This window comes from Heterodontus francisci, chromosome 36 (assembly GCF_036365525.1).
Source record: "Heterodontus francisci isolate sHetFra1 chromosome 36, sHetFra1.hap1, whole genome shotgun sequence".
NCBI lineage: Eukaryota > Metazoa > Chordata > Chondrichthyes > Heterodontiformes > Heterodontidae > Heterodontus > Heterodontus francisci.
Genome location: NC_090406.1, coordinates 32,150,933 through 32,211,880, shown reverse-complemented (window position 1 = coordinate 32,211,880; position 60,948 = coordinate 32,150,933). Strand labels below are relative to the sequence as shown.

The window sequence follows — 60,948 nt, the reverse complement described above, 5'->3', positions numbered from 1 at the left end:
TCAGAGGGTTAGATAGGGTGGATAGTGAGAGTCTTTTTCCTCGGATGGTGATGGCAAACACGAGGGGACATAGCTTTAAGTTGAGGGGTGATAGATATAGGACAGATGTCAGAGGTAGTTTCTTTACTCAGAGAGTAGTAGGGGCGTGGAACGCCCTGCCTGCAACAGTAGTAGACTCGCCAACTTTAAGGGCATTTAAGTGGTCATTGGATAGACATATGGATGCAAATGGAATAGTGTAGGTCAGATGGTTTCACAGGTCGGCGCAACATCGAGGGCCGAAGGGCCTGTACTGCGCTGTAATGTTCTAATTCTAATTCTAATTCATTCATGTGGGCATCGCTGGCTCGGCCAGCATTTATTGCCCATCCATAATTGTCCTTGAGAAGGTGGTGGTGAGCTGCCTTCTTGAAACGCTGCAGTCCTTGGGGTGTAGATACACCAACAGTGTGTTAGGAAGGGAGTTCCAGGATTTGGATTGAGCAACAGTGAAGGAACGACGATATAGTTCCAAGTCAGGATAGTGTGTGGCTTGGAGGGGAACTTGCAGGGGGTGGTGTTCCCATGCATCTGCTGCCCTTGTCCTTCTGGGTGACAGAGGGCACAGGTTTGGAAGGTGCTGTCAAAGGAGCCTTGGTGAGTTGTTGCAGTGTATCTTGTATGTAGTACACACTGCTGCCACTGTGTGGAGGAAATGAATGTTGAAGGTGGTGTATGGGTACCAATCAAGCGGGATGCTTTGTCCTGAATGGTGTTGAGTTTCTTGAGTATTGTTGGAGCTGCACCCATCCAGGCAAGTGGAAAGTATTGCATCACACTCCTGACTTGTGCCTTGTAGATGATGGACAGGCATTGGGGAGACAGGAAGTGAGTTACTCACCGCAGAATTCCCAGCCTCTGACGTGCTCTTGTAGCCACAGCATTTATGTGGCTGATCCAGTTCAGTTTCTGGTCAATGGTGTACCCCCGGGATGTTGATAGTGGGGGATTCAGCGATGGTAATGCCATTGAACATCAAGGGAGATGGTTAGTTTCTCGTTTGTTTGAGAAGCAGCAGGAGACACTAAGAGCCGAAACAAATATCAGTGGGCTGTTCAACTACAAGGGACATCAGGCATACACCCAATCCTGCACTTAATGGATATCCATATACGTGTGCAATTTACAGCTGGGGTCATTGGATAACAGTCAAGAGCAGCATCTTTACCTGATGTTCTTTTTTCCTTCAGAGACCAGGGGCCCTAAGGCCAACTGTAGCATTCCCATGATAAACCTGACTGAAAGCATCTAATTCATCAAAGTCTAGGGATTAATAAGAGAGTGTTCCTGGATTTTATGGCTCAGTTATACATGGTGTGGGACATTTATTCCCTAAGCCATCAGGGCTGCCAAGCTGCGAGGGTCTATACAATAAAGTGCTCTCCAATACCCATCAACAGTATGAATGATAATTAAGATCATTTAATGTGTAAAAAGGCTGATGTTGCTAGCATTCCAGGTTGTCTAGGAACTCACCAAACTAAAGTGTGAAGGACTCAGTTAATGGGTGCCTGGTGGAATTCTAACGGATATAACGCCTCCCTGTCATACTCTCCTGAATCAATTCAAATATTTTCAATATTTAAGAAATAAATTCCAAAATGTACAATTTTATGTTCCAGATGAAACAAAATGCATCTCTGTGTTGCCAGCAGCATTTCCACTGTTTGTGTTCCCAACTCTCTGTTTGAAGATGAATGGGAATGCCTTCTTGAATGATTTTCTGAAGTTGTCTCCCATGAATGCATACACTATAGGATTGATGGAGGAATTTGTGTAGGACATGCAATGAGCCCAGATCTTGACTTTGTATGTGTAGTAATTCCTGTTAAAGTGTGGAAGGAAGGACTGGAAAAGGATGTATAATTGGATGGGACCCCAGCAGAGGGCAAAGAGAAGGACCATAACTGCTAACATCCTGGAAATCTTTGTGCGCATGGCCTCTGACCTTTCAGCAAGAAGTTGCACCTGCAAAATACAGTTGAAGTTTGTGTTAAGAACATGAAAACATATGAAAGCATGGAATGAGAAAAGGCTATTCAATCCATCAAGCCTATTGTTTCACAGACTCTGTACAACCTACCCTATCATGGATTGTACCCCAGTACTTAATTTCTGATGGGAAGTTCTGTATAAATATTCTCTCATCTCTCAAAGGCAATCCCACCAAATCCCAGAATGTTAATGTATTCTTACATGTTCCCCTGGCCTGCTACCTGCCAGAGAACATTCGCTTTACTCCACAGCAGAGAAACCAGTTGGATGAATTTTCAACTTTACCACCTGGGCATAACAACAACAACAGCTTATATGTATATAACACCATTAATGTAGTGCTTCACAGGAAAATCTGACACTAAGCCACATAAGGGGATATTAGGGCAGATGGCCAAAAACTCAGTCAAAGAAGTTGGTTTTAAGGAGTGTCTTAAAGGTGGAAAGAAATGCGGAAAGATTTAAGGAGGCAATTCCAGAGGTTAGGACCTTAGCAGCTGAAGGTATGTCTGCCATTGGTACAATTAAAATAGGGCTGCTCATGAGGCTGGAATTGGAGGACCACAGATATCTTGGAAGGTTGTAGGGCTGGGGGAGATTACAAAGATAGGGAGGGGTGAGGTCATGGGGAGATCTGAAAACAAGGATGAGAATTTTAAGATTGAGGAGTTGCTTAACCAGGAGCCAATTTAGGTCAGCAAGCACAGGGGAGATGGGTGAATGGGACTTGGTGCGAGTTAGGACAGAGCAGCAGAGTTTGGATGACTTCAAGTTCACAGAGAGGAGAAGTATTGGGTAACCAGAGCACAGAAAGAACTGTAGGGTGGGAAGATTCATACACCTGTCACAGAGTCTGTCCAATAAAGTGTTAACTTGTTTTGCCAATGATTTTTTTTAAAGTTTTGGAAGCAACCAATTTCATCCTTAGTCAAAATTGTCCCTTTGAGAACTTCAATGCCAGCTCTGCAGCAAAAGTGGAACTATAACAAGATGACAATATTTCTGGTTTAATTTTAGAATAGGACAGGACTCAAGGATCTTTAGCCTAGATGTTCTGATAGATATATTCAATCACTGGTATTAACCATTTATTTTAACTATTTAATGTAAGTGTTAAAATAATTGGGATTGGAAAGTCTAGGCGATTGTGTCAATTCTGTAACTGAACTAAAATAATATTCATAAGTATGAATTTACAGAAAATAATTTCAGTGAATATTACATGAAAAAAACAAACTACTTTTGTTGACTTCTCCCTCTGTGCTCCATCCCAACACCGTGTTGAACGCTTTCTAATTCCCTCTCTTTCTCCCTGATTCCCTTCTATCCCTCTGATTCATTTGTTTTTCACACAGGAAAATGACAAGCCATCACTTGATGTCAAAATTAAGGCCAGGAATCATCTATATGCTGCCTCACACACATTTAACTAATGTTTTATTTCTTTGTGGTGTGATGCATTGGCATATTGATTCACTTGATCACTTCAGAAGTTATTTGTAAGTGAATATTTAATCAAAAAATGAATCTTATCTCAACTAGTAGATTTCCTATGGTGCTATTTATAAGCAATTTGGAGTACAGAGGGAGGGTTTCCTTTAAATTAATACAGTACACACAAATAAAATCTACCTGGTAGTTATTGTCAATGGGTTCCACAGCTGGTCGACCCATCTGATGCAGCATGGCAGTGTAAGACACACAGATCGTGACCAATGGCAGAAGATAGACAGCTAAGAAGTTGTGTAGAATGAAGGCCTTCTCATGGGAAGCAGAAGGAAAAGATTCACTGCAATAGACCTGGGGCCCAAACCAGTATCCGTTTTGAATCTTCTGATACATAGCCACCGGAATGGACACAATAAAAGAGCCTGCAATAGATTACAAGAGGCAACCATTTCATAGAAAAATATACTTTATACCTCATTTATAATAGTTATTTTTACCATTTCACGATGTGAATCAATTATTAATTTAAGCATATGGAATGGTAATATAAGTCAATAGAATCAATGGAACAGCAGCTTAGATTTATATAAGCCAATCAATGACATAAAGGGATATGGGGATAGTGTGGGAAAAGGGCATTGAAGTGGATGATCAGCCATGATCGTATTGAATGGTGGAGCAGGCTTGATGGATTGAATGGCCTACTCCTGCTCCTATGTTCCCTTGTTCCTGAGCAACTTTCAGAAAAAAGAATATCCCAACATGTTTCACATGGCAAAAAGAAAAGTGAATTCCAAGCCACAGAAGGAAAGATTACAAAAGGTTGAACAAAAGCCTATTCACAAAGGTAAGCTTTATGGAGTCACTTAAAGGAGAGAGTTGGAGAGATGGATGGATTTAGAGAGGGAAATCCAGAATGTAAGGCTTAGGCAGCTGATGGCACAGCCACCTATGATGGGGCCAGACTAATATAACCAAAACATAATCTTATTTTGCAATTTAATTACACATTTTATCCAGACTGATCTATGTCTAGAAGGCTAACGCTGAGCGATATGGTTGTCAGGAGTGAGTAGCAAGTTGTATTAAGTTGTATTAAGTTGTTTGACTTGGGAAAAAAGATTGTTTTATCATCCATGTTTATAGTGGTTGCAAAAAAATTAAGTTACATTTTAACTGTTAAGTTAGTGGATTTAAAATGATGGAATGGTGGGTACCCTTCCTTGAAGTACATGAGTGAACCAATTGTTACAGTTGTCAGTGGGTATTCTTTCCTATAAAGCGAATATTTCACAATATATGAGGACTGAAACAACATCCTCTGAAAAAAACTAACCAAATATTCCCATTAATAAAGTGCCCTTTAAGCATTTTAGTCCTTGGCTTTTTCACTTACCAATCCATATTCCAAGACTTACGGCCATAGCCACCCGGGGTGTTCTCTGCCTCAGGGATCTGAGCGGATATACTGTCACATACCACCTGTCCACGCTCATTGCTGTCAGTGTAACGCATGTTGCCTGAACTGATACCTGCAGTAACACAGAGTGCACTTTTGAAAAATAAAGCAGACAGAAAACATCTTAACCAATGGGACTGCGATGTGAATCATGCAATGCTGAGTGAATAAAGGCGGTGAGTGAATGATGCTAAACAAACTTGAGATCACAAGTTAATCATTTATCCAAGCCTATAACCCAGTATTGCATCCAGAATTTACCAGCAATCTTCCAGTAATATGATTATTTATGTGTGCCATGGCAGTGAACTCTGGTAGGTTACTCAAACATGGTGGGCATCATAAAAAAGCCTAACCCTATCCTCATCCATCACCCACTTTCTAGCAGGGAGTCACAGGTCAATGATCAGAAGCAGGAACCTTAGTTGATTTTTCCCTCCCTAACCTAGAGACATTCAGGAAAATTGTAGCTGCCACATTACCATTAGCCAAGATCAGCAAAGCAGGCACACATCAAAGTTCACACCTAGAACATTCCTTCTCCATACACTTCAGCTGCTCACTGATTCAATGGGGAAACTATTGAGTAAAGCCTGGCATAAAATTAAAACCCGACCCGGGCCCAACCCAACAACAGCCAACCCGAACCCGGCCTGGACTCAAGTCCTTTAATTTTTTTTAAATGCCCAAGCTGACTCGAAAATAACAAACATATTATTGAAACAGAAAAAAATCATAGATTAAAACGTAAACTGTACGAAACAAAACAGTACAGTCCACCCTGACCCAACCCAAGCACGAATGCTGGACGTAGAATACAGACCTGACCCAACCTGAATCCGACACATGTAGTCCGGTTTGGTGGGGTTCGGGTCGGGTAGGCAGACTTTACTACTGAGAACTATTTGCATTGTTTGGCCTCTAGCGGATGCTGTTCTCTAGATAAGCTATAGGGGATGCTATTGCAATGTGCATAAGTCTCCTTCCTTCCACTACCCAGCTGAGGTTTGAAATTGGGGGAGAGGTGTCACAACCTACCGATTTGCGAACTACTGTTCTCTGGGCTTGATTATAGCCCCACAGAGGCTGGAGTAACTGATAAAAGAAGTGCCACAAGATCTTTTGGTGCATAAATAAGCTATAAGAATGGATGTCAAATAGAAGAAACTTAGATTTAATTGTCAGCAGAGACATGGAGCTACGAGCTAAGTTTGAATCTGAGTTCCTCAATCCACTGGGGTGGACAGATGTACGCATTGTATACCAATAAGTACATTTTTTTCCTCTTTGACAGTAAAGTGAATGTGCAAGTACGGCGTTAATTTTGCAGAATTTTCTTTCTCTGTTATCTCTTCATCCAGTAGAACTGTGAAGAGACCTAGAGGTGGATTTTATGTAGCTGGCAGAGGTCCAGACGCTGGACCCAAAAGGCAAGGGAAAACCCGCCTAGGCCCTTTGGAGGAACCATGGAGCCTGGACTGAAGGTAAGTGCGGGTGGGCTTGCCAGGACCTTCGGAAGAAGGGTCACTGACCCGAAACGTTAACTCTGCTTCTCTTTCCACAGATGCTGCCAGACCTGCTGAGTGATTCCAGCATTTCTTGTTTTTATTTCAGATTTCCAGCATCCGCAGTATTTTGCTTTTATTACAGAGATTTGAAGACCTAGTTAATGATCATATTCCTACTTTTAGGGATTATGTTTCATCATTAGTAGATGATCCCAAGGATATCATAACATCAATTGAAGATTAATCTAGTTGCCTAGATTACTGACTTTCTCTTTAGGTCTGTTGGCTAAATTTCAGATACCATTACATTGTTAGCAGATACTCCAGCCAAAAATATGCTTTATTCCTAAAATTTGTAAAAGTACGTTACAGTACAGTTTAAATTTGACATTCATTCAAATCAGTTTCTGTCAATACAGATATGTCTCACTACACTTGCCATTACAGGCCATACTTACATTGTACATTTATATTTCATGTCAAATATTCTCTGGTGCAAACAGCCTCAGGGGAACTATACAAAGTTACAAGTTTTTTTTCCAAAAATATACTTTACTCATAAAGTTTGCAACAAAAATACATTACAAAACAATTCAAATTGGATATTTCAGAAAGTGCAATAAAGATCTGTTTATTTCGATACAGAGCATGAGGTGCCTCACTACTGTTGCCATTCCATTTTATACACAATGTACATTTGTGTTATGTACTGAAAACATTCTTTGGTGCGTACAGCCCGAGAGTTTTACACTGTTTCCAGCCCCTCGGTTCACTAAGGCGGGAGGACCTTACACAGTGGCCTTTCGCCATTGAGCCTTTGTGGCGGCTGCCCCAAGCTTTAATGCATCCCTCATCACATAGTCCTGCATCTTGGAATGTGGCAGTCTGCAACACTCGGTCATGAACAACTCTTTTCACTGGAAGACCAGCAACTCTTGCCCTTCCATTTTATATGCTTTCCCCCCAAAAAATATACTTTATTCATAAAAATCTCTAAAAAAAATTACAAAACAGTTGCAATTTGACATTCCAGAAAATGCAAAATAAATCAGTTTCTTTGAGAAAGAATGTGGGTTTCCTCACAACCCTTGCCGTTCCATTTTACATGCCATGTACATTTGCATTACACAGCAAAACCATATTTTGGTGCATACAGCCCAAGGGTTTTACACAGGTTCCAGCTCCTCGGTTCACTATGACGAGAGGACCTTACACAGTGGTCTTTCCCCACTGAGCCTTTGTGGCAGCTGCCCCAAGCTTTAGTATGTCCCTCAGCACGTAGTCCTGGACCTTGGAATGTGCCAGTCTGCAAAACTTGGTCGTGGACAACTCTTTGCACTGGAAGATCAGCAAGTTTCGGGCAGACCAAAGAGCATCATTCACCGAGTTGATGGTCCTCCAGCAGCAGTTGATGTTTATCTTGGTGTGCGTCCCTGGGAAAAGCCCGTAGAGCACAGAGTCCTGTGTTACAGAGCTGCTCAGGATGAACCTCGACAAAAACCACTGCATCTCTTTCCACACTTGCTTTGCAAAGGCACATTCCAGAAGGAGGTGGACGACAGTCTCTTCCCCACGACAGCCACCTCGAGGGCAGCGTGCGGAGGTGCTGAGTTTCCAGGCATGGAGGAAGTATCTGATGGGGAGGGCCCTTCCCACCACCAGCCAAGCTACATCTTGGTACTTGTTTGAAAGTTCTGGTGATGAGGCATTCTGCCAAATGACTTTGGCAGTCTACTCGAGCAACCATCCGACAGGATCCGCCATCTCCTTTTCCCACAGGGCCTTGAGGATATTCCATGCAGACCACTGCCTGATGGATTTGTTGTCAAAGCTGTTTTTCTGCACAAACGTTTCCACGACAGATGGGTGGTATGGTACAGTCCAACTGGATGGAGCGTTCCACTGCAATGTGGCCAGACCCATCCTTCGCAACACCAAGGACAGATAGAACCTCAGCGAGTAGTGACACTTGGTGACATTTTCAATCTCCAGATAAAGCAGATGATGGCTCGGGTGTCCCCCACGGGACAGGAGTGGGGTATGGGCTAGACTTGCGCTACGTACAGTAACAATGTGAGTGCCTCACACCTGATGACCAGGTTCTTACCCACAATAGAGAGAGAACACTGCTCCCATATACTCAGTTTATAGTTTACCAAGGCTACACGCTCCTTCCAGTTTTTGGCGCACACCCTGGCCCCTCTGAACCATATCCCCAGCACCTTCAGGTAGTCTGACCTGACGGTAAAGGGAACAAAGGATTGGTTGGGCCCAGTTCCTAAAGACCATGGCCTCACTCTTGCTGTGGTTAACTTTGGCTCCCGAGGCCAGTTCGAACTGGTCGCAGATGCTCATCAGTCTTCGAACGGACAGCGGATCCGAGCAGAAGACAGCGACGTCGTCCATTACAGGGAGGCTTTGACCTGAGTGCCTCTGCTGCCTGGCATTGTCACCCCTCTTATGCCCGCATCCTTCCTAATGGCCTCAGCAAAAGGTTCGATGCAGCAAACAAACAAGACAGGGGCGAGAGGACAGCCCTGTCTGACTCCAGTAATAAAAACAAGAAATGCTGGAAATACTCAGCAGGTCTGGCAGCATCTGTGGAGAGAGAAACAGAGTTAACGTTTCAGGTCAGTGACCCTTCATCAAAACATCTGTCTGACTCCAGATTGGATCGGAGACGTTCTGATTCCCACCCATTGATTGAGACTGCGTTACTGATGTTTGTATAGAGCAGTTTGATCCAATTGCGGATTCCCTTCCCAAACCCCATTTTGGAGAGCTCGTCCATCGTGTATATGTGTGATATCCTGTCAAAAGCCTTCTCCTGGGCCAAGCTGATGAGGCAGGTGTCCACCCTCCTGTCCTGTACATTGGCGATCGTATCCCTGAGTAGCGCGAGACTATCAGAGATCTTCCTGCCAGGTACAGTACAGGTCTGGTCAGGGTGAATCACCAACTCCAGAGCAGACTTGACCCGACTGACGAATACATTGGACAGAATCTTGTTGTCAACATTAAGCAGTGAGATGGGCCGTCAATTTCTGATTTCCGCCCTCTCCCCCTTCCGCTTGTAGATGAGGGTGATGTTGCCTTTCCTCATGGATTCTGAAATGCTGCCGGCCAGAAACATACTCTCGTACACTTCCAGCAAGTCTGGGCCGATCCAGTCCCACAGAGCCAAATACAACTCAACTGGTAAGCCGTCGCTTCCGGGAGTTTTACTCGTCTTGAAGGACCTGACGCCGTTTGTCAGCTCATCCAGAGTTAGCGGTTTGTCCAGTCTCTCCCACATGCTGTCATCTAAAACCTCTATGATAGATGACAGGAAGGACTGGGAGGCTGTGCTGTCCGTGGGCTTTACGTTGTACAGCCCAGCATAAAAGGATTTGCTGATCCTTAGTATGTCGGACTGCGAAAACATTACCGAGCCATCCTCTTCCTTCAGGCTGCTGACCACAGAGCTCTGTGTGTGTACCTTTTGGAAGAAGAAACACAAGCACATCTCATACTGCTCAATGGAGCGGAGGACCAGAAAATGATCTTGGAAGCCTCCGTGGCAAAAAGAACGAAGCCTGCTGGCTCTTCACCTCTTGAGATCCTCCTTGACCTTGATCCCCATCGACTGCAGCCGGAGCAGATCTTGCATTCTTTTCTGGAGTCAGGAGTCAGTTTAAACTAGTCTTGCGGGGGGTGGGACCCAAAGTAGTAGTCTCTCCGATGAGATAGTTAAGGCAAATGTAGAGGTTAAAGCAAGCAAGTCCAGTAGGCAGGCCGGGCAGGGGCAGGACAGGGAGCGTGGAAGGTCTGGTAGGCTAAACTGCATTTACTTTAATGCAAGAAGCCTTACAGGTAAGGCAGATGAACTCAGAGCATGGATCGGTACATGGGATTGTTATATTATAGCCATTACAGAAACGTGGTTGAGGGATGGGCAGGACTGGCAGCTCAATGTTCCGGGGTACCGATGCTTCCGGCGTGACAAAGGTGGAGGTAAGAGAGGAGGGGGAGTTGCACTATTGATTAGGGAGGACATCACAGCAGTACTTAGAGAGGATATCCTGGGGGGAACGTCCAGTGAGGCCATATGGGTAGAGCATAGAAATAAGAAAGGGGTGATCACTTTGATGGGATTATACTATAGGCCCCCCAATAGTCAAAGGGAATTGGAGGAGCATATATGTAAGGAAATCACAGATACGTGCAGGAATTATAGGGTTGTAATAGTAGGTGATTTTAACTTCCCTAATATTGCCTTAGTGCTAAGGGATCAGATGGGGAAGAATTTGTTAAGTGTGTCCAGGATAATTTTCTGAAGCTGTATGTGGATGGCCCTACTAGAGAAGGGGCTACACTCGACCTCCTCTTGGTAAATGAGACTGGGCAGGTGGTTGATGTGTCAGTGGGGGAGCACTTTGGGACCAGTGACCATAACTCTATTAGTTTCAAAAGAGTTATGGAAAAGGATAGGACTGGTCCTCAGGTTGAAGTCCTAAATTGGGGGAAGGCTAATTTCGATGGCATCAGACAGGAACTTTCAAAAGTTGAATGGGAGAGGCTGTTTACAGGTAAAGAGACGTCTGGCAAGTGGGAGGCTTTTAAAAGTGAGATAGGAAGAGTTCAGGGCTGGCATGTTCCTATTAGCCCTCCTTGCACATATCTCATGGTGCCTTTCCTGTGGTTCCTGGGGTCCTTCATGACGTATTGTCTGGTCACCAGCTTCCTCCGCATCTTCATCATCTGAGGATGCATCATGCTGCACAATATCCTCATTGTTCAATTGTTCTTCCCTCTGTGGCGCCAGGTTATGTAGTGCGCAGCAGACCACCATGATATGCGAGACCCTTGCAGGGACATACTGAAGGGTGCCACTGGATCAATCTAGGCACCAGAATTGCATCTTTACTTTACCAATGGCCCGCTCGAGGGACGCTCAGGTTGCCCCATGGCTTGCACTGAACCTCTCCTCTGCATCTGTTCTTGAGATGCTCACAGGAAGAAGTTGCCATCTCTTTCGTGGGTAGGTGTCTGCCAAAATCCATCCTTGAAAGTGCATGATGGGGGTGAAAAGCCTGGGCACCAGGAACTTCCTTAGTATGCAGGTATCATGGCTGCTTCCTGGAAATCATGCACACACCTGCAGGATCTGTTTGCAATGGTCGCAGACCAGCTGTACATTGAGTGAGTGTTGATGAAGTCTTGATGGCCACATCTGTGCAGTTGATGTAACTCTGCACCTGGGGAAATCCAGTGATGACCCCAAACCCAATGGCTCTCTCAGCCTGACTGTCTGGATTGGTGCAAAAATGGATATATTGGCTGGCCTTCTTAAACAGGGCATCAGTCACCACCTTGATGCACCGATGCGCAACAGACTGGGAGATCCCACAGATGTCTCCAATATGTCCTGGAATGAACCAGAGGCATAGAAGTTTAACGCCACTACTTTCAGTGCCTCTGGTATGGGGTGGCCATCACCAGCATTGGGGCTCAGCTCGTCCGCCATCATGACACACAGATTTGTGACGGCCTCCCTGGAGAGGTGTAATCTTCGACACTGCCACTTGAACATGTGAAGGTTGCTCATCCTCTGATGGTAGAACCTCCGGGCAGGGTACCATCTTCTGGATGCAGGAGGCTGCTCGAGGTCCCCTCTACACCCTTCTCCTTCCTCGCCACCCAAAGTTGCTGTTGTTCTGCTGCCCGAGACTGCAGCTGTCTCCCCTTCTGCTCCTTCTCACCAGAGATTCCGCCTCCTGAATGCACGATGCCCATGGCAACTGGGCACTCAATTGACAGGTGCTATTATCCAGGCACCTCCTTTGCCCACCCCACACCACTCCTTCTTCTTCCCTGTTTGAAACACTGAAGTGCCAATTCCCAGATGGCACTCTGCCAGTTCCCACCCGCTGTTCTGGCACCTCAGACCCCACTCCCGGCATCCGATCCCCGCGCTGCTCTACCTTTCCTTCCAAGGCATGCTGACTCACTCGATGGGCGCTGAGTGAAGCCAGCCCTTACCTCCCACCTTCATGGCGGGGCTCTGACAGACAGTGAGCCCCGTGCACTTTCAGCAAAATGTGTTGAGCTTCTCGAATGTTGTTGAAGCTGCACTCATCCAGGCAAGTGGACAGTATTCCATCACACACCTGGCTTGTGCCTTGCAGATGATGCTGGACCAAACCATTAGTGTCCTCAAGCAAGGCTTCCACTGCCTGGATGGCTCTGCATGAGTTCTGCAGTACTCAGCTGATGGTTATCAAAATTTGTGATCGTGTGCTGCATGATGTGCACTCTGAGCGTTATGAGGGAACAGCTTTTGCCATCAGCTATCAGGCAAGAAGCTGAGGAACAGAAGAACAAGAAAGAGGAGGGGGAGGAGAAAGAGGAAGTGGAGGAGCAGGAAGTGCAACAGTAAGTGGAGAAAAAGGAAGAGGAGAGAGACTACAATGTAGACAGCCCATTTCTCCCCAGGCTGTACGTGATAACATAACTGATGAGTGATATCAGTAACCTTACCCACACCTCCCCATTCACCAATAGTCCAACTGCCCTTACCTTTCCTCTGTCACTGACTTTCTGACAAAAGTGAAAACCACCTGAAAATGCACATTCCAATCCAATTTATAAATTCAACCATGACATAATGCACACAATAATAAACAATCATCTTTTTGCATTCCCTAGTGCCCATCCTCCATATGCCTTTGCCTCTCCTAGTGTCCCTACCTACAAGGTGCTTTGCCAGTGGTTGCAGCATGATGGTGGTGGAAGGCTGATGATTGCAATTGGAGAGACTGCAGATGGCCCGATGGGGAACCTCAAAGCAGCTCTGAGTCTAGAAGGCCTGGCTTCAGACTACACCTTTTCGACTTGGATTGCAGCAGTCTGGGCTGACTGACAGATAGACAACAGCAAGGGCACTGGCACAGTGGCAGGGGTGGGAGCATGAATGCTGTCATCCTGATAGAGGAAAGCAGGTTCATGTTCCAGAGAACCACTGATACTTTCCCAGGGTGCCGTCTCAGCAATCGTACTGATCTGTTAGCGAACAGATTGTTGGACTGCTGTGATATCCTGGAAGCCCCTTTGAACTGTGCACTGAGGGTGTACGCATACCAGATGGACTGCAGCAGTTCAAGAAGGCAGCTCACCACCACCTTCTCAAGGGCAATTTGGGGTGGGCAATAAATGCTGCCCGAGCCAGCAATGCCCACATCCCATGAATGATATAAAAAAAAACTGGAACTTTCCCAGTCAGTGGAAGAAGACAGTGAAGAGGAAGAGACATTGTCACTCAATCTTACAGTCACCAGCTCAGCTACTGACACTGCACATATTTTAGAGGCTAGAGTAGAGGAGGGATCTGCATATGGTGAGACACTGGGCACAAGTGCATAGGAGATAGGGTGAGGAGAAAGGATAGCACAGGTGCCAGCTCACCAGAGAGTGAGGTTGCACATGAATTCTGTTGCAGAGGTCTCAGTTGAGGACTATGATAGACCAGGCTGCAGAAGAAGGATGCTGTCTATACATAGATGAATGCTTGGTGTACTAGAAACCCTGTGCTCAATTTCAAGGAGCATGAAGGAGTCCACCACCAACTTGGCAAGGGCTTTGCACAGACCTTGGAACTCACCCTTTCCAACATGGAATGGGTGGTCACCTCCATCATCACACCTGTCAAACCCACCAGGATGCAGTGTCTTACATACGTTAAAGGCATTTATTTACAGAGATACACATTACAAGTGTGCACCTCCTAATCCAATAATCACAGCTTCAGTCTGTTCTGATTTATAGAGGCACGTGAATCCCCAGTTAATGCCCACCACCTACATACAATTAAATACAATGAATATAGAACTAACAACAGCTTCCACTGTGCATTAACTGCTACTAAGTTCTGAGTGTTATTGTGGAAGCTCAGACTGCTGCGATTATGACTCTGGATACTGCCACTCTTTTTTTATTCTTTCGAGAGATGTGGGCATCGTTGGCAAGGCCAGCATTTATTGCCCATCTTTAATTGCCCTTGAGAAGGTGGTGGTGAGCTGCCTTCTTGAACCGCTGCAGTCCATGGGAGGTAGGTACACCCACAGTGCTGTTAGGAAGGGAGTTCCAGGATTTTGACCCAGCAATCATGAAGGAACAGCGATATAGTTCCAAGTCAGAATGGCGTGTGACTTGAAGGGGAACTTGCAGGTGGTGGTGTTCCCATGCATTTGCTGTCCTTGTCCTTCTAGTTGGTAGAGGTCGTAGGTTTGGAAGGTGCTGTCCAAGGAGCCTTGGTGCATTGCTGCAGTGCATCGTGTAGATGGTACACACTGCTGCCACCGTGCATCGGTGGTGGAGGGAGTGAATGTTTGTTGATGGGGTGCCAGTCAATGGGCTGCTTTGTCCTGCATGGTGTCGAGCTTCTTGAGTGTTTTTGGAGTTGCACCCATTGAGGCAAGTGGAGAGTATTCCATCACACTCCTGACTTGTGCTTGTAGATGGTGAGGAGTCAAGAGGTGAGTTACTCGCCGCGGGATTCCTAGCCTCTGACCTGCTCTTGTAGCCACAGTATTTATATGGCTACTTCAGTTTAGTTTCTGGTCAATGGTAATCCCTAGGATGTTGATAGTGGGGGATTCAGCAATGGTAATGCCATTGAATGTCAAGGGGAGATGGTTAGATTCTCTCTTGTTGGAGATGGTGATTGCCTGGCACTTGTGTGGCGCAAATGTTACTTGCCACTTATCGGCCCAAGGCTGGACATTGTCCAGGTCTTGTTGCATTTCTACACAGACTGCTTCAGTATCTGAGGAATCGCGAATGGTGCTGAACATCAGCCAACATTCCACTTCTGACCTAATGATTGAAGGAAGGTCATTGATGAAGCAGCTGAAGATAGTTGGGCCTAGGACACTACCCTGAGGAATTCCTGCAGTGATATCCTGGAGCTCAGATGATTGACCTCCAACAACCACAACCATCTTCCTTTGCGCTAGGTATGACTCCAACCAGCGGAGAGTTTTCCCATGATTCTCATTGACAGTTTTGCTAGGGCTTCTTGATACCGTACTCGGTCAAATGCTGTCTTGATGTCAAGGGCAGTCACTCCCACCTCACCTCTTGAGTTCAGCTCTTTTGTCCATGTTTGAACCAAGACTGTAATGAGGTCAGGACCTGAGTGGCCCTGGCGGAACCAAACTGAGCATCACTGAGCAGGTTATTGCTAAGCAAGTGCTGATTGATGGCACTGTTGATGACACCTTCCATCACTTCCCTGATGATTGAGAGTAGACTGATGGGGCGGTAATTGGCCGGGTTGGATTTGTCCTGCTTTTTGTGCACAGGACATACCGGGGCAATTTTCCATATTGCAGGGTAGATGCCAGTGTTGTAGCTGTACTGGAAGAGCTTGGCTAGGGGCGCGACAAGTTCTGGAGCACAGGTCTTCAGTACTATTGCCAGAATATTGTCAGGGCCCATAGCCTTTGCAGTATCCAGTGCCTTCAGTCATTTCTTGATATCACACGGAGTGAATCAAATTGGCTGATGTCTGGCATCTATGATGCTGGGCACTTCAGGAGGAGGTCGATGGATCATCAACTCGGTACTTCTGGCTGAAGATTGTTGCAAATACTTCAGCCTTATCTTTCGCACTGATATGCTGGGCTCCCCCATCATTGAGGATGGGGATATTTGTGGAACCACCTCCTCTGGTTAGTTGTTTATTTGTCCACCACCATTCATGGCTGGATGTGGCAGGACTGCAGAGCTTAGATCTGATCCATTGGTTGTGGGATAGCTTATCTCTGTCTATCGCATGCTGCTTACGCAGTTTGGCACGCAAGTAGTCCTGTGTTGTAGCTTCACCAGGTTGACACCTCAATTTGAGGCATGCCTGGTGCTACTCCTGGCGTGGCCTCCTGCACTCTTCATTGAACCAGGTTTGGTCGCCTGGCTTGATGATAATGGTAGAGTGGGGGATGTGCTGAGCCACGAGGTTACAGATTGTGGTCGAGTACAATTCTGCTGCTGCCCCATAGATGCCCAGTTTTGCATTGCTAGATCTGTTCGAAATCTATCCCATTTAGCACGGTGTTAGTGCCACACAACACGATGGAGGGTATGCTCAATGTGAAGGTGGGACCTCGTCTCGACAAGGACTGTCCGGTGGTCACTCCTACCAATACTGTCATAGACAGATTGCAACTGCGGCAGGTAGATTGGTGAGCACGAGGTCAAGTATGTTTTTCCCTCACCACCTGCCGCATACCCAGGCTAGCAGCTATATCCTTTAGGACTCGGCCAGAAGTGGTGCTACCGAGCCACAGTGAAGTCCCCCACCCAGAGTACATTCTGCACCCTTGCCACTCTCAGTGCTTCCTCCAAGTGGTGTTCAACATGGAGGAGATCATCAGCTGAGGGAGGGCGGTAGGTGGTAATCAGCAGGAGGTTTCCTTGCCCATGTTTGACCTGATGCCATGAGACTTCATGCAGTCCATGTCGATGTTGAGGACTCCCAGGGCAACTCCCTCCGACTGTATACCACTGTGCCACCACCTCTGGTTGGTCTGTCCTGCCAGTCAGGCTGTTGCTTGACTAGTCTGTGGGACAGCACTCCCAACTTTGGCACAAGCCCCAGATGTTAGTAAGGGGGACTTTGCAGGGTCGACAGGGCTGAGTTGGGTTTGCCATTGTCGTTTCCAGTGCCTAGGTCGATGCTGGATGGTCCATCCGGTTTCATTCTTTTTTAAATTAACTTTGTAGTGGTTATATACAACTGAGTGGCTTGCTGGGCCATTTCAGAGAGCATGTAAGAGTCAACCTCATTGCTGTGGGTCTGGAGTCACAGGTAGGCCAGACCAGGTAAGGAAATTAGTGAACCAGATGTGTTTTTACAACAATCGACAATGGTTTCATGGCCATCTGTAGACTTGCTTTTAATTCCAGATTTTTATTAATTAAATTCAAATTCCACCTTCTGCTGTGGTGGGATTTGAACCCATGTCCCCAGAGCACTACCTTGAGCTTCTGGGTTACTAATCCAGTGACAATACCACTACACCACCACCTCCCCGTTCTTGGGTAACTGGGGGAAAAAAGGGACAAGAGGGAGAGAAGAGAAAGTAAGAAATGTATGCTTACACCACCTGCAGCTTCCAAATCAGAAGAGCTTGAGGAATGAGGCAGGAGTAAATTAAAAGGAGAATTAGTTATGCAAATACCCCAGCAGGTGTGGTCTCAGTGATGTCCCTTTCCATGATGGCCAGGACTATCTCCTCTATGGGGCTTAAAACATAATTATCCTTGTCTAATTCTTTACTGCTACCTTCTCCTGCAAGAAAGAAGGCAATGGATCAGTGAGTGTCCTTCAATATGTTTGGATGATGTAGATGTCATGGTTGAATAGCTGCCAGAATTTATGAGCTGTAGGTTGTGAGTGCAAGGCTTGCAACAGTGCTAAATGTGTGAGGCTGAGGTAAAGTATATTGTTAAGACCCAGGCAGGAGGAGTGCACTATCGTTCTCTAGTTCCACTTCTCCACAGGTCACAACCTATATTTAAATATTTACCCAGTTACCGATACAGCCAATCATATATTCTTTTTTATTTCAGAATAAGCTACACCACCCAGGTTTCTTTAATATACAACAACATTATCAGTTTATTATAAAATGAGACTTATCCTATAAAGATACAATGTATTAACACACAGATTGAAATATGTATGTAAATATATACATTCCCTTCTAGACCCAACACACACACACACACACTGGTTAAAGGAGAATAAAAGAAGTTTTCTCTGCAGAGATTCACTTTACGAAAAGACAAAAAAAAAACTTTGGCCAAACACTTGTTAATTGATGAAGGAAAAAGAGAAGATACGGAAGGATATCAGTTGTCCCTTTGATCTGGCATCCGGGGACATGAAGATGGGTTACTGGGATCTTTTCAGAAGCAGTTCATTCTGGAGGTGTCGAGAGTTAGTCTGGTAGGCTTTCCAGGAGAAATGAAGCATCAGGGGTTTCAGTTGTCATACTGGAAATACAAGATTTCTCAAACAAGAGGAAAGAGGTAAGCTGGGTGCTTCTCTCTTGGCAGGCTGACCTCCAACTGTCTTCAAAACAGTCCACACCCCAACTGAACCAAAACAATATCCCAAAAGCGAAACCAACTCTTGACCATCATAAATCATGACGTCACTTCTCTGTAAACAACTCTCCTGAGTCATCAAGGTTTCTGTTGTTTATTTAGTTTAAGGCATGTGACATCCAGTAAAGGTTTGTTTTCAAACAAAATCTCAAGTGTCTTCCCAGTGATGCTTGTAAAAAAAAACACACATCCATGGAATCTTTTCAGTTTTCCATCTGAACCAATGTCCATAATCTTTACCACAAGTTCTCAAAATATTTTAAAGAATGGAGCACCTTCATAACAATATGAATTGTAGGGTTGTGTACTAACTGATAGAGATTGTTAGTAGCTGGGCAATGCAAGTCTGGTGAATTAAGCATGAGATGAGTCTAGTGACGCAATCGGTAGAATATGACATTGGAAGATGAGTCACTCACCTCGACAACTCAAGTGATATCGTTAAACTCCTGCGCGCCATCCATGTAGTTGGAGCAACACTCCTGGCACTGATCTCTGCCACTTTTCTTCCCACTGCCTTCTGAGAATCTGTCTGGAGATCCTCCTGCCCTCCATGGATACAGGACATTTTTCCTTCTTTCCACCTCTTCTATCAAGACCGCCAGTGTAGTGTTTGATAACCTTGGTGCATGCTGACTCACATGTTCAACCATTCCTCAAAGTATCATAGAACAGATTCAGTTTTCAAATGACTCCCACCACTTCTTATAGCCACAATGCACCTCCCCTGTAAGAGGTGCAAGCTGCCTTTAAGTGGCACTAACTACTCCTGATATCAGGCCTCCTGCTGATGTGTTAAGCCAATGACCTGGGTGGGTAGCACTGACTGTGCACAGCACTTATGTAAACCAGCAGGCAGCACAAATTTACCGTGCTGCCTGCAACGCAATGAATGGGTGCAGGTCAATTCCCCAGCCCGATTCCCACGTCCATTTTCAGGGATTAGCCAACTTAAAATCATAGAAATTTACAACACAGAAAGAGGCCATTCAACCCATTGTGTCCATACTGGCCAACAAGTTGCTATCCAGCCTACTCCCACTTTCCAGTTCTTGGTCAGTAGCTTTGTAGGTTACGACACCTGAAGTCCATATCCAAGTACTTTTTAAATGTTGAGGGGTTCTGCCACTACCACCCTTTCAGGCAGTAAGGTCCAGATCCCCACCACCCTCTGGGTTCATAGAATTCCAAAGACAATTGATATGTGACATAACAGCAAAGAAGGTGAGTGGTTGGTGAACATTTTCTCTTTATCTCTTATCTATGCGAGTGAATTTTAGTTGGTGTTAGTATAACATTAATTGAAATAATAAGAATAAGAATCTTCTGAAACTCAGGAAAGTTATTAGTAAGGTTTTATTGGTAGTAGTAAGGTTTACTAGCAGTAGTAAAGCTTATTATTAGTAATGGGATTTATTAATTATAAGTTAACAAAGAAAAATAAATTAATCAACAATAATGAAGATGGCAGGGCAGACGATGTGTTGCGGTTGCAGAATGTGGGAGCTCCTGGACACCAGCGTGATCTAGAGAAAATGTAAATGTCAGCGGCTTGAGGAACTTCGGCTCAGAGTCATTGAGCTGGAGGCTGAGCTGCAGATACTGCGATATATCAGGGAAGGCGAAAGTTACCTGGACACTTTGTTCCAGGAGGCGGTCACAACCGTTAGGTTAGGCAGAACTGAGTTGGTCAATGGTCAGGCACAGGAGGGTGTGACTGCGAGTCAGGTAGGTATGGGGAATTAGCATGAAGTAATGGAGGAGCCTCAGCCCCTGATGTTGTCCAACAGATACAAGGTGCTTGCTACCTGTGTGAATGAGGAGAAGGACTGCAAGGTGAATAAGCGGACTGACCATGGCACCATGGTGAAGGAAGACATTCAAGTGGGGGGAGCCAAGAGGACTGTGGTAGTAATAGGGGACAATATAGTCAGGGGGATAGATACTGCTTCCATGATCGGGAGCTCCAATGGTTGTGTTGCCTGCCCGGTGCCAGGGTCAAGGACATCTCATGGCTGGAGAGGAACTTGGAATGGGAGGGGGAGGATCCAGTTGTGTCCATGTGGGAACCAATGACATAGGTAGAACCAGGAATGACATTCTGCTAAGAGAATGTGAGGAGTTAGGTCCCAAATTGAAACACAGAACATCAAAAGTAATCATCTCTGAATTGTTACCTGAGCCATGTGCCAATTTGCATAGGGTCAAACAGATTAGAGAATTAAATCCGTGGCTCAAAACGTAGTGTGGGAAGAAGGGATTTCGATTCATGGGGCATGGGCATCAGTACTCAGGGAAGAGTGAGCTGTTCTGTTGGGATGGGCTCACTTAAACCAGCTGGGACAAGTGTCCTGGCCAATCGCATAAGTAGGGTTGTGGACAGGGCTTTAAACTAACAGTGGGGGGGGGGAAGATTCAGGTGAAGGGAAAGTTCGAAATTGAAAGATAAAGGTTGAGTCATCGGTACAGTTAGCGTTGTAGGTAAAACCAAGCAGAATGGGACAGGAAGGGACAGAGAGTTTAACAAAAATTGTACATCAACAAATCGGGTCATTGCAGGGAATAGAAGTCAAAAAATGAAATTAAAGGTTCTTTATCTGAATGCATGAAGAATCTACAATAAGATAGATGAACAAGTGGCACAAACAGAGGTAAATGATTTAGATCAAATCGCCATTACAGAGACATAGTTACGTGATCAAGGTTGGGAAAAAAATATTCCAGGGTGCACAATATTTTGGAAAGACAGACACAATAGCAAAGGAAGAGGGGGAGCCCTCATAGTAAAGAATGACATAAGGACATTAGTAAGAAAGGAAAACAAGAAATGCTGGAATCACTCAGCAGGTCTGGCAGCATCTGTGGAAAGAGAAGCAGAGTTAACGTTTCGGGTCAGTGACCCTTCTTCGGAACTTTAGTAAGAAAGGATCTGGCCTCAGAAGATCATGAAGTAGAATCAGTATGGATGGAAATTAGGAATAGCAAGAATCAGAAAACACTGGTGGGAGTAGTTTATAGACTCCCTAACAGTAGTTATACCATTGTACAGATCATTAAACAAGAAGTTCTTGGAGCTTGTAACAAAGGAAATGTAAGAACTGTGGGGGGCTTTAATTTTCATATAGACTGGGACAATAAAATTGGCAAGAGTGTTCTAGATGAGTTTGTAGAACGTTTTAGGGACAGTTTCTTGGAGCAATACATTATGGAACCGAGTAGGCATAAAGCTATCTTAGATCTAGTATTGTGTAATGAAGCAGGGTTAATTAGTAATGTCATAGTAAAATATCCACTGGGAAATAGTGATCATAATACCATTGATTTCCATGTTATGTTTGAAAGTGACATGCTCCAACCACAAACAAGAATCTTAAACAAAGCCAATTACATAAGAATAAGTGGAGAACTGACTAAGGTTAATTGGGTAAATAGACTAAAAGGCATGGCAGTAAATGACCGTGGGAAACACTTAATGAAACAATTCAAAATGTTCAACAAAAATACATTCCATTGAAAAACAAAAACTCAGCGAGAAAGACCCATCCATACTTCACTTAGGAAGTTAAGGATAGTATTAGATTAAAAAGAATAGGCTTACAATGTTGCAAAAAACAGTAGCAAGTCTGAGGATTGGGAGTGTCTTAGAAAACAGCAAAGAGCCACCAAAAAGTTGATAAAAAGGGAAAAAAACAGATTGAGAGTGAACTCGCCAGAAATATAAAAACAGATTATAAGCTTTTTTAAGTATATAGAAAGGAAAAGAGTAACTAAAGTAAACATCAGTCCCTTCAAAGCAGAGACAGGAGAAATTATCATGAGGAAAGAGGAAATGACAGAGGCATTGAAGAAATATTTTGTGTCTGTTTTCACCGTAGAAGACATAAGTTTCATACCAGAAATAGAAATTAACCTAGAGGCTAAAAAGAATGGGAAATTAAGTAAATTCATATCAGCAGAGAAAAAGTATTGGATAAACTTAAGGAACTAAAATCTGACAAATCTCTAGGACCTGATAGCCTACACCCTAGGGTTCTAAAAGTGATAACTGCAGAGACAGCTATGATTTTCCAAAACTCCTTAGATTTGGGAACAATCCCATCAGATCGGAAGTTGGCAAGTGTTACACTGCTTTTCAAGAAATGAGGGTGAACTACACGCCAGTTAGTTAAATATCAGTCATTGGGAAAATGCTGGAATCTATTATTAAGGAAGTCTTAACAATGCATTTAAAAAAGCATCGTATGATTAGAACAAGTCAACATGGTTTTACTAAAGGGAAATCCTGTTTGACAATTTTTTTTAAAAGAGTTTTTTGAGGATGTAACTAGTAGGGTAGATAAAGGGGAACCAGTAGATGTAGTATACCTGGATTTCCAAAAGCCATTCAATAAGGTGGCACACTAAAGGTTAATAGGCAAGATAAGGACTCATGGAGTTGGGGGTAACATATTAGCATGGATAGAGGATTGGTTAACGGACAGGAAGCAAAGAATGGGCATAAATGGGGCATTTTCAAGTTGGCAGGCAGTGAATAGTGGAGTGCCACAGGGTTCAGTGCTGGGACCTCAGCTATTTACAATCTATATCAATGACTTAGATGAATGGACAGAGTGTTATGTATCTGAGTTTGCTGATGATACAAAGGTAGGTGGAAAGTTAAGCTGTGGGGAGGACACAGAGAGGCTGCAAAGAGATCTGGACAGGTTAAGTGAGTGGGCAACAAGATGGAAGATGGAGTATAATGTAGGGAAGTGTGAAGTTATTCATTTTGGTTGTAAAAATATAAAAGCAGAATATTTTTGAAAAGATGTGAAACTTCTAAGTGTTGCTGTTCAGAGACTTAGGTGTGCTCGTACAAGGAATACAAAAAGTTAGCATGCAGGCACAGCAAGCAATTAGGAAGGCAAATGGCATGTTGGCCTTTATTGCAAGGGGATTGGAGTACAGGAATAAAGAAGTCTTGCTACAACTGTACAGGGTTTTGGTGAGACTACACCTGGAGTACTGTGTGCAGTTTTAGTCTCCACATTTAAGAAAGGATATACATGCATTGGAGGTGGTACAGCGAAGATTCACTAAATTAGTCCCTGAGATGAGGGAGTTGTCCTATGATGAGTAAAGTGAGACTATATTCTCTGAAGTTTAGAAGAATGCGAGGTAATCTCATTGAAACATACAAGATTCTGAAGGGGATGGATAGGGTAGACTCCAAGGTTCCTCTTTTCCTTTTCACCTCCCAGTATCCTATCATTTATTGTGTATTCCATAGACTTGTTAGCCTTCCCCAAATACATTATACCTCACACTTCTCCAGACTGAACACCATTTGCCACTGTTCCGCGCACCTGACTAGTCCATTGAGATCTTCCTGCAGTCTACAGCTTTCTTCTTCATATCAACCACATGGCCAATTTTTGGATTGTCTGCACACTTCTTAATTGTACCCCCTACATTCAAGTCCAAATCATTGATACATACCACAAAAAGCAAGAGACCTGGTACTGAGCCATGTGGAACCCACTGGAAACAGCAAAACACCAATTGACCATAACCCTTTGCTTCCTGCTTCTAAATCAAGTTTGGATCTAACTTGCCACTTTGCCTTAGATCCCATGTGCTTTTACTTTTGTGACCAGTCTGCCATGCGGAACCTTATCAAATTCTGAGGGAGAAATTTCTGTCATTGCTGCTGTGATGGAAATATTTTCAGTAAAAGTGATTAGTTTTAATGAACACATGTCAGGTTGACATGTTGACTTGAGTCTGTCTTACATCCCTTTAGATTTATGTTGGGTGCTCAGATAGCCCTAAGAGATCACAGCCCAGTTGCAAAAACTTATTATAGCTTTCCTATGCACTCACTATTTAACCTAGCATTTAGAATGCAATCCAGAGTTGTCCAGTATGTTTGCCACATGAGAATTGGGAATCCAGATGTGGCTAATGGCATTTTTTATTAGTAAATATATTATGAGTAATAGACACCATCACTGTTAGCTCAGAGGCCAGGCACAAAACTAGCTGAAGAGCTGCAGTATGCATACATGTAAAATAACTTAATGGCATTTCTCAGTTTAAAAACTGGAATTCCGGGAGTTTAAATCAGAATTTAATTCTATCAAATAGATTGAATAGAAAATTGCCTTAAAAACTCACATTGCAACATTTCTGTGGTTATATTTGTTACTTTCAAAGTGACACCTCTGAATAAGACTGTGAACACTAAAGGATTAAAATTGTCTTTTCGTAGAGCAGTGAGTCAGAGGTCCTTGATGTGAAAATAAAAACTCTTTCAGACTGATGCTTGACATAAATCTTTAAGGTTGTAGAAGAACCACTTAGGAATAGACTTGTCTAAACAGTGTCTGCACTGTTTTACCGTTGCAATAGAACACAAATGTTTTATCTATAGCATTAAGATAGCTTGCCGAAACACATTAACCACAATGCAGGAAGACAAAATAGATAAAATTATATACTGTAGCAACCTAAATGTTAAAATTCCTTTGTCTTTATGGTTTTCTATATATATGTAGAGAGAGAGAGAGATAAGAAGAATTTCTTTATGATTGATTGACAGGAGATAGAATCATAATTTCACATCTTTTTATTACTAAGTCCTTTACTCTTTTGTCAGGCTGTTTAACCAAGCTGTATGGCAGGATATTTATTAATTATCCCATTACTGACTAACTCATATTAAACAAATTAGCTACTGCACTCAGTAAGTACTTAGGTTACAAAAGGCACAAAAGGAAAATTAGCCAATTATACTGTCACAATTTAGTGTGCAGATTTTGTACTGTGCAAATTGTGTGGGATCTACCACTATTCAGAAAGCTGCTGAAGGTACAAAATTAATACTGTTAATCCAAAGACAGACTAGCAGTGATGGATAAATCACTGTTCCTGCATCACACACATACAAACATACACACAAACAAAGCTTGGTTATAATGTTCATGATCAGTTCATTGGCTTTAAAACATATTTTCAGCAGTTCTGAATAAGCATGATATTTAAAATGCCTACGTAATTATCTGTTATGACTCATCTATCCCCTCATACATCTCCATTCACTAGTAATGGGTGCAGAGAAAGACAAGAATAGATCATACATCACATCAAGCAGCTCAAAGAAAAACTAAAATTGATTCTGTGTGACTGATGTAATATATTTTTGCAAAATTTTACTTGGAAGATTTTACAGTCAGCTACTCCTTATCAGAACTAGAGTCTGGCCACATTGGGAAAAATCTGCTAGTAAACACATTCTTTTTGACATTACTGGGCTTACTGAATTCAGGAATTCTGCAGGAGGAGTTAGTAATACTATTTTTGTGATAGTTGTTATTTTTGTAACAAACAAGCTCACATACAGGTTGGGATTTCAGTTCCGGGGTTGGGACCCCAACATCGCATTCAACTCAGGGTCCTGATCCCGCATCGCTTTGGCAATGCACACGCGTTGCTATTTTAGTTGAAAAGCAACTTAATTGGCCAAGGGTCACGTTCTCTGTCCAATTTTCAGCAATGAGTGCAGGAAGGAGGCAGGACACAAGAAGCTGCAAGCCCGATTTAAAGGGTGAGCGGCAGTCATTGCTGGCTGCTGTTCACCTCAATAATGGAAGGAGGAGCTGAGCAAAGGGCAGTGGGTTTTTTATATTCTTTCATGGGATGTGGGTGTCACTGGCAACGCCAGCATTTGTTGCCTATCCCTAATTGCCCTCGACAACTGAGTGGCTTGTTAGGCCATTTCAGAGGGCAGTTCAGTGTCATCCACATTGCTGTGGGTCTGGAATCACATGGAGGCCAGACCAGGTAAGGATGGCAGATTTCCTTCCCTAAAAGGACACTAGTGAACCAGATGGGGTTTTACAACAATCAATGATCATTTCATGGCACCATTACTGAAACTGGCTTTGAATTCCAGATTTTTAAAATTAATTAATTGAATTTAAATTCCACCAGCTGCCGTGGTGTGATTTGAACCTCTGTTCCCATGGCATTAGCCTGGGCCACTGGATTACTAGTCCAGTGACACTACCACTACACCACCGTCTCTCCTGTAGGGAGGGCTCCATTGCCAGGACAGCAACCCATCCCCCCTCCCTCACCTCCGCCGTCCCTTTTTTTCTGACGTTTCACTTGAGGGTGTGACATCACGGAGACATATCCTTTTCCTTGCCAGCACCATGAGAAAGCCGGCAAGGCAGACCAAAGTTCTCCTTCAGCCTTCTCTTCCCCCTCATCTTCCTCCTCCTCTGAGGAGCTGTGCCGTTCCAGTGCTTCTCCCTCCTCATGGTCCACATATCTCGGGAGGGCCATGTTATGGCGAGCGCAGCAGACCACCATGATGCGCAAGACCCTTGAAGGAATGTACTGGAGGGCACCACCTGACTAGTCAAGACACCTGAACCTCATCTTCAGAAGGCTGATGGCCTGCTCAATGATAACCCTTGTGCTCAGTCGGTATAGGTTGTAGTGTCTCAGCCTCTGTGACAGGGTTATGTGCCCGAGTCATCAGCCATCTCTTCAAGAGATAAGCCTTATCAGCTAACAGCCATCCACAGATTTCCGATGCCTCTATGAACAGCTGCGGCACATGTGATTGCCAGAGAAGGAAGGCATCATGGCAGTTTCCAGATAGCGTGCACACACCTGCATAAAACTCCTGTTCTGTTTGCATACTAGCTGAGAGTTTAGGGAATGGAATTCCTTCCTGTTGAGGAATCTCTGTGGCTGGTTAGTCGGTGCTCTGAAGGCCACATGGGTACAATCGATGATCCTCAACACCTGAGGGGATCCAGCGAAGGAGGCAAATCCCACTGGCCTTTGAGCTTGTGTGCCGCTATCCACCTTTAATTTAATGTAATCCCCCGCCTCTCGAACAAAGCATCCGTTACCTCCATGATGCAATGATGTGCTGCTGCCTGCGAGATTCCACCAATGTCTTCTGCTGCTCTTGGAAGGAACCAATTGCAGAAAAGTGCAAGGCCCACTGAGGCTTTTACAGCCAAGGGAAGACCATGGCAACAGTTCCTCTGAACTCTTGAATGACTCTTAACGAGGGCAGACGTGTCAGCAAACATCCGCCTGGACGTTGCACCCCTCTGCGACACTGCCACTCTGACATGTCTAGGTAGCTTCTCCTTTGGAAGTCGACCCTATGCTGAGGGTATTGCCTTCATTGCCTTCCTGCCCCTGCCCCTCATTCCTCACTCCCACACCCCTGTTGTTCAGGGGTCTGCCTCTGCTCCTGCCGATGCTTCCACTCATCGCTAGTCGATTCAATTTCAATAGCTTAATCCCATTTTCTCATGTCCTTCCTTCCTTTCAGTTGGAATATGGAGTCTTTCTGAACCCTCACCCTCTGCACCTGTGAGGCCCATATGCAGAAGGATCCATCCACCTCCCAAAGCCACCCCCCCAAAATGCCCTTGTCAAGACAATCCTCCTGATGCTATACCACTGGTTGCCAGTGAATGAGGGCCTTTTCTGAGCCTTCTCTCTTCAATGGTGCCTCTTGCTGCTGTCCCACTGTTCTGACTTGCTGCCCGCTGTGTCACCACCTCCTCCTCCTCCCTGTTGTGGTTGAGACCCAACTTGGATTCCATGCCTTATAAAGAAAATTCCAAACTGGCATTTAACGAGCTGACCAGCTTGTTAGAGCCTCAGCTGGCCATTTATCCATTTCAGGTGGGTTGCCTCTTCCCGTTCTCCTCGGAACTTTTAAGCCTCGAGTGTGTCAGTATCGCATCAGGAAACTTGCATGCTGACCTGAGGGGCAGGTTTAAGTGACCTTCAGCCTCCATTCCTGCCCTCATATTTAAATCAAAAGCCTGCCCACAGCATCCAATCAGAAAGGGATCACAAGATAGCTTTAAATGAAAAAGCCCTTCAACCCATTTTGATCTCTTTCCAGAATACCAACACTACCCTCTCTTCATTGAAACATTCTGCTGTTTCTTGCAACAGCTTGAACTAATACTGTGCCTTTAATGTAGTAAAACATGCCCAGGCACTTCATAGGAATGTTATAAAAAATTTGACACCAAGCCACATAAGGAGGTATTAGGATAGGTGATCAAATCCTTGGGCAAACGGATAGGTTTGAGGAGGAGAGAGAAGTAAACAGATAGAGAGGTTTAGGGAGGGATTAAGCAAGGAGGGAGAGCGTAGGTCCTAGACAGCTGGAGACACGGCAACCAGTAGTGGGGCAAAGGAAAGCAGGGATGTACAAAAGGCCAGAATTGGAGGATTGCAGCTTTCACAACAACAACATATATTTATATCTTGCCTTTAATGTAATAAAACATCCCAAGGTGCTTTACAGGAGCATTATGAAACAAAATATGGCACTGAGCCACAAAAGGAGATTTTAGGTCAGATGGCCAAAATCTTGGTCAAAGTGGTAGGTCTTAAGCAGTGTCCTAAACAAGGAAAGCAAAGTGGAGAGGCAGAGAGGTTTAGGGAAGGTATTCCAGAGCTTGGGGCCTAGGCAACTGAAGGTGTGGCCACCAATGTGGAGCAATTAATAATATGAATGCACAAGAGGCCAGAATTAGAGGAGTACAGATATCTTGGAGGGCTGTGGGACTGGAGGAGATTACAGAGATAGGGAGGGGCGAGGCCACAGAGGGATTTGAAAACAAGGATCAGAATTTTAAAATCAAGATGTTGTTTGACTGGGCAATGTAGGTCAGCGAGCACAGGGGTGATAGGGGAACGGGACTTGGTGTGATTTAAGACACGGGTAGCAGAGTCTTGGATCACCTCAAGTTTATAGAGAGTAGAATGTGGGACATCAGCCAGGAGTGCACTGGACATGATACAGAACCAGTTTATACCCCTAAGGGGCAAGAGCTTCACTTGCTAAAACAAAAGAGCCATGGATGACAAAAAAGTTAGAGACAGCATAAAACCCAAAAGTAAAAGCACAAGAAAATGCAAAAAAATTGCACAAATCCTGATGACTGGGAGAAATACAAAGAACAACAAAAAGTGGCAAAACAGTAAGCTACAAAAGGAAATATTAAAAGAAACTTGCAATAAATATAAAAATCAACTCAAAGAATTTTTACCATTATATTAGGAAAAAGAGGCTAGTCTGGAGCAATGTTTGCCCCTTAAACTGGCAACTGTAAATGAAAATAAGGAAAAGTCAAACAATTACTTTGAATAATTACTTTGTGTCAGTATTTACAGTCGAGGATTTGGTCAGCATGCTAAACATCCCAAGGAAACTAATATTGAATCAGGGAAGTCGGCTCACCAAAATTAACGTAAGCAAAATAACAGTAATGAAGAAAATAACAGCACTAAAGAGTGACACATCCCCAGGACCAAATGCTTTCCATCCAAGGGTTTTAAAGGAAGTAGGTGAGAACATTGCAGATATCCTGAGAACGATCTTCAGAGTTCTCTCAATTCAGGAATGGTTCCTATAGATTAGAAAATTGCACACGTCACTTTGTTATTTAAGAAACGGGAGAGAATAGTTACAAAGTTAGCCTAAAGTTCTGATGAAAGGTCACAGACCTGAAATGTTAACTCTGTTTCTCTCTCCACAGGTGCTGCCAGACCTGCTGAGTATTTCCAGCACTTTCTATTTTTATTAGCCTAACATCTGTTGTGGGAAATGACTTGACACTATAACTAAAGATAGAGTGAGCGAACACCTTGGATATTTTCAGAGAGAGCCAGCATGAATCTGTAAAGTGTAGGTCATGCCCGTCAAACCTGATTGAATGTTTGAAGAAGTGACAAAAGTAGTGGACAGGGGAATGTCTCTGGATGTTATTTGTATGAACTTCCAGAAGGCATTTGATAAAATCCCTCATAAAATACCGTACCTAAAGTTGAAGTTCATGGAATTGAAGACATATTATTAACCTGGTTAGAAATTGGCTGTGGTAAGAAATAGCGAGTAGGGATAATAGAGATCTGTGTTGTGGCCTCAACTAATGACTTAGATAATGCGATAGTCACTGATGACACAAAGATAGGCAGGATTGTAAGCAGTGTAATGGAAGCATAAAATTGCAAAGGAATATTAATAGATTAAGTGAATGGGCAAAAATGTGGCAAATGGATTTCAGTATAGACAAGTGTGAGATCATCCACTTTGTACTTAAAAAGGATAGATATAGAGTACTTACTAAATGGTGAAAAGCTGGAAACAGTGGTGGTCCAAAGAGACGTAGGGACCAGGTACTTGGTTATTAAAAAATTATGGACAGATACATAAAATAATCAAAAGGGCTAATGAAATGCTGGTCTTTATATATAGAATCCTGGAATACAAGGGGGTAGAGGTTATGCTACAGCTTTATAAAGCCCAAGTTAGAGCACACCTGGGGCTGAATCTTATGTTGCCATCGCCGTAATCGGCAGCGGCCGTAAAAAGTGGCGGCGCGCATGCATGAGCTTTACTCCGCGGAGCCGCTGCGATATTGAACACGGCAGCTCATTTACATGGCTGGAGTGGACCGCCACCATCACCCCCCCGATGACATGGAGGGGGCAGGAATCCCATCCCTGCAACAGCGTCAGGCGCCACCGCACAGGCGGCGACGCCATTTTTAAAGAGTTTCCAGCCCTCCACTACAATTTAAATTTTTTAAAGAAAAGGAGTTTGAAAAAACAAACAGTTATCCCGACCCCCTCCCACCACCCTCACCAATGGCCATCAGATTCATTACTTGAGCTCTCCTCGCCCAAAAAACTTTACTTGTGCTCCCGACCTTCCCCCCCCCCCACTGCAAAGTTCAAAAACTTTAACCTTTACCCCTTCCCACCATCCCCTAGACCAATCCAATATGCTTAACCATGCTCGCCCCGCCCCCCACACAGAAATACTTACCTGTTCTGCCTCCCCACCAGTGTCCCGTATCAGATTTCCGAACAGAGATTCGAAGGCGCGGGAGTGCCGGCCACCAGCACGAGTATTGCACCGGGACCAGTGGTGGGAGCGGGTAAGTAATTATATTTAAATTTTAAATTTTGATCCCGCCGCCGAGCAGCAGGGAGGCTACCACAAGGCCTCGCTGCTGCCGGCAATATGGAGCCAAACCTTCCTGGCATCAAGTCCTGTGGCGGGCCTCTCACAGAAGCATTTTCCGCTCCCCTCCCCCCCCAGCCACGACCCACCCGATGTCGGGGGGTCTGTAAAATTCGCCCCCTGTGGTATGTGTTCAGTTCTGGGCATTACGGAAGGATATATTGGCCTTGTAGAGACTGCAGCGTAAATTTTCCAAAATGATACCTGGACTCCAAGGGTTAAATTACAAGGACAGATTACATAAACTAGGGTTCTATTCTCTGGAATTTAGAAGGCTAAGGAGTGATTTGATTGAAGTTTTCAAGATGTTAATGGGAGCTGATTAGGTAGATAGAGAGAAATTATTTCTCTGGCTGGTGAATCTAGGACCGGGGGACATAGCCTTAAAATTAGAGCCAGGCCTTTCAGGAGTGAAGTTAGGAAACACTTCTACACGCAAGTGGCATTAGAGATGTGGAACTCTTTTTTGGAAATGGAAGTTGGTGCTAGGTTAATTTTTAATTTTAAATCTGAGATTCATAGAGATTTGTTAACCAAAGGTATTAAGGGACATGGGGGCAAATGCGGGCATATGGAGTTAGGCCACAGGTCAACCATGATTGCTTTGAATAGCGAAACAGGGCTCAGAGGACTAAATGGTCTTCTCCTGTTCCTATGTTGCTATATACAGTGTGTGCAGTAACAGAGCATGTTATAACAGAAAAGTTGTGACGGGAAGGATGCATGTGCTGTATAACTGAAAATCAGTATCTTGGTAGATGATGAATAATCCCAGCTAAAAAAAGGACCATATGGAAGGGAACATGATCTTGGAAGCTGTGGGACTGACAGATTTTTATGACTTCTGTGCCCAGCCTGATTATGACAACTGGCTCACCCTGTAGAGGAGTTGTCTGAGCTTCAAGGGCTGGAATGCCAGGGCCTGGAGAATGCAAATGGCCCATAATTTGTCCGCCCCTGCCTTAGAGCAACTCAGTGGGATGGAGCATTATTTGGAGATGTTAAAAACCTATAATATATTTGATCTTTTCAAAAAAAGCCATTTATAAGGTTTAAAAGCTTATTTATGAGGCTGAATTCTATGTAAAACTATAATTAGGCTTTTATCCTAAGAATGCAATGAAGAAGTAGCAATGGGATATGCATCAAAGAAAATGTTTTAAACTACATATCTTTAAAACAACAGAAAAAGCTTCAGGATATTAAGAAAAGGTTTGTGATTTTAAATAAATTATTGAAATTTTAAAAATACATTTTAAGCAGGATTGAGTCCTTATCAAACATTTGGGGTGATTTTTCACTTTTAATACCAGTGAAAATTAGGCGGTGGATAATTGGCCGCCCATTTTACACCCTGCCTGGTTATTGTTTCCACTGAAGTAATTGGAACTGAAGAAGAGATGGTATGTAAGACAGTCCATTCAGCATAGCGAATACATCATCAAATGTGGCTCAGTGGTAGTACTCTTCCCTCTAAGCTAGGCGATTATGGATTCAAGTCCCACTCCAGAGACTTGAGCACAAAATCTAGGCTGATATGCCTGTGCTGTACTAAGGGAGTGCTGCAGTGCCATAATTTGGCTGAAATGATAAACTGAAGCCACATCTTCCCTCCCAGGTGGACAAAAAAATCTCATGATACTATTCAAAGAACAGCAGGAGTGTTCTCCCTGGTGTCCTGGACAATATTTATCCCATAGCCAACATCACTAAAAGACAGACTATCTGATCATTATCACATTGCTGTTTGTGGGACCTTACTGTTTGCAAATTGGCTGTCATGTTTCCTACATATAACAGTAACTGTACTTCAAAAGTACTTGGCTATTAAGCACTTTGGGACGTCCTGAGGTTGTCAAAGTTTTTCTTTCTTTTTTTTCCAAAAATGTATCCCTAAATCTATTGATAAACAGCACAATGTGTGGTACCATAATTTGGATGCAGATGCATCAGGTGACAATTTCCCAACTTAAGTCACGTGATCAGAGGGAAGGCACTTTTTAGAGGGTGGGAAAATAATCAGTTATACCTCTCTCACACATCTCCTACCATAAACTGGTAACAGGGCAGCATTGCCAGAAGCATAGCAACAAAGGCAGTGGGCCATATTTTGAAAGCTCGCCACCGAAATAGGCGGGGGACAAAAACGTGGCAGCCCGCACACATGGGGTGTACACTGCGGAGCCGCCGTGATTCCAAATGCGGCGGCTCATTATCATGGCCGGGGCAGCTGCCCCACCATCCCCATCGATGACGTGGAGGGGGCAGGCAAGCCGTCCCTGGCAACAGCACCTGCCGCCAATGCGCAGACACAATTTTTAAAGGGATAACAGCCCTAAATGACCATTTAAATTTTTAAAGTGACAGTCATTTTACAGTAATACAAATGAAGAAAAAAATCTTTCCATGCCCTCTTCCACCCCCTTGCTACCTACTATGGCATTACACATCATTCCGGCCCTTTCCCCACCCTAGAATACCTACTGTGAATATATGACCTTCCCCGCCCCCCCCAAAGTTCAGAACCTTTGTCACCCCACCAACCAATCCGAAGATTTTGACCCTGCTCCCCGCCACCCACCCCCCACACCGCACTGAGAAAAGTATCTCCTCCCCCCTCCCCACAGGAGTCGCGCCTCGTTTCCCTGAACAGGGATTCGAAGGTGCAGCATTGCCAGTCGCCAGAATGAAGATTGGTGCAGCAAATAAGGAGGCAATGGGACCTTCATTAATTCAGGTTGGTTAATTTACTTACATATGGAAATAGTGGTCCCATCACTGAGCAGCGGGCTGCGGGGGCTGCCACAAGGTCTCTCCGCCTCCATTGAGATCAGGCTGGGCCCTGCCGGTGTCGGGTTTGCTGGTGGGCCTCATCCGTAGCGATCTTCATCCCCCCGCCACCATTCCTGGCGTCGGGTAACCTTTAAAATCCAGCCCAGTGAGGACCTCAGAAAGGACAACATTTGAACAGGCGAGCTGGAGCCAATCATGCATTGGGAAGTACCAGACATAGTAAAAATTACTGACTCATGGCTACAGAAAAATCCAACTGGGAATTAAGCATTGCAGGATATAACATATTCAGAAAAGTGAGGGGAAAAGGGGAGGTGGAGTAGCTGTGCTTATTAGAGATAATATAATGGTAGTAGAAAAAAGGGACACAGCTATCAGCAAGACAAAAGTAGAACCCATATGGATAGAGATAAAAGCTAATAAAGGATCAATCACACTAATGGGTGTAGGCCACAGGGAGGTGGAGGAAGAAATATGAAGCCAAATTAGGGAATTGAGTAAAAAACATAAAATAATCATGGGGGATTTCAACTACACTGATATTAATTGGACAGAAGAGGTAGGTAAAAGGGATAAGGGAATGAAGTTCCTACAATGTGTAAAGGACTCCCTTCTAACCCACATGCAAAAATCCCAACAACGGAAGATTTGTTATTGGATCTAGTAATGGGGAATGAACCAGAGCAGATAAAAGAAGTAAAAGTAGGGGTACATCTCGGCAATAATAACCACAATATAACACGCTTTAAGATGACAATAGAGAAGGAGATAAGTATGATGAAGACTAGGTTAATAGATTGGAGAAAAGCTGACTTTGAGGGGCTGAGTATAGAACTTGGGAAAATGAAATATTGGCAAACAATGATGTTAAACAACAAGTGCAGGAAGAATACATCCCACTAAAAGAGAATAAATTAAACATTAGTGAGACTCCATGGATGAACAATGACATAAGGGAACAATTTAGGGTTAGGACAGAAGCATACATTAAGAACATAGACAACAGAGGAGTGCATGATAAGAGCAAATATGAAGAGATTAGGAGAGAAGTCAAAAAATAATTAGGAAGACAAAGAGGAAATATGAAATTAAATTGTCAAGGAGCATTAAACAAAATAGTAAAATATTTTACAGCCTGTCAATAAAAAAGGAAGGCTGGGATGAGAATAGGACCATTAAGGGATAGATAGGATAATACTACAGATAACAATAGAGAGATGCAAGAAATATTAATAATATTAAAAAATATTAAATAATTATTTCACTTCGGTATTTACCAAGGAGTTACAATGAGTAGGCATGACGTTGAACAATGAGATTAGTAATGAGATAAGTGCATTTAAAATAAACAAGGGGATATATTAAATTAACTAATCAAACTCAAAGAGGATAAAAACCCTTGTCCGGATTAATTGCATCCACACATTTTAAAAGAATCTAGGGAAAAGGTGGCAGAGACATTACTGCATATGTAATAATTCATGAGAAAAAGCTGTAGTTCCAGAGGACAGGAGGATAGCTAATGTAATAAATCTATTTAAAAAGGAGGGCAGAACATGCCCAGGGAATTATAGACCAGTCAGCTTAACATTGGTGGTAGGAAAAATAATGGAATCCCTACTAAAGGAGAAAACAGAGGAACATATTGTTATGACCAAGGCAGGAGAAATGCACTGTTAATTCAGTCCCAATTCTCCATGGGTCACAGCATATCAATGAATTTTCCCACCTACCGAAGAATAGCCAATTAAAACTCTATTTGTCCCCCAGAATAAAGCACACCAACCAGGTTTCTTTAAACAACAACATTTATTTGAGCAAAAATAGTAAGTCTTAGCCACTAATGAGATAAATCTATATATACGAAAGCTCCTTATTTCCCTAGCCCTCACCTTTTTAAACGGTCCAAAGTGAAAGTAAACTGTCCTGAGCTGATCACATGACCAGACACAGTATCTCCTCTGTCATTCAAAGTGTTGCTCTGAGGAGGTCAAAAACCCCTGGCTGGCTTCCTTGAAACTGCTTGCTTTCCTATTCTTGTATCAAAGTCAACAGCCAAAAATTTCAGCTATTTGCAGGTGTCCATGTCCACTGAAAATCCTTTTAACAGTTTTTTAAAACACACAGAATTCTAAGATTTTTTAATACAAAAATAAAATCCCTGTGACACCTCCGCCCTTGGTGAAATGAAATGCCATTCTTGAATGTGTTACGTTACAAGGTAAAAACAGAAGTTGAAAACATTTTAATCAATTTTTTCGCACTCTTGCCCCTCATTCACTCGACTGGTAGTTACCACAGTTTTGCTTCATAACATTGTTACTCATGTAACTCAACAAAGTAAAATTCATGACAAAGCATCTGCAATAACATTGTTTTTTCCCGAAATGTGTAAAATCTTCAAGTGATACGGCTGTAACCACAAACTCCAACGGAATATTCTGGCATTTTGGGTTTTAAATTTTTTGCACAAAGGTTAATAGATTATGGTCAGTGTATATCAGTGTTTCTTTGTAGTCGTGGCGGACATATACTTCAAAATGTTTAAGAGCTAGGAATAGGCCTAACGCTTCTTTTTCTACGGTGGAATACACTTTTGGTGGTTTTTTAGATTTAGATTTAGAGATACAGCACTGAAACAGGCCCTTCGGCCCATCGAGTCTGTGCCGACCATTAACCACCCATTTATACTAATCGTACACTAATCCCATATTCCTACCACATCCTCACCTGTCCCTATATTCCCCTACCACCTACCTATACTAGGGGCAATTTATAATGGCCAATTTACCTATCAACCTGCAAGTCTTTTGGCTGTGGGAGGAAACCGGAGCACCCGGAGGAAACCCACGCAGACACAGGGAGAACTTGCAAACTCCACACAGGCAGTACCCAGAATTGAACCCGGGTCGCTGGAGCTGTGAGGCTGCGGTGCTAATCACTGCGCCACTGTGCCACGGTGATTCCGTTTTTTTGAAAAGTACCCTACTGGTTTTTCTATGCCCGATACGTCATCTTGTAATAGGACTGCACCAACCCCAGGTCACTAACATCAATTGCTACCTTGGAGGGCTGAATAAAATTTGGAGCAGCCATCACTGGTTCATTCGTCAAAATTGCCTTTAGCTTTTCAAAAGATGCCTTGGTTTTCTTTTTCTGTAGCAAATCTGTTAGTGGAGCACCTGCAGTACTGAAATTTGGTATAAACTTACTGTAAAAACCACACATCCCCAAAAACCTCATGATTTCATGTTTAGTCTTAGGGATAGGGAACTCCACTAAGGCTTGTATTTTTGCATTTCTTGGCAACACTTGTCCTTGCCACACTATATGCCCGAGGTAGGTTACTCTTGCTTTTGCAAATTCGCTTTTTGCCAGATTTACCACTAAATCAGCTGCTTGCAATTTTTTTTTAACAGAGTTTCTAGCTGTTTTAAGTGTTCCTTCCAAATGTTACTGTATATTAGCACATCATTAAGATATACTACACAGTTGGGAACACTGATTCATTAGTCTCTGAAAAGTTGCTGGGGGATTTGTTTAGCCCGAATGGCATCACTCGGCAATGGTAAAGACCAATTGGTGTGACAAAAGCTGATATTTCTTTAGCTTGGGGTATTAAAGGAACTTGCCAGTATCCCTTTAACAAATCTACCTTTGTAAGAAACATGGCACTGCCCACTCTGTCCATACAGTCTTCCAAGCGAGGAATTGGGTAGGAGTCCGCCTTCGTTACTGCATTGACTTGTCTGTCGTCTATGCAAAGTCAGGTTGACCCATCAGTTTGGCACTAATACAATTGGTGAACTCCAGCTGCTTTGACTAGATCCAATTAAGTTGTTCTCCAGCATGTATTGGATTTCTGCTTTTACTTGGGCCTGTTTATCTGGACTTAAGCGGTAAGGATGCTGTTTTATATGAACGGACTCCCCTACATCCACATGTGTGACTAAGGTTGTACATCCTGGCTTTTCCTTACAGACTCTTTTAAATGCTGTGAGTAGCTTTGTTAGGTCCTCTCGTTGTTCTGCATCGAAGTACGGAAGCATGTTGTCCAATTCTCCTAGCCATTCTGTATTCGCTAACCGGATAGTAGGAGGTTCAATTTGAGAATTGTCTAGGCCTCCATCTGCCTTATTCTCACTATCCCTTTCATTCTCAACAGTCCCTATTACCTGACATACCTGTACTGGCTTATCCTCCTCCCTGAAATAATATTGCTTTAACATATTGATATGACACAGCCGACTCCTTTTCCGGTGATCTGGGGTGTCAAATAATTTACCTTACCAACTCCTTTGACCACTTGATACGGATTACTGAACCATGCTTTTAATGGTTCATCCTGTAAAGGTAATAATACTAATACTTCACCCTCTAGTTGAAAAGTTGGGGTCTTTGTGTTTTTGTCTGCCTATTTTTTCATAGCGGTTTGGGATGCTTTAAGGTGTTCCTGAGCCACATTGCAAGCTTTCGTGAGCCTTTCCCAGAATGCGAATACATAGTGTAGTACCGAAGATTCATCCCTTTGTTCTAAGAACCTGACTTTGATGAGTTTTAGAGGACCTCTTACCTCATGTCCATAAATCAGTTCGAAGGACTAAAACCTGTGGACTCATTCAGTGAATCTCTAGTGGCAAATAAAAGAAAGTCTACCCCTTTATCCCAATCGTGGGGATATTCATGACGTATGCTCTAATCATTGTTTTGAGAGTTTGATGGCACCTTTCTAAAGCTCCCTGTGTCTTTTGGTGATATGCTGAAGATTTTAACTGTTTGATACCCAAATTACCCATGACTTCTTGAAATATTTTAGACATAAAATTGGAACCTTCATCCAACTGAACTTCAAGTGATAATCTGTACCTCGTAAAGAATTGGGTTAACTTCTCTACTACTGCTTTAGTAGTGATTGTCCTCAAGGGAATGGCCTTTGGAAATTGAGTAGCCATATCCATGATAGTGAGTATATATTGATGTCCCACTTTTGTTTTCGGCAAGGGTCCTATGCAGTCTACCAACACCCTACTAACTGGTTCCTCAATAACTGGTATGGGAATTAGGGGTGCTAGTTTTATGGCTGGTTGCAGTTTTCCCACCATTTGACATGTATGGCATGACCTACAAAACTTCATGATGTCCTTTGTAAGATCTGTCAAGTAATAATGTTTACTTATACGTGATTTGGTCTTCCAGATCCCCATATGTCCTGCTAGAGGAATGTCATGTGTTAACATTAATAATACCTGGCAATATTTAGGTGGTAACACTACCTGTCGAACAACCGTCTATTCTTCGTCCGCAGGTCTATGAGGCGGTCTCCATTTCCTCATCAGAACCCCGTCTTCAACATAATAGCCTTCTGGAACTCTTTTTGCCTCAGCTTCCATCACAGCCAACTGTGCTATTTTGTATAACTCTGGATCAGCTTGTTGTGCTGTGATTATAATATTTGTTAAACATCTCATTTGGATTGTCTAAATCCCCAAGGAAAGTTTCAGATACTCGGCTATCTGTCTGTGGTGCCAATTTTACTTCCAACAATGGAACTTGTTTAGCTATTGCTCAGGTTACTGCACACACAGGAAATATTCTGGGAACTTGTTCCTGTAATTGTTCTGTTTCTTTAACTGTACTTGGTTTCTCTGTGAAGACAGGAGAAACTGATACTTTTGCTCCAGCCAAATCATTCCCTAGGCGTAAATCAATTCCCTCTACTGGCAAATTATGGTCAACTCTTATGGTTATCATCCCAGACATTAGGTCACACTCTAGGTGCACTTGATACAAAGGTACGGGTATATACTCCCCATCGATACCATTAACAAAAATTTTAGCATTCAGTGTGCTCTCTGGTGGAAATGTTATACCTTTCCCCAATAAAAGAGTTTTGGTTGCTCCTGTGTCCCTAATTATAACGAAAGGTTTGCCTGTCTCACTTGAGGGATATGGAGTTACTTTTCCTTTTGACAAGAATTCCCTATCAGGTATCTTATTCTCAACCCCTATACTTACTTCGGTTTTTGTATCTGGTTTTACAGCTGCCGTCAATGCTACAGCTTGGTCTGGTGTACTCTCAGTCAGAGCCCCTTTCGCTGCATTAGCTTTGTGCACCCTAACAAGTCCCATGGGTTTATATCACAACTTCAAGCATGGTGAACAAAGTTGTCCCATCTTGTGGCAATGATAACACCTCGGCTTGTGGACTTCACTTCTACCTTCAGCACCTTCATTTCCGACCCGAGGAGGCGATCCTGGGGCATTCCCAGCTGTTCCTTCTTGTCCCCAGCTACTTGCTTTCCTTTTACTCTCCCACCTTCTATCCTTCTCGGGTTTGTGGGGGTGACGGACAAAGGGTTTTGGCTTATTCACAACCTCAAAATCATCAGCGATTTCCGCTGCTTGTCTGACTTTTGAAAATTTCTGATTCTCTACATGAGTTCTCACTACTGGAGGGATTGAATTTTTAAACTCTTCCAAGAGAATCAGTTCTCTAGGGTTCTCATATGTGGCTTCCATCTTTATTGCCTGCATCCAACGGTCAAAGTTAATTTGCTTTACCCTCTCAAATTCTACACAAGTCTGCCCAGCCAATCTCCGGAGGTTCCGAAACTTCTGTCGGTAAGCTTCGGGGACTAACTCATATGCAGAGAGAATAACCTGTTTTGCCATCTCACAATCTGCAGAAGCCTCTTTAGAAAGCATGGCATAAACTTCATGAGCTCTGCCTATCAACCTGCTTTGCATAAGCAGTGTCCAGCTTTTCTTTGGCCATTTCATATTTTTGGCTATTTTTTCAAAAGAAATGAAAAATGCCTCTACGTCCCTTTCCTCAACCTTAGGGAGAGCTTGTATAAATTTAATTTTTGCTGGGTCCTGGACTAGATTCAGATTCTTCCTGAACAGAATTTTCTCTGGAGTCAAGACTACCCTTTTGTCTCAGTTCCATTTCTCTTAATTTGAATTCTCTTGCTTCTCTTTCACTTTCGCTCTGAAATGCTTTCTCTTTCTCCCTTTCCTCTTTTTCCAATTCAAGTTTTGTCAATTCTTTTTCAGCCTCAAGTTTTCTTAGTTCTATTTCTTTTTCCTGCTCAAGTATTTTTGTTTGTAACTGAGTTTTAGCTATTCCATTGCATCACTCTTTGACTTACCAGCTTCTTCCAATTTCAAATTTTGGGCTATTACATCAATTATCTCTGCTTTTTTAGCACCTAATTCCAATTCTAACCCCAATTGTGCTGCCAAATCTTTTAGTTTAATCTTGATTAAAGTTTTCAAGTCACTGAGGGACATATTCGCCTTTCCCAGAAAAGCTGCAGCAACTGTGGTGTAGACTTTAGCCTATTACACAAGAAATCTGGTTCTTCTATTTTTTCTCTTTCAATTATTACTCCCCTCACAATTAACATTATTAGTGTTGGATTTTGATCCCACAAGAGCCCCCAATTAATATGTTACGACCAAGATGGGAAAAATGCACTTTTAATTCAGTCCCACTTCTCCATGGGTCACAGCATATCAATGAATTTTCCCACCTATCGAAGTCATTAAAACACTATTTGTCCCCCAGGATAAAGCACACCGACCAGGTTTCTTTAAACAACAACATTAACTATTTATTAGAAAAAATAAATCTTAACCACTAATGAGATAAATCTATATCTCTGAAAGCTCCTTATTTCCCTAGCCCTCACACACACACATTCAATAAAAACGGTTAACCGGGGGGAGAAAGAATTCTGGTTTACAGTTGTTTCATATGAATAAAGGAATAATAAAATCATTCAGTTGTCACATTCTGGTAGGAAATTCTTCGTTTAGGTGAGGTGTCCCAGAGTCGCACAGTTGGATGCCACTCGAAGTATCTCCAGTCTGTGATGGGTAGGCATTCAAGGCAATTTGGCTACAGCAGGTGGCACATAGGTCTTTCAGCAAGGGTGTAGCACCACGTCTGCTTGGGACTCACAGCAGCAGTATAGCAGTAGAAGCAGAAGATTTCCCAAAACGCAGGGGGAACCAGGAACCACACTGAATGCAGGAATTCTTCAGAGACAGAAGGCAATTGGCATCTGCCACCTTCCCGGGGAGGGGGTGGGGTAGTGGTAATGTCATTGGACTAGTAATCCCAAGGCCCAGGCTGGAGCTCTGGGGACATGGGTTTGAATCCCACCACAGCAGATGGTAAAATTTGAATTCAATTAATCTGGAATTAAAAAGCTAGTCTAATGGTGACCACGAAACCACTGTCGATTGTTGCAAAAACCCATCAGATTCACTCATATCTTTGAGGGAAGGAAACCTGCTGTCCTTACCTGGTCTGGCCTACATGTGACTCCAGATCCACAGTAATGTGGTTGCCTCTTAAAATGACCTAGCAAGCCACTCAGTTCAACGGCAATTAGGGATGGTCAATAAATGCTGGCCTAGCCAGTGATGCCCACATCCACAAACAAATAAATATATATATAAATAAAAATAGGAGGTTTCAAGAGATGCAAGTTTCCTTTGCAGAGAGAGGACTTTTTCAGGGTCTCCCACTTTGATCTCCAGGCAGGTCAAAAACTGAATTTTCAAATGCAAACTCGCTGGTTTTTTAAAGGGTCCAAAGTGAAAGTAAATCTTCCTGAGCCAATCACAGGACCAGACCGAGTGTCTCCCCTGTCATTCAAAGTGTTGCTCTGAGGAGGTCAAAAATCCCTGGCTGGCTTCCTTGAAACTGCTTGCTTTCCTGTTCTTGTATACAAGGTCAATATCCAAAAATTTCAGCTTTCAGATTTTTTAATACAAAAATAAAACTCATGTGACAATTTGAAAAGAAAAATATAATATTGAATCGTCAGGATGGATTTTTTCAAAGGGAAAATCTTGCTCGACTAACATTGAATTTTTTGAGGTGGTAGCACAGAGTATATAGTGGCAATGCAGTAGACGCAATATATCTGGATTTTCAAAAGGCATTCAATAAGGTGCCCCATAACTGACTGATGAATAAGGTCAGAGAATGTGGAGTCAGGGGACAAGTGGCAGAACAGATTGGTAGCTGGCTTCAAGGCAGAAAGCAGAGAGTGTGAGTAAAGGATAGTGACAGAAGGTGGAAAGTGGTGTTCCACAAGGATCAGTGCTGGGACCACTGCTGTTCACAATTTACATTAACGATTTGGACTTTGGAATCAAAAACACAATTTCTCAATTTACGGATACACCAAATTGGGGGTGGGGGGTGGTGGGATAGTCAATCCTGAGGAGGACTGTAAACAAATTACTGGAGTACGTTAATAAATTTGCAGAAAGGCCAAATAATTGGCAAATGAAGTTCAACATAGATAAATGTGAGGTCGTACCTCTTGGTAGGGAGAATAGGCAGGTCACTTATTACCTAGAAGGTGCTAGTCTAGGTGCGGTAAAGGAATAAAGGGATCTTGGAGGACAAATATACCAATCACTAAAAGTTGTGCCACAGGTTAGTAAGGTCATAAAAAAGCAAACCAAGCACTAGGCTTTATTTCTAGAGAATTGAATTGAAAAGTAGGGAGGTTATTCTAAATATGTATTGAATCTTGGTTAGAGTACTGCATGCAGTTCTGGTTTCCACGTTATAAAAAGCATACTGTCACGGAACTGTTTTTTTCTCCTCTGTTTAAAACAGTGTGCCTTCAAGACTCTGTCTAAAAACAGTGTACCTTTAAGACTGAGGGTAGTTTTTTTTTAGATACTTTGAGAACAGTGCCACAGCCAGCCTGTTCCCTAGGTAACAGCAGGAGACATGCTGCAATGTTTCAATTTAACTGTGTGCAGGGACTATTTGAAACCAGTCTGAACTAGGACCCTAATGAAGTGTGCTTACTGAAAAGAGGAGAAAATCTATGTTGAGCTCAGATTGTGTTTGCCTAAGAAGGAAAAAACCCTGGAAAGAACATTTTAATTGTTAGATTTAGTAAATTCTGTTTTACTTCAAAAGGCTAAGAAGTTACTGCTACAGAAGTAACTCTCTCTATTGCCTGTTTGTGTTTGCTGGAATTCTCAGCGAGGTTTCTGCTGAAGGACTGCCAGTTTGAAAATCCAAGTTGACCTATTGCTGTGCTCCTCATTGAAAGAACTGTGTGACGCCTGCTACAGCTATAATACTTTGACTGCCTATCTATTAAAGACTGTTTCGTCGAATTCGCCTGGAGACTTTGAATGGCATCTGATTATTCTAATTTGGGACACCTCATCAACCGGGAACGAAACCTACCAGGATTTACATCCTAGCTACTTATTTTATTCCTAAGAAACACCATTTTTCAAAAACCGGTTAACCGCTTATATAACTATATTAATATATAGTTAATTTGTTGTTGTTTAAAGATACCTGGTTTGGTGTATTTTATTCTGGGGGTTAATAAAGTGCTTAATTTGGCTGTGTTCCGGTCAGTGGGAAAACTTTAATAATATGATGCGACCTGTGGAATGATGAGACTGAATTGACAGTGCATTGTTCCTGCCTCAGTTGTAACAATATAGAGACACTGGTGAGGGTGCAGAGAAGATTTACAAGGACGATACAAGAAATGTGTAGGTATACATATCAGGAAAGGGTGAACAGTCTGGATCTCCTTACTCTTGAAAAAGGAAGGCTGAGGGATGACCCATTAGAGGTTTTAAAATTATGAAAGATTTTGATTGCGTGAACAGAGAATGTATCTACTTGTTGGGAAGAGCATTACTAGAGGCCATTAATATAAGATAGTCACCATGAAATCCAATAGGGAATTCAGAATAAACTTTTTCACCCAGAGAGTGGTGAGAATGTGGAACTCTCTACCAGAGTTCCCCCGTGTTTAGATTATTCTGCAGTTCCTCTTTCCTTTGTAGACCCAGTAAAACACACACATAGTAAAAACACATAAGAACTTAGTTGAAACAAAGTGGCTAGTCACACAACAATGAACAGTGTGTTAAAGCATAGGGGGCTGGGTAGAAAGGGGCCACAGCACACGGATGGCCGAGGAATTATAGACAGTATAGAAAAGACATCTTGATGATCCCAGACACTGTCCTTACATGTAGCAGATAAAGGAGTCATCATGGACACCAGATATGATTAGACTCATAGTTGTCATAGGGAGATACAGCACTGAAACAGGGCCTTCGGCCCACCGAGTCTGCACTGACCGTCAACCACCCATCCATACCAATCATACATTAATCCCATTTCCCTCTCCCATCCCCACCTTCCCCTACCACCTACTTACACTAGGGGCAATTTACAATAGCCAATTTACCTATCAACCCACAAGTCTTTGGCACGTGGGAGGAAACCGGAGCACCCAGAGAAAACCCATGCAGTCACAGAGAAAACTTGCAAACTCCACACAGTGCCCAGAATAAAACCCAGGTCGCTGGAGCTGTGAGGCTGCAGTGCTAACCACTGCGCCACTGTAGACAATGGGAAACTGTAAAATGTTGAACAGGTTCTCACTGAGCCAAGTAAGGAATTATCATTATGTCATTATACCAGACCCCTAGAAGTAAGAGGGGAGGGTCTTGGAAACAAGATTTAACCCCTGACTGAAACTGGGAAAGGCACGGGAACCCTGGGGAAAAACACTCGAGAAGATACCCCTGAGCCAAGGGCTCAAGTAGTGAGAGCTTGTACTTGATGATTCTTGATGCTGTGCAAGTTAGTGACAGCTTGTATTTGATGATTTAGTGTGTGAATAAAATATTGATATACCTTTCACCAATTGGTTTCCATGGATTCTTTAAGAGTAAGTGCGTATTAGGCACAACATCTTCCAATTGGAGGCTGATTCAAAAAAATAGAAGCCTAGTCAACAGCACATGTAGGTTTTATTTTTCTTTAGTTTGAAAGAAAAAGTAGAAGTGCAGGCCTGGAAACAGATCCTGAGGCAATCTAATGTGTCATTGATGTTCATGTCATGACACAAAATTACCTCATGGCTCTACCATGCTGATCCAGCTCGGAATGTTTAGAAGGCCAAAGAGGGTTATAGTTCTAACTACAGTTTGGGAAAGAAATAGAAAAGTGAGTCTCTTCAACTGTCAGTTGTATGGAGGTCAATAATTGTTTAAAAGAGTATGCTTGGGATGTGGGCAATGCTGGCAGAACTGCCTTTATTCCTTATCCCCAGTTGCCTTGAGAAGATTGTGGGCCTTTTTCTTGACCCACTACAGTTCTCATGGACCAACCTATTAGGTAATTCCAGGATTTTGAGCCAGTTACAATAAAGAAACAGCAAAATATGTCTATAAGTCAGTAGAGCATGTGTGTTGGAGGGGAATTTAAAGGTAATACAGTTTCCATGACATTTTTGCATTTCTTCTAAGTGGTAAAGGTCTCAGCATGGAGAGATGCTGTTGAAATAACCTTGGTGAGTTACTGCTGTGTATCTGTAGATTATACATATTGCAACCACAGCCTATCTGTGGTAAAGGGGGTAAATATTGAGTTCAGTGGCAGAAGCACCAATCAAATGTACTGCTCTGTCCTGGATGGTATCGAGCTTCTTGAGTGTAGTTGCAGCTACACCCATCTAGGCAAGTATTCTATCACACATCTTCTTTGAACCTTGTAGATGCTGAAAAGGCTTTGAAGGCACACAAGGTGAGGTATTTGTCACAGATTACCCAGCCTCTGCCATGCTCTTAGAGCCATAATGTTGACATAGTTGGTCCAGTTAAACTTCTGGTCAATGGTGACCCCCAAAGATGATGATGGGAGATTTGGTGCTGTTGGTGATCAGAAAGAGATGGTTGGACTTTCTCTTGTTTCAGATGGTCACTGCTTGTCACTTATATGGTGGAAATGTTACTTGTCAGCCCAGGCCTGGATGTCCTACTGTCGGTTGGTATAGGTTGCTTCATTGTTGGAGGAATTGTGAATGGGAATGAACACTTCGGAATCATCCTTGAACAACCCTATCTCTGACCTTCTGAACCATCTTTCTTTGTGTCAAGTGTGTTTCTAGCCACTAGAGGGTTTTTCTTTTAACCACCATTGATCTCAGTTCTAATAGGACTCCTTGGTGCCATACTCATTCAGATGCTGTCTTGATATTGAGTGCAACCACTCTCACCTCTTTTCTGGCATTTAGCTGTTGCATCCATGACTGGATCAAAATTCTGATGAGGGCTGGAACTGAATGGCTCTGGCAGTACCCAGACAGAGCATTGAGGAACAGGTTATCAGTGAGTAAATGTTTCTTTATGGCACTATCGAATACTCCTTCCATCACTTTGCAAATGATTGAGGAGAGGCTGATAGGATGGTAATTGGCTGGTTATTGCAGTTCTGATGATGTGGACTACAGGAGGAGGTCAATTAAAATCACTCAGCAGTTTTGGCTTAAGATACTTGAATCAATTCAACTTTGTCTCTTGCACTCATGTGCTGGACTCCACCATCATTGAGGATGGGGATATTCATGGAGATGTTCATGGAACATCCTCCTCCCATTAGTTGCATGGTTACCCACCATCACTGTTGCTAGGTTGCTTCAGAGTGCATTACCTATGCAGGGGCTGGAGGTACTTGTAATCTAGACTGATGGCAGACCATGGGTTTTTCAATAAATCCAGATTTATTGATTTCACCAATTGCAGTGGTGAGATTGAACCCACAACCTCAGTGTTGCTGGTATACGATCATAACCACTACGTTTCTGTACTCTCAAAAATGAAGCTTGGGCTGACGCCTCTGAGATTAAGAATTTCATGCTTTACTGACTGAGCCAGTCAATAAGTTTACATTTGCCAACGCCATTGACTGCATTGGGAGCTGAAGATACCAGAGTCAGGCAAAATTGCTGTCAGGGTTAGGAATTCTTTGACCATTTCCCCAAGGAAATGACTTCAGCATAACGATTTTAAAATGCGTTCGGTGCAAAAGCTGTCTGAAAAATGTTTTCTTCAAAGGATAGCCAAATGCTGTGTTGTGAATGTGTAGGCAGATCAGGGGTACTTAATATGTAAGATGTGAAGTGTTTTTTTCCAGAGATCACACAATAGGCAATTCATTAGATATCTCTGGTTATTCAGGAAGACATCTAGCACCTTGCTGTTAACAAACTGTTTTGATCTCTGTCCGTCAGGCAGTGATCAGGACAGACACTACAAAGGCAGGCAGCTCAGGCTGGAAGGAGTCTTTATAAGAACATAAGAACTTAAGAAATAGGAGCAGTGGTAGGCTATTTGGCCCCTTTAGCCATGGCTGATCTGATCGTGGCCTCAACTCCACTTTCCTGCCTGCCCCCCATAACCCTAGACTCCTTTATAGATCAAAAATCTGTCTAACTCAGCCTTGAATATCTTCAATGACATAGCCTCCACTGTTCTCTGGAATAGGGAATTCCAAAGATTAATTACCCTCCGAGAGAAGAAATTCCTTCTCATCCCCATCTTAAATGGGAGACCCCTCAGTTGAAACATTAAACTAATGCCCTTTCTGTCCTCTCAGATTGACCTAAAGGATTCCAAAATGCTATTCGAAGACCAGGGCAATTCTCCCAATGTCCTGACCAATATTTAACCTTTAATCAACATCACTAAACAGATGATTTTGTCATTTATGTCACTGCTATTTGTGGGATCTTGCTGTGTGAATATTGATTGCCATGTTTCCCAATATGACAACAGGAACTACATTTCAAGACTACTTCATTGTGTCATGCTCGGAAAGAGCCGTGATGAAATAAACAAGGAACTGGAGGAATTATGAAATAAAAAGTCAACTGTTAAACCGAACCACAAGAAAATGGGCACATTTGTACTTCAGAAAAAAAATGATCAGGTGACCCCTCCTATACTGTCAATAAACAAGCCTGTCTGCAAAATGAAACTCATTAACTGAGTCTGAATTAGCTCTGGGGAGAACCCATTGAAATTGAAAGGAGCCCATTACATTTTGATGACTCCTAGCTACAGGAATAAACAAACAAAGGTTCTGTAGACAGACTGACTCCACAGCCTAAACCAAGATGAATAGGTGGGAAATAGCATCATTGTAATAGAATGGTCCCCAACACATAGCAATGGTTTCCATATCCTGGACCATTGTGTGGTCACTCCAGGGAGATGGCCCTGTGTCACCTGACAGAGTCTCAAATATGATGGATTTTTACCGTAAAAGGTAAGGAAAGAGAGATCAATAAAAGACCACGGAAAGCCAGTTCCAGCCAAAGGCTGTGAGATCAGTCTAGCTAAGGAAGAATCCCTGCTGCTGATACTATAATTCAACTTTCTGCAGCAGAGGACTTAAAAGGTGACCACCACCTCCAGACTGAAGTCGTAACCACCAGAAATCTACAACACCTCAGCAAATTCATGAGTGCAGACATCCAGGCCTGCAGCTTTGAAAACACTTTCCTCCCAAGAAGATTCAACAGGTTTCTGTAAACCAAGAACTCTTACTTCCCTTTGGATTTTAATTGCATCCTACCCTTTTTCTCTCTATCTATTCTTGTGTATGCAAGGGGAAATGTTTTCTCAGCATCTGAATCCCTTAAGAATTTTACATGTTTCAATTAGATCACCTCTCATTCTTCTAAACACCAGGGAATATAGACTCAATCTCTCCTCATAGGACAATCATCTCATCCCAGGAACCAGTCTAGTGAATTTTGTTGCACACCCTCTAGGGTAAGTATCTCTTTCCTTAGGTAAGGAGACCAAAACTGCACACAGTACTCCAGGTGTGGCCTCACCAGTACCCTATTTAATTGTAGTAGTATCTGGGACTTCTGCCAAAATTGGGAGAGCTGTCCCACAGACTAGTCAAGCAACAGCCGGACATAGTCATACTCACACAATCATACTTTTCATCCAACATTCCAGACTCCTCCATTACCATCCCTAGGTATGTTCTGTCCTAGAGGTGGCTGCATTGTGGTATTCAGTGCAAGAAGAAATGGCCCTGAGAGTCCTCAATATTGACCTTGGACACCTTGAAGTCTCATGATATCAGGTTAAACATGGGCAAGGAAACCACCTGCTGATTATCACCTACCACTCTCCCTCAGCAGATGAATCAGTGCTCCTTCTTGTTGAACTCCAGGGGCACTGAATGCACTGGGTGCAGGGCTTCAATGTTCATGACCAAGAGTGGCTCAGTGGCACCAATAATAACAAAGCTGGCCAAGTCCTGAAGGACTATGCTACCAGTCTGGGCATGCGGCAGGTGTGAGAGAACCAACACATGAGAAAAACTTACTTGACCTCATCTTCATCAATCTACTATCACAGATGCATCCATATCCATTGGTAGGATCCTTGTGGATGCCATGTGCCATCTTCACACTGAGGACACACTCCATTGTGTTGTGTGGCACTACCAAATGCTAAATCGGATAGATTCAGAACAGATCTAGCAGCTCTAAACTAGGCATCCATGAGGTGCTGTGGGCCACCTGCAGCAGTAGAATTGTATTCCACCACAATCTGTAGCCTTAAGGCCAGAATATCCCCCACTCTACTATTACCATCAAGCCAGAGGACGAACCCAGGTTTAATGTGGAGTGTAGAAGAGCATGCCAGGAGCAGAAACAGGTCTACCTGAAAATGAGGTGCTAACCTGGTGAAGCTGCAACACAGCACTACATGCATGCTAAATAGCAAAAGCAGCATGCTATAGACAGAGATAAGTGATCCCACAGCCAAAGGATCGGATCAAAGGTCTACAGTCCTGTCACATCCAGTCATGAATGGTGGTGGACAATTAAAAAACTAACAGAATGAGGAGGTTCCATGAACATCCCATCCTCAATGATGGTGGAGCCCAGCACATGGGTACAAAAGACAAGGTTGAAGCATTTTCAACCTTCTTCAACCAGAATTGTCGAGTGGATGATCCATCTCAGCCTCCTCCTGAGATTCCCCACCATCGCAAAAGCCAGTCTTCAGACAATTCAATTCACTCCAAGTGATATCAAGAAACAGCTGAATGCATTGGACACAGTAAAGGCTATGTGCCTGATAACATCTCAGTTGTAGTGCTGAAGACTTGTGCTCCAGAACTAGTCAAGCCTCTAACCAAGCTGTTCCAGTACAGCTACAACACTGATATTTACCCACCAATGTAAAAAATTGCCAAGGTATGTCCTGTCCACAAAAAGCAGGACAAATCTAAACCGGCCAAGTTCTGTCCCGTCAGCCTATTCTTAATCATCAACAAAGTGATGGAAGATGTTGTCAACAGTGCTATCAAGCGGCATTGACTTACCAATAACCTGCTCACCAATGCTCAGCTTGGATTCAGCCGGAAACGCTTGGCTCCAGACCTCATTACAGCCGTGGTCCAAAAATGGACAAAAGAGCTGAATTCCTGAGGTGAGAATGACTTCCATGACATTAACGCAGCATTGCACCGAGTATGGCATCAAAGAACCCTTGTCAAATTGAAGTCAATGGGAATTGGGAGGAAATCGCTCCACTGGCTGGAGTCATATGTAGCACAAAAGAAGATGGCTGTGAGTATTGGAGGCCGATCATCTCAGCCCCAGGACATAGCTGCAGGAGTTCCTCAGGGCAGTGTCCTAGGACAAACCATCTTCAGCTCCTTCATCAAAGCTCTATCTCCATCATAAGGTCAGAAGTGGGGCTGTTTGCTGATAATTGCATAGGGCTCAGTTCCATTTGCAACACCTGAGGGAATGAAGCAGTCCATGTCCGCATGCAGTAAGACCTGGACAACGTTCAGGCTTGGACTGATAAGTGGCAAGTAACATTCATGCCACACAAGTGCCAGGCAATGACCATCCCCATCAAGGGAAAGTTTAACAACCTCTGCAGTGTGTAGCATCTACAAGATGTACTTAGCAACTCACCAAGGCTTCTTCGCCAGCACCGTCCAAACCCACACCCTCTATCACCTAGAAGGACTAGGGCAGTAAGTGCATGGAAACACCACAACCTGCAAGTTCCCCCCCCACCCCCACCCCCCCCGCAAGTTACACACCATCCTGACTTGCAAATATATCACTGTTCCTTCATTGTTGCTGGGTTAAACTCTTGGAACTCCCTGCCTAGTGGCTGTGGAAGTACCTTCAACCGACTGCAGCGGTTTCAAGAAGGCAGCTCACCAGCACCTTCTCAGGGGCTTTAGGGATGGACAATAAATGCTGACCTTGCCTGCGACGTCCACATCCATGATTGAGTAAAACAAAACTGGAAATCTGGTCCAGAATGCTAGGGACTTTCACTGTTATACTGTGTATCATACAAGTAGATACAGGGCAGTGAGAGTCAACTCCTGTACGGATCAGAAAATCAGACCACTTAAGGAAGCAGGTGGCACTACCGAACCGAGCAAGTAATTGCATCATGTCCGAACTTGTAACAACGCCTAAAGGTAGGCTTGTATGTGGGTGGGATCCTTCAGTAAAATTGGTTTGATCAATATAAAGTATTTCTGCTTCTTTGCAGTTTTGACTATTTTTAAGGAGATGATGGAGATTTTCTATTTAAAAATGTATTTTTTCCTGGAATCCATTACGACACATTTCCCACTGTTTAGTGCATGTATGATGCACTTTAGGTATTACACATCAAAGTGATATACTTTGTTACAATCTTTAAAAAATGGCAGTCATTTCATTCAATTCTTCTGATCCGCATCCAGAGCTTAACAAGCAACTACTATTACCTAGATTTGCTGATTTAAACCACTTCCCCACAAGGAATACTTGAACAGTAGCTTTAAAGGGATAAGCCAAGTTAAACATAACTCCAGTGTAAATATCACAATTGTGCTCCAGACTGTGCTAGAACTGGACTGGACAGTGCGCCATAAATCTTCACCAATGACGCTGTCATGATGATGATAAATGTTCTTGAGGACAAATGCAAACCATGTCCCACATTGTTCTATCAAACTAAACCTCTGCTGGCCTATACACTTTACATGCTGGCGATGACAATGCTCAAAAATGGCTGGAACATGTCAAGTCTGCATGCACTAATTAAATAAATGCCTGAACTGTGACCTATATAATTTGGGATTAGCATGGCTCAAAGAATGCAGCTATACTAGGTCAGTCAAAAATAACAGACAAATGGTAGGAAAGCTTACCTGTTGTATGTAGTTGACAAACTTGCACATGAACTCCCCGAAAATCCAGCTGGGGAGTGGGTATAAGACTGCGGTGAAAGGGACACAGCACACCAGAAAAATAATATCAGTTGTAGCCAGGTTTGCTGAAAAAAGAAAGAAAAACTCAGAGCAATTTCAGTCTAAAAGAGGGTTGGGAAATCAATCAAGCTATCTCACATCATTCTGTGAATTATGACTATAATTTAGAGAGCTTAAATATGTCTGTGCTTACCACCATATTTAGATAAATAAATTAGTATTTATTTCACAGTGCACTGCGTACTGAGTTAATATAATCCTTTTATTAAAGAGCTGAAGGATTGGTCTTCACTCTGTGTCCTGTATGTCGTGATATTTATCCAAAGTTCTATCCTTCAGATTTATAAATACAAAATGAACAATTTTCTGCATTTTTACAGCTACAGGTTTAACGTAAAACATTAACTTGGAAAATTTACAGTTACAAAACTAAATTGGTCTTTTGTTCTTTAAATATAAAAGAAATCATTTACACCCACTGAACCTGGTTATCGAATGTACTTTGAAATGAAACATACCTTTCCTTTTAAATCAGTTTTTACATTAGTTTTAGAAAGCACTTCTGACTATAGAATTTATAGCTATTTTGGTAGTTTTTAAATCATTCATGCATAAATCTGTATATATTTTACAGATACAGATTGTCGTTTATAAATTGATCTGTGTACATTGTATAGACATAGAACTGTATGAATTTACTCATAGATCTTATTACCTATGTAAAAGTTGGTAACTGTTCGCATCTGTTTGTGTTTCGTTACTACATAGATCACCAACGAGTTTCCAGCCAGTCCAACCACCATCAGAATCCCGAAGAAGAGAGGCACCAACCAGGCGTCCATCAACACAGGGGGGCTCGGAGCGGCTGTCGTGTTACTGGAGACATTTCCCAAACAGGAAACGTTCAGATATTGGAAAGAATCATTCATCGGGGGGCCCACAGAAGCGCCCAACATCTTCCTAGAGAATTAAAAGCGATGCAGTTAAAACCACCTTACATACAGAACGAAGAATAATGTGAGACTCTCCCAAGAGATTCAGACAGATTTTCCTCTCCAGCAGGTGACGGTACCTTCCAGGTGCTATTCTGGCTTTAGTACTTGGTCAATGACATGTTTAGCCCATTGACTGACGGAGCCGAATCAGTTCAGTATAATGTTCGTATCACCTGCGATCTCACTCAGAACTCGCTGGCAGGAACCAGAGTCGGAGGAAAGGAAGGCGAGCTTGAATGCCAGATGAGTGCAACCACTGTTATTTTTTATAGAGCTTTTGACGTGATCGATGATGTCTTTGAAATCAAAGCGGAGGGGCAGCGCTCTACTCAAACCCAAGCTCAGTCGCTGTCTATGAGCTCAAACCGTCATTGCTCAAACTCTAATAAAAAAGAAACCTTTCTTTAAAGTCTAACAATAACAAGCTACTCGATTTCTTCAATCATTTCAAGATTCCTGTGCTTCAACCTGTACAACAGTTATCATTTTCTTCTACATTTTATTAGCCATTTTAAAATTATTGAATTCTGGCAAAAAAAATCTGCCACTTGCTTTCGTATTAGTCCAAATTCAGAAATTATCAGTTTATTCCAGCCGCTTTATAAACTAAAAAGGTCCATATCCACGGATTGGTTTTGCCTCTGTAATAGGTGTGACAAATCTGTTCTTTTTGGGATTCCATTGTTTTACACCTTCATTTAAAATTACCGCATTGCACTGTTTAAACGCACTCAGTCAGTAACTTGGGTTAAAATATTGCACAAAGGAATTCTACATAAATGTGTTAAGTAGCGTATGACCAGAGGGAATAAAACCCCATCGTGATTTTGCAGTTACTGTCAAGATTAATAGATATTGAAGCCTTGTACTTACATTATATTGTGTTGTATTTTAACAAAATCTTTCTTTTCCCTTGAAAGGGTAAGCGTGGGTTATGGAATTAACTAATAAACTGGTTTATTGACTTCCGTAGCGGGGCCTTCCTCTAACAGCTGATATAAATGCTCCAATCGTCAAGCATCATAGACTACTAAAAATGTGGTCTACAAACAGACCATCAGGTTAAGGCTAACAGTTTTCAGAAGGATGGCATTGGCTTCCGACTGGTGTCCCTCTCGTCTGTACAGAGGGGCAGGGTAAGCTCAGAACCCCAGGAAGACAGCATTTCAAGTGAAAACTAAATTTAAAACAGTTCTTAGGAACATAGGAATTGTTAGATGAAAAAAGACTGTTGGCCATCTAGTTCATCTTCAACCATCCTGGTCCCTTTAAAACTCAAAAAAACAAGTCATATCACCTCTCAGTCTTCTCTTCGCCAGTAAGAACATGCCCAATTTATGGAATTGCTCCTCATAATCCAATCCCTCCATCCCCTCAATGTTTCTGGTTGCTGCTTTCTGTAACCTTTCAATAGCTCCAGTATCTTTTGGTACAGTGACCAGAATAAAACTCTTAACTCAAAGGATGCTAAATATTTGGAATGGTCTGGCAGTGAAGTAGTGGAACCAAAGACATTAGGAAAGCTCAAGGTGCAGTTGGATACAGGGTGACTAGAAGTAGCAGCGGAATGAGCCTAATGGGCCTTTTTGCACCATTTTTCCAATGTTGTCATTGAAATGTTGTCTTACTGAAAACATAATTTTTATATATATTCAGAAAATGAGTTATTTGTAAAAGATTTGTAAACAATCACAATTTCATGGGCTGTCACAAATAATCATTGAAATTCTGTAGGGCTGATTTTTACCCCTGCCAGCCTGGCAGAAAGTGGACGGATGAGCAGTTAAAATGGCCTGTGGGATTTATCTGCACCGGTCATGACATCTTTCCATGGGTTTCAATTTTAACTAATTATTCTGAGTAGGCCACTATGTGGGGTCCCTCTTAAATATGCAGATCAGTCTCTGATACCTTGATCAGGGCCTGTCTGAAATTTTAGATGTAGGCCTGCATAGGAAAGCCATTGGGGATTCCTCGCCAGACCAACTTAACTGGAAGAGGAGCCAGGCCAAAAGAGACCCAAAAAGGTATGTATATTTTCTCATTTTTTACTTGCCTTGTGAGGCCAGGAGAAGCAGGACTGCCCTGCCCCAAGCTTCCCACCCCCAACCCCTTCCTTATACCGAGGCCCTCCTGTACCCCTCGCAATCATTTGCCTGAGTGGGAGTCCCAGAGTCAAAGTCTCCTAGGGCTCACCCTGCCAAGGTCCGGGCACTTTGATGTTCGCCTTGGTCTCCACCCACACATCTCTTGCCCAGAGTTAAAATTGGGGCCATGGGTTTGTGTTTTTATTAATTTCCCATTTTGCATTTACTTTCTGTTTAATGCCTTATGATTCTCTCTCTGAATTGATTGCCTTTGCCCCTGTAGACTGATATTATGAACCCAGCTAATTGTACTTCTGTAATGATTGGAATCTTCAAGATACCTGGACCACTGGGAAGCTATTTTGTCCAGTGTCTTCTAACTAGAACCAAAAGAAAACATTTTATTTCAATAAAACTCATAACCTCTACCATCTAGAAGTACAAGGGCTGCAGATGCATGGGAGCACCATCACCTACAAGTTCCCCTCCAAGTCACACACTTGGAACTATGTCGCCGTTCCTTCATTGTCACTTAATCAAAATTCTGGAACTCCCTTCTTAACAGCACTGTGGGTGTACCTACACCATACGGACTGCAGCAGTTCAAGAATGCGGCTCACTACCATCTTCACAAGAGGAATTAGGGATGGGCAATAAATGTTGTGGCGGCAAAGGCCAGGAAACTGGAAATTGTCAAAATGACGTAGGGCGTCAGAAGAGTCACGGATGTAGGTGGGAAGAGAATGTCCAGTTTCCTGGCCCTAATCGCCTCCTCTTCACGATGGACGTCCAATCTCTCTACACCTCCATCCCTCACCAGGATGGTTTGAGGGCTCTCCGCTTCTTCCTTGCAGAGAGGCCCAACCAGTCCCTATCCACCATCACCCTCCTCTGCCTGGCTGAATTGTTCTCGCATTGAACAACTTCTCCTTCAACCCCACTCATTTCCTTCAAGTAAAAGATGTTGCTATGGGTACCCACATGGGTCCTAGTTATGCCTGTCTTTTTGTGGGATATGTTGAACATTTCTTGTTCCAGTCCTACTCAGGCCCCCTCCCCCAACTCTTTTTCCAGTACATTGATTACTGTATTGGTGCCGTTTCCTGCTCCCACCCGGAACTAGAAAACTTTATCAACTTTGCTTCTAATTTCTACCCTTCTCTCACCTTCACATGGTTCATCTCCGACACTTCCCTTCCCTTCCCTTCCTCGACTTCTCTGTCTCCATCTCCAGGGATAGGCTGTCTACTAATATTCAATGTAAGCCCACTGACTCCCACAGCTACCTCGACTACACTTCTTCACACCCTGCCTCCTGTAAGGATTCCATTCCATTCTCCCAGTTTCTCCGTCTCCGACGCATCTGCTCTGATGTTGCTACCTTCCATGACAGCGCTTCTGATATGTCTTCCTTTTTCCTCAACCGAGGATTCCCCCCCACTGTGATTGACAGGGCCCTCAACTGTGTCCGGCCCATTTCCCGCACCTCTACCCTCACCCCTTCCCCTCCCTCCCAGAACCGCGACAGGGTTCCCCTTGTCCTCATTTTCCACCCCACCAGCCTCCAGATCCAAAGGATCATCCTCCGCCATTTCTGCCACATCCAGCGTGATGCCACTACCAAACACATCTTCCCCTCCCTTTCCCTGTCAGCATTCCAAAGGGATTGTTCCCTCCATGACACCCTCGTCCACTCCTCCATTACCCCCACCACCTAGTCCCCTTCCCACGGCATCTTCCCCTGCAATTGCAGGAGGTGTAATACCTGCCCATTTACCTCCTCTCTCCTCACTATCCCAGGCCCCAAACACTCCTTTCAGGTGAAGCGGTGATTTACTTGCACTTCTTTCAATTTAGTATCCTGTATTCGCTGCTCACAATGTGGTCTCCTCTACATTGGGGAGACCAAATGCAGATTGGGTGACCGCTTTGCGAAATACTCCTGCTCAGTCCGTAAGCATGACCCCAAGCTTCCGGTTACTGGCCATTTCAACACTCCCCCTTGCTCTCATGCTCACATCTCTGTCCTGGGATTGCTGCAGTGTTCCAGTGAACATCAACGCAAGCTCGAGGAACAGCATCTCATTTACCGATTAGGCACACTACAGCCTGCTGGACTGAACACTGAATTCAATAATTTCAGAGCATGACGGCCCCCCGCCTTTTTATGTTTGGTTATTTTTTCTTTTTTTCTTCTTTTTTATTTGGTTATTTTATTTTAGGTTTTTTTTTTAGTGTGTTTAGTTTGTTTCTACTGTGCCTACCCACTGTTTCTGTTTTAAGATTTTTTTTAATGTTTGTGCTTGGAGGCTTTGTGCTTTACAGTCTATTCACACCCTCTCTGTACTAACGTTTGTCTTTCAGCACACTATTAACATACCGTTTGCCTTTGTTCCATGACCTTCTGGTCAGTTATTCTCTGTGACCTTGTCCGATCAACACCTTCTCTTTTGTTATCTCTTGCCCCACCCCCCGCTTTACTTGCTTAAAATCCTTTACATTTCTAATATTTGTCATTCTGACTTGAAACGTTAACTCTGCTTCTCTCTCCACAGATGCTGCCAGACCTGCTGAGTATTTCCAGCATTTCTTGTTTTTCTGTCTCTTCTAATCTGTGCCATGCCTGTGTAAACTGAATTTCCTGTATCCATTCACGTGTGCATTTTGGCTGCCACTCTGGGCACTATCTGGAAAGTATGTAGACTTAGGGTAGTGAAGAATTGGGTGCAGCTGTGATGTCCCAAATGGCCATATAGCCTATGGACATTCACTATTTGGGCTCACACATGAAGAATGGCTATTTGGGCGAGATAAATGAATGCAGACAGTTTTCATGGAACTGCACACCAATAAGAACTTGTACCTTCAGGGGAGGAAAATAATTGAGGTGAATATTAAAAAATTAATTCCAAAATATTCATCATGAAATACAGTAATAAAGCATAACTTCCATAAGAAAATCTTATTTTATGTGCTTAAAACATTTAAGATACCTCAAACCATTTAAAGCACTTGGTAACTTAGCCAATAAATTTCCCCAAGTGACAGTTACAGAATTCATCTGTCAGTCTATTTTCCCAGCAGATCTTTACAAATGTACATCTTACACCAGAATTGGGAACTGTAAGAATAGTAGTTGACAATTGATATGATAATATGTGTTGCTCCAGTTGCAAATTCAAAAATGGATAACAACCATTTCACAATGAAATATAAAAAAAGTGATTTTAAACCCCTGCTTCTTGAAATTCTATTGAAAGCAAATTAGCTTACTCCAATCTTAAAGCAAAAGGCATACAAAATTGATGAAGTAAAGCCAACACTGCAGCTATAATTAACTTGTCAATTATTTAGAATTAAACTAGGAAAGGTGAGACCTAAAATCTTTATGTATGATCAGTGGCATCACGTGTAATTAGATGTGCAGCTGCTTTGAATCTTCAGTGGCCCAAGCCAAAGACAAATGTTTTAAGGCTTCATTACTTTTCTTAATGGTGTTCATTATTTTCTCTCCTTGCTCCCAGGTCTCTGCCAGCTTTGCTTGTGAGCTAACTGCAAGAACGTATGCAAGACAATTCTTTCACCCTTTGCCAATGTAGATGATCTGCACTTAATTGCCTTCCTCTGCTCCACATCAACAACAGCACAGGCAAGACTGCTAACTCACCCGCTGAGTTGGTAGACAGTTGGGCCACAGGTTTTGGCCCCAGCAGTCTTCTGCACAGCACGCCAGTCATTCAACAAGAACTTGTCAAAAATGAAAATGACCCCAATTACAATGCCTGGGCGATTGTGTATTTAATACTCAATTTTTATCATTTATTTTGAACATTGTTACTTTTTTTTAAAATTCTAAATTGAAGTTTCCTTCCACCAAAAACCCATTGACATTTATCAGCATCAGCCTCTAATACTGAGTTCATCTCACTGGCATAGAGTCATTTACAGCACAGAAGGAGGCCATTCAGCCCATCGAGTCCATGCTGGCTCTCCACGGAGCTATGCTGTCAGTCTCACTGCCCAACTTGATCCCTGTAGCCCTGCAAGTCTATTTCTCTCAGGTGGCCATCCAACTTCCTCTTGAAGTTATTGATCATCTCTGCTTCCACCACTCCTTATGGGCAGGGAGTTCCAGGTCACTACCACTCGCTGTGTAAAAAAATGCTTCCTCACATTCCCCCGGCATCATTTGCCCAAAACTTTTAATCTGTGTATCCTTGTACACAGCGATTTAGCACCCAGCGATTTAACATCCACAGCACTTAAAGCAGCCAGAAGCACTGC

The 60,948-nt window shown here is 43.1% G+C and overlaps 1 protein-coding gene across 1 annotated transcript; it reads right to left on the bottom strand.

The window, feature by feature from the left end:
- Positions 1–1,650: 1,650 nt before the first annotated feature.
- LOC137351398 (G-protein coupled receptor 54-like) lies at positions 1,651–54,538 on the bottom strand. Its single transcript, XM_068015843.1, has 5 exons — positions 54,298–54,538; positions 53,523–53,647; positions 4,880–5,015; positions 3,667–3,905; positions 1,651–2,007 (listed from the first exon to the last, which is right to left on the bottom strand). The coding sequence occupies exons 1-5, from the start codon at positions 54,536–54,538 to the stop codon at positions 1,651–1,653; spliced, it is 1,098 nt and encodes a 365-aa protein (XP_067871944.1).
- Positions 54,539–60,948: the final 6,410 nt, after the last annotated feature.

Excerpts from the sequence above, each read along its gene's own strand:
- LOC137351398 (XM_068015843.1), bottom strand. The coding sequence starts at position 54,538 with ATGTTGGGCGCTTCTGTGGGCCCCCCGATGAATGATTCTTTCCAATAT. Across the intron at positions 53,648-54,297 it reads AGTTACCAACTTTTACATAG|CAAACCTGGCTACAACTGAT; the intron begins GTAATAAGATCT and ends TTCTTTTTTCAG. Across the intron at positions 5,016-53,522 it reads TTGTCAACTACATACAACAG|GTATCAGTTCAGGCAACATG; the intron begins GTAAGCTTTCCT and ends GTGTTACTGCAG.